Below are 54,493 nucleotides of genomic sequence, written 5' to 3'. Positions count from 1 at the left end.
CAGGAAAAATTTAATGTCTCCACAGATTGGCTTTTTGGGTTTGCGAAACCCTTTCCTTCTGCCAACAGCCTCTAGTTGAGCTGATTAGTGGCATCTGATTTCAATCTCAGATCCCAAAATCGAGCCCCCACTCCCTTTATTGTGTAGAGAGGGAAAAAAAAAAAAAAAAAAGTTGACAAAAGCTCCTTGACATGTTAATAATAGAGAGTTGATGTAGCTTTCAGGGTGAATTATTGATGTTTTGCAACTCTTTAATGAAAAATAATGAAAGAGTTTATTTTTTTAGAAACAAATCCCACGTTTGTAACTTCAACCTTTGAAGCGATTTCCGAGGTCAATGGATAAGGCTCCTTTAATTAAAATGTGTGCAGCGCCGGTACTTCCACAGTTGACATCTCTCTCAGTACATAGTATGAATTCAATCATTTCATTTTCAGCATTGAAATCTTCCATGAAAAAATTGAAAGCAAGCCTATGAAATATCATACAATTTGAAGTTCATTACTAAGTGAAAATTCCATGTGTTAAACGTGAAATTTATTAAAAAATAAAAAACTAATTTTATATAAATTCTACAATATAAAATACTATAAATGGATGACTCATCACATTAGTAGCTCTATTCTTAAGCCACGTGGCTTAGTTGTTTCTTCTGTTACTTGCGCAGAAATATTAGTAAAGGGCCCACGCAAAGATGAACCGCTTGAATATCTATTGTTTGTATTTTAATAATATTTTCTAATATTTATTTATATATTTTAAAAATAATAAAAAAGTTTTAAAATGATGAAAACGTTTACTTAATTATATTATATACAATTTAAATCTATACTAAAATGTATTTAAACTCTTAAAAATAAATTAAATTTCACTTTAATTATTTTAGATCGTCTTTTAAAATATTTTTCGTAAAATCATAATATAGTGCTTTTACAATATACTTGCAATTATAAAACTAGATATTATTGAAATTATTTTTTAAAAATATTTATAAATACTAAATTTATAAAATGATATGACTAAAATTCCATTAAAAATTTTATTTAATATATATATATATTTTAAAAATTTTAATAATAAATATAATTATAAACTAATTTTTATTAAATATTCAAGAAAAGTATGTGACTTGAAAATGTCTTTGTCCTTACCAATCACTTGAATAGATTAGTGAATAAGACTTGTGTGGTTTTTCCATAATTTAAAGAGTTATTATAATTTAACTTTCAATATATAAAAAAAAATAGTTTACTTCTTCCATTTCAATGAAAAATAAGTTTTTTTGAGATATACGTTTTCGTTAATAAAGTTATTTTGTTAAAAGTTGGAATAACTATTTAATTTATCATATTTCACTTTTTATAATAATTCAATTTTCATAATTTTAATATTTTAATAATTTATTATTCAAACTAGTTTGAATTAATAATTTACTTAATTCGTGTTGTATACTAATTTATTTAATAATATATAATATAAATTACATTTTTTTGAAAAAAATATATATTTAATAATTATATCAATAAAATAAAATATTATAGATTATAAAAGAGAAAATATCTTATTTTTCTTTTTTTTTCTTTTTCAAAAAGAATGTATCGTGTAGACGGAATTGTCGGTCATATTATGAAAAAGAAAAAAAAAAGGAAAAAACTCTTTAAAAAAATATCAATTCGAAAGGAGGAAAAAAAAAAAAAAAAAAAGGCGTCCAGAGAAAAAGGCTTTGAAGAAACGCGCGGCCAAAGATTTCCATTACAAGTAAAACTAGAGACCCCCGCAGACACACACTTACCATCAATCCCATCTCAGCTATTCATCCGACTACTTTTAATATATATAAAAATATAAAATTATGAAAAGTCATTTTCATCATATTATTTTGTAATAATATGTTTAGATTTATTAAATCACTCCAGATTGACAATTCAATTTTAAATAATATTACCCAATTTGGAGAGGGTTAATAAATTGTATAGGATAATAATTCTCATAAGTTTGATGGGAACTTAATTATTGTTTTCATTTTTATTTTTCTGTAATAGATTTTAATAATTCATAAGTTATAGAAACATAAATATATATATTTTTTATTAATCCAAACAATATACCTTAAAACTTTTAGCTGATTTCATTTTCCTTTTACACAACTGATTAACTTTTTTTATAATACTGTCATTTGAATGTATAATTTATTATTTTTATAGTAAAAAACTACAATATCAAACTCCATTAAAGAAAATATATTAATTTTTATTTTACATTAACAACGATTATTACATTTTTTTTCATTCCATATGAATTATATGACCATGAAACTTTGTTATAAAATGAACCAAATTATTAATAATCGTTTAGTTTGTTCTCTGTACAAAATTAATGAGTTAAACGATACCGTTTTATAGGTGAAAGTTATGGAGGCGTTTATACCCACCCGTGGAAAGTAATCAACTCCCTCCGAGGTAGGGGGACCAGTTGGGTTATTGTGGGGCCCGACATGAAATGGGAATCTGAAAACGTGTAACTATCACATGGCCAGTGGGCCCTGCTTACAGGCATTCCCAGTTTAAAACTCAGATCAAGATCAGATCAAGTGGCACCTTGAAGGAAGAAGCTGGTAATTGTGGGATAAGACATTGGGAATAGAACCTCCGTAAACGTGTAGCTATCACGTGGAGACGTCGTGGTGTGAGCGTGCCACCTATTCTTTTTCAGTCTCAGATTCTATTAGCTCACCCGATAACTCCCTCATTTTTATTGTATATTTAAAATTTGAATTAAAAACAATATTAATATGAATAATAAGCTTGATTTGGTGTTAAGTAAATCAATAATAATAAAAAAATACTTTCAAGTTTTGATCTTTCTTCACTTTGTAAGCATAAACACCTTACCGAGGAGGCTGACGGGAATAAAGGAAGGAGAATAAATAACTCTTACTGAAATAAGGAAAAACAGGTAAGAAACTCAGAAAACTAAAATATGAAAGAAGGGGGAAAATTGAAAGAAGAAAAACAGAAGAAAGGATGATAGTGAAAGAATAAGAAAGTGAGAAAGAGAGAGAAGGAGAGAATGAGGAAGGAATTGTGGTGGGTGAACTATTTCCATCTTGATTTAACTGTGGTATGATTTCAGTGGTAAATCGAATCGTAATCGATCCAATCTTTCTAAAGAAAATCGAAAATTTAAATCAAGTTTAAAATTTTAACTTGAATTTCCTTTTGAATAAATTCAATTTATTTTACAACTCCATGTTTGGCTATTTTTTTTTAATTATTTTTTTAACATACTTTGCATGATATCTCTATTTGTTATATTTTAATCTAAATTTAATATTATTTTGCATGAATTTAATAAATTTATTATTAAAGTTATTTAATATTTTATCTTTTCATGAATTAACCAATTAAAATGAAAGTAAGTTATTCTTAGCATAATATTAAATTATTGCATATATTTTTACCTCACAATATTTAAGATTTTATAATTTAAAATTTCTAAAATATATTAAATTATTTAATTTTTATTAAAAATTAAAATTAAAATAAAATTATTTATTTATTTTCATAACAATAGTTAAAATTTTTACAAGTCATAAGTTGAAAACAAAACAGTGATAGAATATATATAATTATTTAATTAAATATTTATGTTAAAATACTATATAAAATACTTTAATATTTATTTTATTATATATATAATTTGTTACTTTTTATAGTTTTAGTAAAAATTACAAAATTTTAATAATAAAGAAATCTATTAAATTTGGGGACAGAATGGACTTTATTGAATAAACAAGGAAGCAGCTATTTATGCTGCTGTGTTCGTCAACTCTTTTGTTACACCCTATCCCATTTATAGTGCGGGAGTAACTAAGGAGTTGTCAAACAATCTTATTAAAGAATTTTTTTTTTTTTTTTACAATAGATTAAAAAAATATTCTTTATAATAAAAAAATTAAATTTTAATAATTTTATTGATAGCCTTATTTTTTAATATTTATAATTAAATAATAAAAATATATTAATTTTTTAAAAAATAATTTATACGAAAACAAATTTCATATAAAATATTTTTCAAATTTTATTTGTACAAATTATTTTTTTGTAAATAAATAAGAATATGATGGATCTAACTTTATATTGAATTTTATAAAAAAAAACCTTGATTGCATTAGTGCTGATAAACATAACGTAATTTCAGTTTTAAACGCAAATTAATTAAAATCTTGATAAAAAGATAGTGTATGATTTTTTTTAATTTTGAATTAAAATTAAAAATTATATTGAATTGAAAAAAATATGTTAATATAAGAATCAGACTATATTAAAGTTTTGTAAAACCAAACGAAATAGATATTAAAAACTTTGATTCTAATTTTATAGTTTCTCAAATTAAAAAAAATAAAATAAAATAAAATTGAGAGATAGAAACCAAATATCCAACCGAAGAGTTTTTGTGTATTAAATGAAGTGGCCGTGGTATTGGTCCCTGGAGAGGCCGCCCCCCTCGGTCTCTGCTTTCTCTCTTTTTTTTTCAACAGTATTGCATCAAATTTAAATAAAAATGAAATTGATTCCAAAAAAAAAATTAAAAATGAAATTAATTTGTTTTTGTTTTTTCAAAAAATAAAAAAATCCCATCTTATCTGTTTGAGCTGTAGTTGTTGTTAGCCTGATGGTTCATTGGAGCTTGCGCCTCATCACGAGCCATTCTTTTTTCTTTTACTTTTTTTTTCTTTAAAATAAAATCTGAAAAAAATGGTTACTTCTTGTTAAATTGAATTTAAGTTTATTTTTCCCCAGGTACGAAGAAGTGCTGGTATTGATGAAAAACCAAGCAAAACCCCCCAATCCCCAATGTCCAGATTCCTCACTCGCCCACACCCATTCGCAGCACAAGGTCCTTTTGGATTTTGAGCACCACCACTCAACCTTCAAAATCTCAGAAACCCATAAACCAAATCAAAGAGGAGAGATCTAAAACCCGCACCAAAATCAATCATGAAAAGGGAATACTCAAATCTCCACCCTCGTTTAGACCCAGCTACTGCTGGCAGCTCTTCTTCTGGCTACTCCAACATGCCACTTGCCAATTCCAATCTCAATAGTGATGCTTCTTGCAAAGCCAAGATGTGGGCTGACGATGCTCAAGCTGATGGTGGGATGGATGAGCTTTTGGCTGTTTTGGGTTACAAGGTAAGGTCGTCGGACATGGCGGAGGTCGCCCAGAAGCTTGAACAGCTAGAGGAAGTCATGGGTCAGGTACATGAAGATGGGTTTTCTCATATTGCTTCTGAAACAGTCCACTATAATCCCTCCGATCTATCTACATGGCTGGAAAGCATGCTCTCCGAGCTCAACCCAAATCCCATTTTTGATCCTGTTGTTGTGCCTGCCCAGCCTACTTTAGATGATTCATTTTTTGCTCCTCCTGAATCTTCCACCATCACCTCTATTGATTTTGCCGAACATACCCACCAACAAGGACGGCAAAAGCAGCAAAACACAAACAAGCAAAGTCGAGGTGTGGTGTTTGAAGAATCTTCTTCTTCTGATTACGATCTCAAAGCTATTCCTGGTAAGTCCGTTTTTGCCCAATCTCATCAAATTGATTCCTCCTCTTCGTCGTCTCGAGATCCCAAGCGCCTGAAACCCGCTACCTCAGACCACCTATACCCACCAGCAGCAGCATCACCGTCGTCTTCCACTATTGGTGCTGCTGGCTCCTTTGCTGTTTCAACTGAGTCAACTCGTCCAGTAGTCCTGGTTGACTCACAAGAGAACGGAATCCGCCTTGTTCATCTCCTAATGGCATGTGCCGAAGCCGTCCAACAAAATAATATACCTCTTGCGGAAGCCCTCGTCAAGCAAATCGGTTACTTGGCCGTCTCTCAAGCCGGAGCTATGCGTAAGGTTGCCACCTACTTCGCCGAGGCCTTGGCTCGCAGAATTTACAGGCTCTATCCTCAAAGTCCCATCGACCATTCTCTCTCCGATATTCTACAGATGCACTTCTATGAAACCTGTCCTTATCTCAAATTCGCTCACTTCACAGCAAATCAAGCAATCCTCGAGGCCTTTGAAGGGAAAAAACGAGTGCACGTTATCGACTTCTCCATGAATCAAGGGATGCAGTGGCCTGCCTTGTTGCAAGCTCTCGCGCTCAGGCCTGGTGGTCCGCCGGCTTTTCGCTTAACCGGGATTGGACCGCCGTCTCATGATAACTCCGATCATCTTCAAGAAGTAGGCTGGAAGTTGGCTCAGTTGGCAGAGACTATACATGTTGAATTCGAGTATCGGGGATTTGTGGCTAATAGTCTAGCTGATCTCGACGCTTCTATGCTCGAACTCAGACCCAGTGAGTTCGAGTCCGTCGCTGTTAACTCCGTTTTCGAGTTGCATAAGTTGTTGGCGAGGCCAGGCGCCATCGAAAAGGTTCTCACGGTGGTGAAACAGATGAAACCAGAGATTATTACAATTGTTGAGCAAGAAGCGAACCATAATTGCCCGGTTTTCTTGGACCGATTCACGGAGTCATTGCATTACTACTCGACTCTGTTCGACTCATTGGAGGGATCGGTGAGTTCCCAGGATAAGGTGATGTCAGAGGTGTATTTAGGGAAGCAGATATGCAATGTCGTGGCATGTGAAGGAGTGGACCGAATCGAAAGACACGAGACGCTGACTCAGTGGCGAACTCGTCTGGGTTCCTCCGGATTTGTACCCGTTCATCTCGGATCAAACGCATTCAAGCAAGCAAGCATGCTACTAGCCTTATTTGCCGGCGGAGATGGGTACAGAGTGGAAGAGAACAACGGGTGTTTGATGCTGGGATGGCATACTAGGCCGCTGATCGCAACCTCAGCCTGGCGGCTGGCCAACAAACAAGCAGCTGTAGCTCACTGAGTCAGCGAGTCAGGTGAAAGTTGTGTAGTAGCGTGAAACGCTGAGCTGTTAATGGGTAAAAAAAAAAAAAAAACAGAGGCCTACCACTCTAGTGCGTCTCCAGAGTCTCCACTTTTGATTTTCTCTTTCACTTCACTGTATCCCTTTTCGTTTTCACTTGCCTTTGTTTAGGCTTTTTTTTTAAAATTTATTTTTCTTTTTTGTGTAATCTGTTTGGTACCTTCAGAGCTGTGTGTATTTAAATATGAATATTATATTTTGTGGTAATAACTAATAAAGGATAGAACTTCAAATCCTTATGAGCAATTTGTGTGGAGTAAAAACAAGTTAATTGGGCAAGAACTTGATGAAACCTTTACAATCTTGCATGCACTTGGCCAAAGATTCTCATCTCGTGCCAGAGAGCTGAGACGAGAGAGGCATAGAAGAATGTGCTTTTACTCTGTAAAACTCTAGTTGAGATATGACATATGAGAAAAAGAGTAATGATGGGGTGGCCATTAATACAATGGTTGGCTACCCTGTAACTGCTACTAGTGCTTCTCCTACTCAAATTCCAGAAACCCTACTTCAGATTACAGATTCCTCTTCTATGTCAGGAAGCCTACACATGATAATCGAGATGTGAAATTGGTAAAAAAAAAAAGAAAAACCCTTCTTGTTCAAAATGTTCCATTTTTGTTATCACCACTTCGATACAACTTGCTCATCTCATATGCCCAAGATTCTTGCACTTTCTTGGAATCCATCCATGGTCTATTTCTTTCTTTTATCATCTCTAAAAAATTCTTATCTTAATTATTAAGAATATAAATATATACATAATGCTGCAAAAGTAGTTCATGCTTTTGCTAGAGGTATATTTCAGGAAAAAAAGAAATGGTACTTGTTGATATCGATTTTGATATAAAGCAAATTTACCCTTTTTATTACAAGAATAATGGTTAAAGATGGAACGAATATATTTAAGATTCAATCAACTTTTATCCCTCGAATGTTGCTCTGTCAACATCTAAGCCAGACCTGTCCACCCAATTTGGTGGATTTCCACATCAAGAAGACTTTCTCTTTATGCCATTTTAACCTCTACATTTCAAAAACTTTCCCTTTAAAACATATAATAATTGAAAAAGAAAACATAAAAGCAAATGAGAAGCTGAAATAATTAATCATCCATTCCATTATTCTCTACAAAATTTAATGGGTTTATGGGTTCTATATCATAAGGTGGCATATCCTTCTGTCCCATTAGTTAGGAAAATATAAAAACAAAGTAAATCACAACAAAAGAGATTTGTGAGGATTTGTCAACACAGGAGGAGGCATTTTTTTAGTGAACATAAGCCAGTAGGTGACTAAATAAATGAAAGGAATCACCATACCCACATTAGCATGCATGGATTGGACCCATCTTTCTATTTATATAATATTATTTTTTACACAACATGAATTATTATATGTGTATGAGTTTAGCATAAATTAGCCTTTCAATGTACAATAAGGCCATGATCGATGTCCCAAGTTGCATGTGGGTTTTTAGATAACAAAAAATTCTTATTACTAGCTGACCCACTTCACTCATCATTGGAGATCACATCACATCCCATTTCGAAAACTTTTTGCCCCTCTAGGGTTTTCAAAAAAGGAAGAAAAAGTAGAGAGTTTAATATGTTTTTTTTGAAAAAAAAGGAGAAAAGAGAAAGAAGATTGATTTACTAAAAGGAGTAGAAAATAGAGTATCTTAAATAAATTGTTTAATGGGTTAAAGAGAGAAAGCCAAGTCAAACTGAAATTGTTGATTATTTATAATTATTGAAGAGAAGCTAAAGCAAAAGAGCAGCACACCCATAAATACGTGAAAAAGGAATGGGGAATGGCGATTGGTGCATGCGTGTGTTTACAAAACATTCGTGTGGAATTTTTAAGAGGTTCGTCAGTTTTAGAATTGTTAAAAATGGTCAAAATCACTTCACTCGTGTGTGTTCGATGCCGTTTTGCAGGTCAGATTCTCTGGACGTCTTTATAGTAACTCTTTGACTATTATTATTTGTTAAACCCAAAAGTTTTTCAAGATCTTTAGTCTCAATCACACGGCGTAGTTTTCCAAATTCTTAGTCTGCTAGGTTTTTCTAAAATTCTTTTCATATTAAGAGTGGATATGCGAGTTTCCAAACGAGTCAAAGACGGACTTTCACATCAGAAGAAAGCAGGGATCGTCGTTGATCATAATCATTATATGACCTGCATTTTAAGACCATGGTGGCCCAAATTTATGTAAAGCTCCTATGAAGTCCACCGAGTACTTCAATAACCATAGGAACTGTAGAATCAGTAGCTAGAGAAGTAGCGTATACACCAAGTCATCTCGAGCTGCCTGAATGTATTAACTAGCCGACTGAATGCATTAATATCATGGAGCTTGAGAAATTCTTACATAAACACGACATGTGAAAGCTTGAGAAATTCTTAGGTAAACACGACATTGACATGGCTACTGTATTAGAACATTAATCCCCATAATGCCTAATCAACAATACCCTCATACTGTAAAACATCTGATTTATTGATTTTTAATTTTGGTATTTATAATTTATTTTAAAATATATGATTTAATAAAATTGCCACATAAAATATTAATAATTATGACTGATAAATGAACAGAAAATTCCCTAAATGATTTACTTGTTTTTTTTAAAGACTGAAATTTTTATGTAATATTTTTAAAAATAAGAGATTTTGTGATAACAAATTCTAAAATGTAATCTTTTTGTTGTGACCTTAAGTCTTAAAACCTAGCATTGTAATTACGATATGATCATTCTTACTGCAGGATTGAAACGGTAAACACCTTTGATACTGATTGAAAATAAATGTGCTTTTTTCAATTTACTATAAAAAAGAAAACAAAAATATAATTAAGAAGCCTAACTAAGACAAAGATGATCACGTTTTCAGTGCAGAGTGAGTTAAGTCGATTGTTTCTGTTAGCCCATAGCAATATATATGAAAGTTGGATAAGGGAAGAATGGGAAACACCATTTTCAACTTCCACTGCATAAATCCAAACTCTGTTATTGCCCCTTTAGATGGTGATCTCAGCTTTTTAGCCCCACTATAACCTCTTTATTTTTATTTATTTATTTATTTTATGAGCAAAAGAGAATGCCAGTTTAAGAAGATTGAACCACAGGCTCATCCATGGAAGAGAACCAAACCTTGCAGCCCAATATTGGAAGAAAGGTCTTTAGATTTATGTCAAATATATTGTCCTCTCTTATTTAAAGCCCAGAACAAGGAAGAAAAAAGCTCCAATACAGTGGTTGATGTCATGAAAAAGAGAGCTGAGGTTTCTACACAATTCTAGCATTTATTTACTTTAGAGAAGGATTTTTAATGAAAAAGAATTCTAATGGTTGTGATTAAGCAAGAATGGAATATTAATCAAATTGATAATGACAGTAGTGAAAGTGTCGTCTAAGTATGTATGTTAAGTTCTTTTGCTTTTCAATTCAAATTAGAATTCTTTTTCCCATAAACCCACCATCATCATGGGTCCATTCAAAACTTTCCTAAATTTATTATGCTTTCTTTCTCTCTTTTCTTATGAAATAATATTTTTCAAAAGAAAGAGAGATATTTCCGACGACAAGCGACAAAAGCCCGACCTCTCTAGGAGCTTTGTGCCGATATAAAATTAAATTAAAAAATTTAAAATTAAAAATTTTAAAAATTAAAAATTAAATTAAATTAAATTAATTATTAAAATATAATTAAATTGATAAAATTTAATTTGATTGAATTCGATTATATTAAAATTAAAATTAAAATTTATAAATTTCACACATTTGAATATGTACAGTTGATTGGATTGCATAAGAAATAGTGAGGAGAGATTGGACTTATACAAAAACCGGATTGAATAAGAATTAATATAATAATATATAATAAAATCAATTAATTCATTTAATTTAATACATTTAAATCGAATTAAAATCGAATAATTTAAAAGATATTAATCAAATCGAATATTTGAATAATTGAATTGGTAAATCGAAATCAGTTAGTTTAATTTGATTTTTTAATTTGAATCGAAATATGCTCTCCCCGACTGGTTCGCAAAGCTTGAAATGATAATTTTCTTTCTTTATTAAACATAACTGATGCTTAATTTATGGGTTTATGGTATGATGTAATTTCCTGTTTAAGAATAAAAGTTTCAGAAGAAAAGTAAACTAGAATGAGTTGCTGCCTTTTGAAGCAACTTTAAAAGGAATTGCTGGTTGTGGTTTCAAATCTCTTTCTTTTCCTTTTGTTTTGCTTTGAGGAGCGAGTTATCTAGTCTATCTGACGTTGGGGCTTTTTAAGCTTGTCCTATACTTCTGGACAATGGCCCTCAAGGTGTGAAATCAATTACACCGGCAAGCTTTGCTCGTGTCCCTTTACTTAGCTTGGGCTTTTTGTTGCTATGTATGCTTTGCTAATGGACTACAAAGATAAATTTACTATACTGGGTTTTACTTGCCTTGGTTTATGGTTTGTGAGCTTCAGTTGATGTTTCATTTTCTGTTCGACTCTCATCATACTTTCTTCAGCTGATTGTTTCTCGTGGTGGCAACCTAGCCTCTCCAGTTTCTAGCAAATTGGGTTGTTCTTTTAAGGGCCTTAAGTTTATTATCTGTAATGGACTTCAAGCATATTTAAGGAATCAATATTTTATCTTTAAAAAAAAAATTCTATTAAGAGGAAATTGGGAGTTTGAAGAACTTGCTTTCAAGTACGTGGTGAGTTGATTAACATTGAATTCTGTTTTCTTATAACTTTAGAGAGAGAGAGAATGGAAGTGGAGGGGACCATGCATACATGAATTGATTAGCTCAAAAGTACACATCAAAGATGAAAAGGCACATGCGTAAAGGATTAGATTGTCACATCCAAAATCTACAAAAGGAACTTGCAATCTTCATAACTGGAAATCTTATCTTCAAAAGGAGCCATCTAACAATCTCGGTGAGGCTACAATAACACTGTCCTGCTGGATTCTTGCTTGCACAAAAGTAGCCATCTTCTGCTATTAACTCATAAAACAACGCCTAAACTACCAAAACCCTAATGTAAAACTAGGACTTCTTAGAGCAACAAAAATGGAAAAAAGAAATCAGTTGAAAGAGGCAAGTGAAACTCTGATATGCATGAGCCGAAACAGATGATAATGGAGCAACCCACAAAATGAAATTGACGAAAATAGCTGAAGAGTGGTGCATAAAGCTGCCTGCAGCATTAATTCTTTTGGCAGAGTTGGTGGTTGGTCTAACAAAAATTCCATTATATCTGCTTTCTATGATGTGCCTATTTATGCATGATTTCATACTTGAAATAATCTTCTCTCTATCTCTGTGTGTGACACAATTATGAAAATCTGTAGAGTATTTAGAAATCACCGTCTATATCTTCAAAAAAAAAAAAGGCTAGTACCGAGAGAAATAGTGGAGGGCAAGTGTGAAAGCAAAAGCTTAAATTGCTGCGATTATTGTAAAAGAGAATTGATAAGGACATCGGATAATGTCGTACAGAATTAATAAGGACGTCAAATAATTTCCGTGCGACATTATTGTACTATCTTTAAAGATTTTTTTCTCTCTTTAGCAAGAAAATAGTCATTTATCTATAATTTATGCATTAATATATAATATTTAAGCAATTAATTAAAAATTGTTTATTTATTAATTTTAAATTAAATATGACATGGCACATCTCATCATCTTCTTATTGTTGTTAAAAGAAAAACTTGATCTCATTATTATTATTTTTATTTTTATTTTTTTGACCTGCATAACAGCATTATAAAATTGTAGAAAGCAGTAAAATTAAAGCAAAGAAAACCATATAGAACCTAAAGGAAACTGCGAGGAAGAAACCCTATAATGAAAACCGCACTTCGGTGCCCTATCTGCTAAAAAATTTACCGACGCCCAAATATATATTTAATTCTCAAATCTCCGTGTGCGGACTGGCTTGCACCAATAATTATTTAAGGTGCCTTTCAAGAAAAAAAATAATTATCTAAGGTGATGGAGTCCACAATATTGAAAATCCAGGCTTTTGTGCTCTGTGTATAATTACAAAGAAATAATTTTTCAAAAATTAATCATATTGCTTCTCGTTAGTTACACTTTCTTACTCCATGAAAATTTACCCTCATGATGAACTAAGATGGGAAGGTAATGATTAGGTATTCAATTTTGAGAGGTTAAAGTTTCTTAAAAGAAAATAAGTTTGGTGGTTTGAGTTCATGAATTAAGAATATTTTAAATTTAGTTAGACCGTAATTATATATATTCTAATTGTTCTCACAACTCCGCTGGTTAACCCATATTTTATTTATTGTGAGTGTTATATTTTATTTATTTTACTGTACATGTATTTATAATCTTAATTATATATTAAGAAGACGATTAATGTGTACGAAGTTGATATCCTATTTTAATTTCATATTTATCTGACCTATATTAAAGTGGATCCTTTTAATTACTATGATCGATTGCTTTCGCATTTATATCTAATTATAATACGAGTTTGAAAATAATTTATCTATTATTTTGGATTTTAATAAAATTAAAAGTGCAGATGGTATGATTTTTGTATTCTATAAATCAAATTTTCTACGGTTTAATTAGAATAAATGGAAAGGTTTATGAAATCCTTTCATATCCTCTGATCTTAATAAATTCAATTATTTATATATTATCACCATAATTTAAATCCATTTTGCTTTTGCCTTTTTATAATACCTTTTGGTAGAATTTCAAATGGAGTTTGCATGGTAAAAAGAAAATCTACATCACTGCTGGAAATAATGTGAGGTTCAGACTTTTCTGGGAATGTATTTTTATTTAAATTTTTAAATGAATCTGTCAAGTATTTCTTCATGAAATGAAAAAATTATTATCTTTTAATAATAGTAATAATAATAATATAATACGTAGAAGCAGGAGAGGACTGACCAGAATATAAATGGGATCAAAAGAATGAAAGAATTAAAATGAGGGGCATTTCAAAAAAATATAAAAAATAAATAAAATGACGGCCAAGAAAACCACGTGAATCAGAAGGTGTGAACTAGTCTCATGCACTGCACAGTGAAATGCTTAAGAAGTCAGCTAAATTTGCGTTAGCTGTCCTCCAGACAACCAAATTGCTGTGCTATTTTCGCCTAATACATGCCCGCAACGAAAAGTCTACTGCGATGCCCCTCTTTGAATGAGGGAAAAAGGCAGTTTCACTAAATTTGTTTATTTATTTAAAAATAATTTTAGCTTTTTTAATGAACACATTTAAAAAAAGTATTTAAAAATAAATCAACCAATTTAAACTCAACCAACTAAAAGAAAATGACCATTTTGACCAACACATTATAATAATGCGGCAGAGTTAACAGCAGTAGCAGACTCTTAACAGCAAAACTTCTTTCAAACTTTAATAACAATGTCAAACTTCTTCTGGTCTTGAATTTTATATTATTTATAAAATAATTAAATTTAAAAAAAACTAAATAATTAATTTAACACATAAATCAAATATTACTTTCGTCTTTATTTACTTAAATCAATAAAAACTAATTAATAATCTTCATTTTAAAAAAATGTATATAATACTTTATTAAAAATGGTTATTTTTTATATGTTAATATTAAATAATTTAAATAAAAAAATATAAAATATAAAAATATAATATTATCGTGAAATGAGAGATAATTTAGACAAAAAATCTAAAAAGGACGTAGTAACAATGTAAGGAGCAGAACAAAATTCGTACACGCACTAATTCATCCCAAAAGAAAACGCATGGGCGACACGACAAGACGAGCGGTCAATCAGCCTGCCCCAGGAAGAATTCGACAACATCGTTCGGTTCACCCACCATCCGCTTAAAATTAACACTAACTTTGAAAGTTGTAAACACGAAAAGGCAGCTTCTTTCTTCCTGCGCTGCGTGGACTTGATGCTACCCAATTCATTTTTGATCAAGTTCCTACTTTGAACAACCCCGCAAATTACGCATCACGCACCAATGAATCGATGCTTAGCACGAATATCCTTCCAATGGCTACTAATATTCCATTTCAAACCTTTGACAAATATGTCTATTTTATTCAAGAACAGAACCTCGCAGAACACAAATTTTATTCCCTGAAAATACAACTCTTCAGGTTTCTGACACAAACCACAACAGCAATTTGATAGTAGCCAAGGAAACATCTTGGCAATTAAATGAAATTAGAAAAAACGAAGTAGCATAGAACAAATTCCATTAATAGGAAATTTGATAATGAGATGACATCTTCCGTTACTTGAAACTCAATTAATGAGAAGATATCTTAAGATTGCGGGATTTGTTAATCCATGACTTCCAACTCCCGCTCCCCTTTTGAGTAGGAATTGCTGAAGTTTTTGCATCATCAGTATCCACCTTCACCGGCTGCGGCTTCTTGCATAGCATAAAATTGCGACACCCCACTGATCCAATTGTTTCCCATGGGCTCAGAGCTACAATATGATTCAACAGTAGTGGTGATTGTTAGAATCCCAAGCCCAGAAGGGTTTCCAATACACAAACACAAACAAAAAGCATTCAAGTTCAGTAATAATCCAGAAACTAACACTACAAATGAATAAATACGTTCCCAAGTAATCTAAAAAACTTGTATGTTTTTGGGAATTTGGATTATTCAGAATTGATAGCTTTGCCAATTCAAACAAAATTGAACTGGGAAAGAGGGTTCAGAATTTGCTTACCACCTGACCCAGCATTGGGACAATAAAGGAAGAAATCGTTGAGATCAGAGCTAAGAATCGGAAGCCGACCCTCGCGAGCATAAGACTTAAGCGCAGTATCAATAACATTAGCGACCAGTTCCTCCTCATTCACCACAAACCGGATCGGCCCAGCGCTCCCCAACACTGTCACACTAATCAAGAGCCTGTTGCCCTTAGCGGGCTGATTCTTCTTCGTCTTGTAAAGCAACATTGTTTTCCCTTTCGAAATAACAAATCTAAAGAAAACCCTTTTGTTTTTTCAAGCAAATCGAAAAAAGAAACAAATAAAAGATGAATATCTCAATGGAGATCGAACAATCGTTAAAAACAGAGAATTGGGTGTCTTACTTTTTAAAAATTTTCCAAAAAAAAATCCGTAAAACAATGAAATTCGATAGAGATTGAAGAATTCAGGGGTCGACGCCGAGGCAGCGGTAGTACCAGCCTTCCTTGCAAGATCCGAAAGCGAAAGCAGAGGCAGCAGAGACAAAGCCCGCCCTTGATTGGGAAAGGGAGAGCATGTAACTACTACTGCTTAAGATTTCCACCATTCACAAAGACAACGGAAAGAACGAGTTTCTTTGGGTGATCTATTTCGTTGATAATAAAGAAACAGGCTGGGATTCCGATATACCCAAAGGAAAAGTACTACCTTTAAGGCTAGGAAACGGAGAGAAAAATGGTATGGAGATGATGAAACGTATAATGAATTATATATATATGGGGAGGGGAGAGGTGGGGCTAGGGTTAAATTGGTTGTTGAAGGTTTCTTCTTCGTAGCCGTGTTCCGCTCTGCTTCTCTCTCTGCACCGACCTTAACTACAACATCTTCATATAGGAAACACGTTCCCTTTTTATTATGATGTCCTTTTCCGTAATTTCACATTTTCTTAGATTCCCAATTTTGTGTAACCTTCTTCGCCAGCCGCTGGTGCTCCCCCTTTTTCTCTTTCGTAAACTATTTTTTATTTAAATTTAAATTCCACTAGTTTAAGATAAATAACTTTTTTTTTTAGTTTTCTTGTTATTAAACTATTTTTAAATTTTTTTATTATGCAAAATAATGAAGGAAAGACTAACAACAAATTTACTTTAATAAATATAGTTTAAATTATTTTTTACCAGTATTATACACAACGTCTAGTTTTTTATAAAGTGTTTAACGTTGAGTTTAGTATTTTAAAAAATTATTTGAGATAAATATAATTTTTTTTTGGAATGATTTGATGCTTAATTGTAATTATGAACAAAGAGGGAATCAAAAGACAAATAACATTAAATATTATATTATAGAATATAAGTTATTCTGGTAAGTTTCATTACCTTCTAGAATTACACCTAACAATAGAGTTTTTATTTAATAAATATAACATTTTTAGTTAAGTGTAATTAAATTCATAATTTTTTTTTAAAAAAATCCATTTGACATATACTCATTGTAGTATTTATAAATTAATTTATAATCAATTATACAAAATTACAACTTGAGTAGTTGCTTTCATAATAAAAAAAAAACGGGTTAATTGAGATGTTCTGAAAAATTGTGAAGAATTGAGTGGCTATAGTTTATTTTTTTATGTTTATTCTGTTTGGAAGATACGAGTTAATTAAAGGCCGCAAGAGCAGCACAATTTTAGGAGTAGTCTGCAGTCTGCAGATTCCCATGTTCAATGGTCTGCAATCCAGAGAATAAATTAAATTAAATTAAAAAACAAAACAAAACAAAACAAATCAACAGAATAAAAATTTTGTTTTCTTTTGCATATATATATGGAAATTAATTTTCATTAGTTGTCCTTAAATTTTAGAAGGTATTTCATTAATCTCAATTTCAATTACAAAAATTTCCAATTTTAAAATTCTTCTCATTTATGTTTATGAAAAATATATTAAGTTAATAAATATACATAAATTTAATATTAAAAAATTGAATTGAATTTATTTAGCCATTAAATAAAAATAAAAGAGTTTAATTGGATTTTTTTTTGAAAATAAATACATATTTGCATAATATTAATATTGTATGCTACCCGTTATAATCTAAATAATTATTCACATTTTTTTGTTTATTTAACTTTTATTTTTTATACTTCACTGAAATTAGATTTATAATTAACAGCATTTTCCTCTCATTATCAATTTCTTATTAAATAATAAAAATTAACAAAAATTTAAACCTTAATTTTCGTAAACTGAGAGTAGGGTGTAAATTAACCAAACCGTTCGTGAGCTATTCGAAGTTCGATTCGATAAAAACTCGACCGAGCTCGACTCGATTTCTAAACGAGCCAAGCTTGAACTTAATTTTTAGACTCGTTTAGTAAACGAGCCAAACTTGAGCTCCATAGTATTCGGCTCGTTAAGACTCGTGAGCTCGGCTCGTTTAAGAGTTCATGAGCAGACTCGCGAATAGCCTCGTGAACGGTCTCGTTAAGCAAAATGAAATTACTATCATAAGAGAAATAAACTCAAACCCTGTATATATTTTAATGAGCCAAATCTAAATTTTTTAAAATTTAGCTCTATATAGTCTAGTTACACTCTTAAACTTGCATATATTTGGATCATTAAGATTTAAAAACTCATCTTTATAAGTTTACATGCTAATTTGTAGATATACTTATTTAACTAAAATTATTTTAATTTTAAATTTATTAGTTTTAAAATAAAACTCGTTATATATGTAAATAAATTAAATTACTCGTGAATTATTTGAGACTTAGCTCGATAAAAGCTCAACTCAGCTCGATAAAAGTTCGACTCGTCTAAGCTCGTTTGCTAAACGAGTCAAATTTGAACTTCTTAATACTCGGCTCGAGTTCGATATGAGTAAAACTCGAATTCGGATCGAACTCGAAAAAATTTTAACGAACCAAGTTTGAGCTCTTCAAAACTCGACTCGACTCGGTTCATTTACACCCCTAACTGAGAGTATGCTTTTAGTTAATTAACGGGCATTATAATTAATTTATCTAATCTATATTTATATATAAATATAATAAAACTGAATTCTAAAATAAATTATCATAAAAATGACAAGTGATTTTCTGTTAAATTATTTGTTTATTTGATCTCTATCTTATTATTACCATTAATAGCTAATTATTTATATTATTTTTCGAAAGGAAGTGACTTTTTAATCCAATAATATAATTAATATATACATATATATATTAAATAAAATTTATTAGTTTATGTAGATTAAATTATTAGAATTAAAAGAATTAAATGAAGATTAAAAAAGAAAAGAATTAAATTAAATTGCAATTTCACAAAAAATTACCTAGTGAACTCTGGTCTTTGGTGTTATAAGTAATTAATTAAGCAGCTAGTAAGAAGATTGGATTCAGGCCATTTTTCATTTTCTCCTTGTGCGAGAGAATGACCATTGAAAATCCTATGTTTTTTGGGATAAAAACACCCAATGTTTAGTTTCCATTTAAATAATTTATTATTTTTAATAAATTTTAGTCTTTTCTATAAATGGATATCTGTATGTGTACGTATATATTATTATTATTATTTCATTAATATGTATATTGGTCTAAAAAAATTATGCATTAAATTCGGTTTATCGTGAACGAAGGTAGATATTATTATTAGCAAACCCACGTAGAACAGAGCTGGTGCTTTATTACATAACCCTTATTTATAAACATGCATTGCATGATAGATTAGAGCATATATAGCTGAAGCTCCATCAGTTAGCCTGGGCTTGCTTAAGGTGAGCAGAAATATCCTTGCTGCAATGAACAACAAAGTCCATCAGTGTATTGGGAGCTGGAGTGTTCTCATGTACCTTCTCATATTCCAAGGTCCAGTGCACCAAGCTTCCATCCCCCTTCTGTGTAGCTTGAACTATGAATTTGAAGCTCTTGTAATCCTTCAGAAGATCTCCTCCTATCACTTTGAAGGTGGTTGATAAGTTCACATCATCTATGACTTCAATTATCTCCTTGGCTATCTTGAGAGATCCATCTGTTTTTTTTGTTGCATTATTAATAAATAAGTAAAAAGAAACCTATAAGAAATTTCAATGAGAAAGAAAGAAAATAATGGGCAAATAGACTTACCATGAGTATAATTCCAGCAGATAACAGAGCCTTCTTTCCCCCATTCGCCTTCATGGAGTTCAACACCTTGAATTCTTTCAGGGCTCATAATGGATACATGGTGTGGTCTGCAACTGTAGACATTATGAAACTGGTTTGCAGGAACATTCACCTCAAAACTTGCTTCCAATTTCTTCAAGAGGGCCATTATGTTTTCCAGAAAAGGAAAGGGTTTCTGATAATGATTGGAATTAGATTTCACAGACTCTAGTGCTGACTAAAGCTCAGTCTCGTTGTCCTTATATAGAAGTGACTAGAGCTTATTTAACCCCATATTTCTATTTTCTCTAATAAAAATTATGGGTTAGTGGAGATATTAGAAAATTGTGAAAAATTGAGTCGGCATAATTGAAGTTTATTCTGCTTGGAAAATAGATTTGATTAAAGGCCACAGGATTACAATTTCAAAAAATTGGTGATACTCACCGCATCAATTATACTAAAAAAACAGAAAAAAAAAACCACTAAACTCATATAATTACTAATTTTTTTAATGAAAATGTAAAAAATAAAATTTAATAATTTTTTATTCATAATAATTTATTACGATACGATTAATTTAACGTCTCACCTCAATATAATAAAAGAATACTTTAAATATACATAATAATTTCTCATTTCAATAATATGCACTCTGCAGATTCTCCACTGCAATCAAAATAATAAAATAAAATAAAACAAATTAAAAGAATAAGAATTTTAATTTCTTATACATATAAATATGTATACAGAGAAAGCACTCACCCTTGGAGTGCAAGACAAGATTCTTTTAGTTTATATATGTATTTGAGAAGGCTTGTGTATTAAAAATAAACATTTTTTTTGTAGCATTATATATATTCTATACTAACTATTATAATCTAAATAATTTATGAAATAAAATAGTTACATTTTTGTTTATTTAATTAAATTTTTATTTCTAATGTTATCTAATTACCTAAAATTAGATAATTATATTTTATAAAATTTAAATGATAAATAAACACACTTTTATAAAAATCAACTATTAAAATTTAACCCAAAAAAAATGTCAATCGATTTTTCATGTAAATATCAGCTCAAATTAAATATTTGGCTTTAAAAATTTTGGAAGGGATGGGTTATGTGATGTGATGATTGTATTGGTGAGGACCAGGTGTCTGTCTGCTCTTATTTGTGGCTGATGATGCTTTGCTTATGAGGTATCCCACATGCATTCTCTGTACCCACCAGTATAGGATATTAAAGCTCCACATGCAATTCCTCTACTTTCTGATGCACCTAATTAATTTCATCACCATACCCTATTGATCACATTTATTTATTTTTATTTTAAATATATTTGGCAAAATCATTTTCTGCGTCCGCGTGGCAACCAAATGCATGTGCAGCTTTCTAATTGATTTCCTTCTTTCATATTTCAGACACGAATTCTGTAATTAATTACATTTTAGTTTTGCAATTACATTCTTTTCACATAGGTACGAGATGGTTGAACTTAACTAATTTGTCTCTTAGGATCATCATGATCTAAAGGTATAAATATAATATCTATACACTGAATTACAAGAAATTATTGAATATAATTGGTGGATTTGAATGAATTAAAAAAATTGATTCAACAATCTGTCACCAACCACTTTTTTTGTTTTTTTTGAGGAAAAAAAAAATAAAAAAAGTAAAAAAAAGAGAGAGAAGGGTTGGCGACAGATAAGCAAAGTTAGGGTCCGATGGAGGGACGATACGTACGGTCATTAAAAGGACATCTGGTTGCGCCAATATCTTATAGCCAAAGTGATCCATTCCTTCCCATCTTTTCCCTCTAAACCCTATAATAAATTCTTCATTCTTATCCTCATCTAACATTTATTTCCAAGGGAAGCCTACTCTCAAAATGTATTTATATATAAATAAGGGCAGGTTTCATTTATCAAAAAAATATTGATGACTTATTATTGATAAAATGTTTAAAATTTTCTTAATTTCTATGCTCATTTATCCTCCAAGATTCCTGCCCATACTCCCATTGATGTAAATAGTTTCTTTTGAGGCCTATTACTCTGCTCCTAGAGCTTTCACCACTCATATTCAAATTTCAATTGAATATAATTATTAAGAAAAATAGATATATGTTATAAAACAAGCTCCACATACTACCAAATGGAGAAGATAGAAATCTCCTACATGAGATAGAACACACCACCAAATCTGTGAACTAATAAAAGAAAACACATAAAAAACACAATTTTAACAAGTCAAACAAAATGAAGATCTTATATATATATATAAGATTAGTATTTAAGCAGCTTAGTCCAATAAATAAGCCTAGCCCAGAAGCACATGAGCTTGGTGCAATAAAGGCTTGGCTGGGGATGAATGAAGAATAGCAGCCTCGCACCCACCACAAAATGGGCTCTAATAGTATTCCGTATAGAATTTTTCTGTCGTCAATCGAAATATATTGGTCAACTAATTCAAATTCATATACAATTATTTTTTAATAATTGTTTTATTTAAAAAATTTATTTTTAAAAGAGGTTGAAATGAAATTATATATTATTTTGTTTATTTTTTTTTTATAAAATAAATCATGTCTGTTGTCCAAATTTAATCTCCCACAATTTAAGAGTGCCCAATTCTCAAATTAGATTCTTGATAACGTTGAAATTTTGAAAGGGGAATAGAGCGAGCTCAGCTGCGGGCAGCGTTCTCATGCACGTTGCAATAAACTAAACTTTCCAAAGGGCTGCTGGGGTCCACAAATGTATGCTATTATTGGCCAATGATTTTTCATTTTGTTTTTTCTTTTCTTTTTTGCCGATGTATAAATACAATAATATTGGTGTTGGAGACTTCTGTGGAGGGTGGGACCTGCGTTTTTGAGAATGGAGAACGTTCTTGGTCTTCTCATAATTGGGGTGCGAAGAGGCATAAATCTTGCAGTTCGTGATATTGGAAGCAGCGATCCTTATGTCATCATCACCTCGGGACGCCAGGCATCCTCCTACTTTTCTTTTCTTTTCTTCTACGTTTATATTTTGCCAGATTTTTACCAGCGTTATATGCCATTCAATCATTTCATCTTCATTTCCTTTGGCTGATTTAAGATAATACAAATGTTTTGAGCCTTTGAATCATGTTTCCCTCTGCGTGGCCTTTCTTTTCAGAAGAAATTTGCCATCATTTACCTATTTTCTGTAGTCATTTATTTAATTACCGATTGGGAGAAATTGTTTTTGGCGATTGACTGAGAAGTGAAAACAATCTCTATTATGTTTTTAAATTTTAAAATCCTACAATGTCCGAGTCTGAAAATCTACATATTCTTGATTTTTGCTGATTTAATGTTTGTTGGTTCGAATTTGAAAAGGTTGCAGTTTATTAGTTAGTTGTATATCTTAATTTTCCTTATATGATCTTGTTCTTCTACGAAAAAACAAATTTACAGGAGCTGCACTCATTTGAAAAAGAGGGAAATGGGTCTCTGTTTCATCTTTAATGTGAATGCATGAAGCTGATTCATAATTAAAAATTGTAATATGATAGATTAAGTATTGGCTCTGCAGCCTGTTGTTTTGCTAATTAGCTGTTTTTCTTCGTATTTTATTTTCTGATGTACTGTGAATTGATGCAGAAACTGAAGACTAGAGTGGTGAAAAGAAACTGTAATCCTCAATGGAATGAAGATTTAACTCTTACCATCACAGATATCCATGCTCCAATAAAATTAGTGAGTCATTCCCCTGCATTATTCATTATTTTCTTTATAAAATCCAGAAAGACTATCCATTTTCTTGCTCAACTCAGCTAAAAAAAACATAATGTTAGACCTCAATAATTTTCCAATTATAATTTGGTGTCTTGTGCATTTTCCTAATTGAACCTAACCATTGGTTCAATTGTGACCCATAATTACATTATTAAAAAAGGACATATTATCAAATATGAATCTAGTTACATATTGTATTATATTATTATTTTTTGTAATTCGTTTCCTTTTTATTTATTAATATTTATTTATTTATTTATATAATAAGTTGAACATTGTTTTATAAATTTCAGTTTGTTAAAATATTAATTAATTAATTAAATATGAAATATCAATTATTTCTTTAATGTTAAATAATTAAGATTTATATTTTTATATATTACCAACTTTTTGCATGTTTAAACTTAATATGCAATTCTCATGTGATATATTATTTTATAAATATTAAATATATTGAATCATATTAAAACATGTCAAATAGTTAATATTGGATCACATTAAATTGTGTTAAATGGGTTTATTCATGTGAAATTGTGTGTGTTAGATCATGTTGTGTTGTCATTTAATACGATTTAAATTAATAGTATATTGTGTAGTTAATAAAAGGGTTGTGTTAGTGTTTAGGTTTTTTTACACGATTCATTTATCATTCTGTCTTCATGTCGACACGAATATAATCTGCCAACACGAATTGCCACCCTACGAGTTACATTCAACCGAAATGTTGTTGGCTTCCTGTATAGTCCCACATTTCCTTCATCATACCCTCCCACCTGTTTCACAGTTCAAACATTAAGTTCATGGTCCTGAGAATGAATCTGCTCCCCATGCAAAGCGCAATGCTTGCCTTCCAAAGTAAACTCCATATTAGGGATTCAAAGTTCTACTCAATTTTACTGAATGTTCTGAGCCATTGGATATTCAGAATAAGATCATAGCTTCTCAAAAGATAGTAATAGATGCACTTCTGCCTTAAAATTCTTGTTTTTGCATAGTCTATACAAAGTTTTTACACATTGACTGGTATTTCAGCTCTTGACCATTTGCTACCTCTATTCATATGCCAGCTGCTTCTTGCATTGGACAATTAAGCTTCCTTTCTGTTTCCTCATTAATGGAATTATGGGTACTGCCAATTTCTATTAATACATATAATCTACTTTTTCCACAGTTATCCTTTATAACCATGGTTTGATTAGAACCTAAGCTCCACATTGCATTGAGCAATTGCCATTCCGACATACTCTCTTCCAAATCTTCTATTACCTTTACTGTAGGTTCTAACTTCTCTTCAATTAATTCCTTGATTTGTAGTATACATAATTGTCCGTTTTTAAGCGTGTGCCCCGGAACATACTTCTCATCACACTAGAAGCACAAGTTGTGAGCCCTTTTCTCATTCGTTTTTTTGCTGGTAAGTAAAGGCTTGGGTTCTTATAGGTGTTACTAGGGACATTTTATGGTGTTTGTGTGAACTTTGGGTTGAGTCTTTAGCATGGAGGGTTGTTTATTTAGTACAAGAGTTGTGATGGTGATGCTAAGTGGTTTTTGGTAGTTATTATTGGATGGAATTGTGAAGGAGAATATGTTTAATTCAGGTTTTGCTGAATTGTAGTCACTGTTAATTCCTACAATTTAGCTAGTGAATAGGCTTCAGCTAAGCTCTTAGATTTGAACATTCAGGCATTTGCAGTTCATCACTAAGGCCAAACAAAAAGAAACTCAAGGATTGTTCTTCATTGATACCTAACTTGAGGTATAGTTCATTAAATGCATTAAGGTAGTCTTGCAACGAATCTATTCAATTTTAAATACCAGAAACCTACTAAAGGACCGTCATAAGCATGTCTTCCGAATGAGGCTCCTAAAGATCTTGCATACTCATCCAATCAACATATGCATTTGCTCCTTTGGTCGTCGCATATATATCCTTGATGCAAGTGGATACTCTGCCTTACTAAATGCAAGGCTGCTACCTTAGCTCTGTTCTTAGGTGATATTCGTGCAGCCTCAAAGAAATACTCTCTTTAACACGCCATCTGTATCGTTTCATTAGTTATATCTTCACCATTAATTCTCTGTTAAACTACACTGTATAACTTGTGGATTTCTCAAATTGGCTAAATCCAATAAATTTTTAATTTTTTTGCAGGAAGTTTATGATAAGGACACATTCACGGGGGATGACAAGATGGGCGACGCAGAAATTGACATCAGACCGTATATAGCGAGTCTCAAGATGGGGTTCCAAAAGCTCCCAAATGGCTGTGCACTCAAGCGAGTTCCGCCAACCATGAGCAACTGCCTTGCTGACGAGAGCAGCATTGTTTGGAACAATGGTGAAATCACCCAAGACATGCTTATTAGATTGAGGAATGTAGAGAGTGGTGAAGTGGAACTTCGTCTTAAGTGGGTTCATATTCCAGGTTGCAAGGGATTGGAAAATGAAGGTACCAGCAGAAAACATTGATCATATTTTGTGATGCATGTACAGGTTCAATCTTCATGATCTTGCTTAACATGTGACTTAATCTCCGTTATTTGTAAAAAATAATTTATATTTGAACAATATTTTTTAATAAAATAATTTATTATTTTATTTTTTAATTTTAATTTAAAAATAAAATACATTATTGAGGAATTTTAATAACATCTTCAAAATATAGAAAATGATTTTTTTTTTTTTAAAAAAGAGTCGTTTTCCTTAAAATGACTTAAAATTTTTTTTAATTAAAAAAATATTTTTCGTTGAGCGTTAAATATCAGAAAATATGAAAAATATTTTTTATGTAAAAAATTGAGCTCAATTTGTTCTAATTTGATAAAATAAAAAATCTGCTTTCTTTTTTTTTTTTAGAAAAAGAGGGATAGAGCCCTTATTTTATGAAAGAGGGATAAAATAAAAAATCTGCTTTCTTTACTAAAGAAGTATTTATTTTCCTTTTTATTTTTTTAAACAGATTCAGGAAGCCCGCAATACATTAAAGGAGAGACTTTCACGATAGGTAAAAAGCACTCATGAGCTGGCATTATATCCAACTTAAAAATCTTAAAACTTAATTTCCTACTTATTCATGTTACATCTGCTTTGTTTGAAGATAAATAAATAAATAAATAAAAGTTTTTTATTCTTGCTGTTCTGTCTTTTACCATAATTTGTAATGCTTATAATAGAACTTTGTTATATTTTTAATCGATTTATGATATTTTATATTATATTTATTTAGTATATATTTCTATTTTATTGCTATATTGGTCTCAAGAAAAATTATGCATTGAGAAAGAAAATATTGACTCCCTCGAGGTCGCTCCCTACGAATTGGATGCATATCCCAAATTGTACGTGGATAGGGAAGTAATATGCTAATAGGGAGAAAATTAAACTTTATAGTATAATAATATAATGGAATTAATACAAAAATTAAATGATATTTATTTATTTATTTATATCTTGAATTTATTATGTACTGGTGTAAATAAGAATTGATCTTGTAATTGAAGTAGGGTTCTCGTACTAGTGGAACATATATTTATATGGAGATGTCATCGTCAATTTTCTAAAACAATTCAAAAATTATTGAATTAAATGTTAAAAGGTTTTGGATTCAAATTTTAGTTGATTTCAATTGAAAAAAAAAAAAAAAATTTTCTCATGGGAAGATGAGTTTTGGCAAACATTTTTTTATGTTACTTTAGCTTGGAGAGATAATATATATTTTTTTATTTTTTATAAAGAGAATTTTATAATAATAATTCAGAAAAAAAAAAAGAACTTAGCACGGATATGATAGAATTATATCCAAGAATCTCCATATACGCGTACCTATTCATCAGTATGCCGAGCGAAGAGGCCGTGAGAACCTAGTACAATGAAGTAAAAAAGAATACAGTAGCACCAAAATACCCAAAAAAGACCAATTCAAATTCATTAAAAACCAGATAAAAACGTCAAAAATTGAGATCTGAAAAAGCCTTGCTAATGTTTCAAACAGATCAAGCAGGAAGAATTTTGAGTGATAAATGAAAGAATTATTTGCTCACTTGTTTGCATATTTCAGCTCACCCGTGTTTCAAACTTGTTGATAATTGGTGGGTGATTCGTATGATTTTAAGGGTAGTAATTGCTTCCTCTGTGCTCATTGCCTCACCATTTGCTTGTTCAATATCCTTTCAAAATCTTTGTTTATGGTTTTCAAGAAATGATCAGATAGGTTCTGAAGAGTAGGGTAGGGGAAAGCCATTTAAAGCAAAAAAAAAAAAAAATAATAATTACCTTTCAGTCTGTTCTCATTAACCGCTCAGACATAAGGCAGACTTATTAATAATTCACAATCAACTTCTTTTATGGAGATAGTGCATAATATCCTATCTCCAGAAAATATGAGCGGAAGCAATGACAATTAATAATATTTTTAAGGGAACATTTTTCACAATTTCTGGAATGATAGTTCATTAATAGACTGAGGGATCACATCCCAATTAATAACACCTTTGACACCAAAAGAAGCAAGCCCTCCTGGCTTAACCAAGTTCTTTGCATTCCCATCACAGATGCCAGAAATTATGATAAATCCAAAGAAAATCACATGGAAGAAAACTGTCCTATTAAGGTTCCATCTGAGCTTTCCTTTGTACTATGGCAAAGACAAAGAGTGAGAAGAAGAATAAGAGCAACAGCTGTGAAATCCAACTTATCATAACTCTCCACTTGAAAAATTTTAAAAAAAAAAAAATCCACCGACAAGCTCAGAGACGCATCGTTTCGTAGAAGATAATCAATAGAACCAACCACTCGAAGACACATCCCGTCATAGATGAACACAATCCACTGAGAAGACACCCCCCAAAATCATATTACATGCTTTTTTTCTTTCCCCCTTTCCAATTTTAGGATATAGATCACTCAATTCAACAAAGGATCGGCCCTTGCTTCTTTATTTGTGAAGTCTATTAGCTATAGGAAGCCAAAGGCAGATTACTGTAAGTACTTGGGCTGGATTCATCATTATCACTAATGGGCTCACAATCTTCATCTTCCTGAGCCTCGTCACCTTCATTAGATCTTGATGGGAGAACCACATTCCAAAGATCTTCCCACAGAAACAACTGGAGAGCTAACCATTTCACGAGGAGAAATGGCAACTGAGGCGTCACCATGAGCTGCAGAGTTACTGACAGAAAAATTATTCAGATTTTCTTCTTATTTCGAAGTAGCGGCAGCACAAGTTTTCTGAACATCATCACCAAAAGTACTACTACAACAATCTTGAGAGTCCTCCACCGAAGAACAAGAAGACGTTTGCTATCCATAGAATAATTGTTGTTAACGCACAAAAAAAGGGCACCAGTTTCTTCTGTAACTGAGATGTGGAAACGAAAAGAACCAACCTCCACAGCAAAAATTTTGTTAAAATTCTCCAGATGATCCATTGAAACTTAAGACTAGCAACATCCATACTCATTTTATTAGAAGTTACTAGATCTAACGTAATAAACTCATCCATCTTTTATATGAAGAGGAATATGCAATCTGATCACCAAGCCAGCCTTTTGTTCTGCGCAAAGATAGAGTCATGTGGCTTAACTTCAGAAACCAATTCTTTAACCAAAGAGCATCGTTGCTCAAGAAACCTTCCATTATCTCACGGCTATGGGCTCGGCGATTGGGTGGGAATGGAGAATGGTCCCGGGTGGGTGATGGGTCGCCATGCCGAGATGGCTGGGCTGGGTGAGGTTGCAGCATGGATGAGGAGACTCGCCTGCACATAAGCTTCCTAGATTATATCATTCTCATAACAATTGTGGTTGCTTTGCCTGTCCTAAACAACAAGTGCTTGGAGATATAACTTTACGTTACTGATACATATGATGACAAGAATCGAAGATGGTGATACATAAATAGTAATCATCACATCCCATTATTTCATAAATTCATCGGTAATACATTATCTGATACTGATCGAAGCTACATACATATTATCATTAACAAACCCACGTAGCTTTAAAGATGAACAAACTGAACTGGTGCTTCATTACATAAGCCTTATTTATTATAAACATCACATAGACCAGAGCATATATAGCTGAAGATCCATCAGTTCTCATGGGATTGCGCATAGTGAGAAGCAATATCCTTGCTGCAATTAACAAGAAGGTCCATCAATGTATTGGGATCTGGAGTATTATCATGGATCTTCTCATATTCCAAAGTCCAGTGCACCAAGCTTCCGTTCCCCTTTGGTGTAGCTTGAACAATGAATTTAAAGCTGTTGTAATCGTTGAGAAGATCTCCTCCTATCACTTTACAGGTGGTTGATAAGTTCACATCATCTATAATTTCAATTATCTCCTTGGCTATCTTGGGAGATCCATCTGTTTTTTTGGTTGCAATATCAGTAAACAAGCAAAAGAAAACCCAAAAGAAATTTCAATGAGAAAGAAAGAAAAATAATACAGGCTTACCAAGAGTATAATTCCAGCAGATAACAGTGCCCACTTTTCCCCATTCACCGTCATGGAGATCAACACCTTGAATCATTTCAGTGCTGGTAGTAGATACATGGTGTGGTCTGCAACTATAGACATCATGAAAATAGTCTGCAGGAACATTCACCTCTATATCAGCTTCCAATTTCCCGGAAAGGGTCATTTTGTTTTCCTGAAAAAGAAAGTAATAAGATCAAATTTCAAGGACTTAGTGCTGACTAAAGCTCAGTCCTTTGTCCTTATATAGAAGTATACGTTTTATTTGTGATTTTAGCTTATCTTGTTTCTTTCCTATCATTTTCGGAATTTTTTTATTTTTAATTTGGAAAAAGTTTGATAGCTTATTATTCAAGTAATTTCATAATGTATTTTTATTTTTTCTAAAACAATGTTTAGAATTTGAAATTTGAAATTTGAAATCGAATTTCAAATTCTCTCTCATTCATTAAATATTTCAATTTTCAAAATAAAATTTTATTTTTTATTTTCTGTAAATATATCAACTATTTATATCTTTCAATTTATTATAAGTTTATTGTCAAGTGTTCTCTTCATTTCATATTTCTATACGATTGGTTCTTTTTTATTAAATTTTTTTTTAGACGCAAGAATACCCACCTCTGCTTCCTATTATCTTGAAATCTTTTTAATTTTCATTTTTTTTACACGCCAATTCCTACTATAAAATTATTTTTTTCTATATGTTTTTTCCTATATTTATCGAAAATACCTTTTTAAATTTAAGAATATCAATATTTCCATATGTTCTTAAAAGATGATTTAAACTTTATCTTCACTTTTGTAAGAACATCCGACATTTATATAAAAAGACATTTCATCTCATCTTTATATTCATTTTCATCATTCTTTTGAATTCTTTTCACTAATTATCATTGGAAGCAGAATTTTTAGCCACAATAAATCCTTTCTCCTTAGCATAAGCGAGATAGGCATTAAATAAAATATCAATACTAGTATAATACATACCAACACTTGGAGCATCATTAATTTCTACTAGCTCAATTTCATCTGCTAGCTCAATTTCATCACAGTTGTTATTGCTATTAATAACTTCACCTACCTTAGATAACTCTTCGTATTCAATTTCATTAGAATCTTCTATAATATATATGCTCTATCTCTATCTTCATATGGATCATAACTTAACTCATCTTCATTATCAACTTCATTTACACTCTGACTTTGACTACGTCCAAAAATACCCTGAAGGACATGTCTAACCAGGTTGTTGTTGTTGTGGCAAGATTGATAAGAAAATCTATTTTTGATGCTATGGCTGAGTGATCATTCCATTTTTCAAGAAATGAGTAAAACGTGCCAGGGAAGTTGGAGAGACGAGTAAGAACATGCAAGGAAAATAGGAGAAACATGTGAAAACGTGTAAGGAAAATAGGAGAGGAGTGTCAGAAAATATTGAAAAAAAAAGTTTGTGAAGAATATAAATAAGTAGAAAGGATAAATATTAAAATAAATATATTTTTTAATTATTATTTATTTCAAAAATGAAAACATAATTTATGTTCTTTGTTAAAAAAGAAAATATCTAGTTGAAAGAAAATTAATGGAGGAAAAAGACTATAATTTGGAGAGTTAATTTGACTCCAAAATCAATAAAAATAAATGTGATGATTGAATCATTTGAATATTGCTCAACTTGAGCCAATGTGGCATCAATCATCATGATCCTTTTTAATTTATCACATAAGACTTTCCCATTATTTTAGACATCCTCCACAATTGCGTGAAAAATAAGAAAACTGACAAATTCTTACTAAATTTAATAACTAAGGAGTTGAAGGTTTGAGAAACAAATCCTCAGTTTAATTCTTGCTAGAATGAAGGGATCTCAACAGAGCCCAAAATTGAAGACTGATGCCTTAATCATATACAATGAATTATCATATTTAAAAAAAAAAAGAAATTAATGCCATAAGTTAACTTTTTTAAAAACATTATTGCTAAGAATAGATTAAACGTTACTCAATTAATTATAATTAATTATCTCTAAAGTAAAAAAATAAGATTCACTTATAAATTAATTTAGTTAGGCAAAATAAACAATATAAATGTAAAAAAATGTAGAGGGATGTGATGCAAGGCTGTCAAGGAGCAGTGAGATTTGCCAAATCTGATATATTATAATATAATAAATGCAAGAAAACAATAATTGATGCCTTTCCCTTAATCTCTTCGCTTGCCGAAATTAATTAATAATTATAAAATCCCACCTAAACCATTAATTAATTACTAAACACATGATGTAAACGCGTCGCGCGGACATAAATGATCAAAATATTAAAAAAAAAATAATAATTATTATCTTTCAATCCAAACTTAATTAATATTATTAATATATAAATTTAATTTAAATCTATTAAAATTTATTTTACACTATTTGAATATCTTCTAAATTAATTATTTTGTTTTATTTTGCATTAACTTGATGCTAACTATACCAAAATTGATGGGTCAATTATAGCTAGGCTGAGTTCGACAGCTTGTGTCGAAAAGAGCTATGCCTACGACGTCGCATGCAAGCATCGTCTATACCTATACATCTTTCGCTTTAAAAGCTAAAAAATTAACATTTTGCTACTCACATTTATCTTCTTTTTCTTCTTTGAATTTTCTCATCTTATAAATTTCTTTGCTTCTTTCATTCTTTTGTCATTCTCAGCTACGTCCATATATATTTTATTTCTATTTTAATTTTAAGATGTACATTTTAAAATAAAAATATTTTCATTTTTATTTTTTAGATATGTAGAAATATATTTATGTTGTTTATTTTTATTTTAAATGTATGTTTATTTGTATTTATTTTATTTTTACATGTGTATAAATATGAAGTAGTTAGGTGGTTTTATTTTTATTTTCATTTTTAATATTTTTAATCTAAAATATTTTTTTTAAATCACTTTCGTATAATTTTTCTTTATATAAGTGATTTAGCGTAATAATAAATATTTATTGCGATTTAAGTAAAAAAATTCAATAATTGTAATTTGGTGGAGTAATCAAATATTTATTGTAATTTAAATATAAAAAAATTAATAGTTATGATTTAGTTTAATAATAAAAACTTTAATAATTATGATTTAGTTTATTGGTAAAATATTTATTATGGTTTAGCAATACATCTGTTTTTCATATAAATTTATATTTTTATCACTATTAAATGATTTAAATAAAATAAAAAATTATAATTAAAGTGAATTATGTCATGTATAGTTACACAAACACTTATGTAAGGCGACAAATTCATCGATTATTTAGATTTTTAGTGTATTATTCATATTTCAAATATAAACATGTGATAAAATTGGTAAAAATATATAAAGGAATGATTGGAAAGAGCCATTCCACCTCTATTGCATCTTTATAATCCATCTAATTGACACAATGAATCATTCACATAACTGTGCAACTTGTTAAATACTATGAGTATTGCATAAGCCGTTACACCATGTTGTGCTTCTGATAGACTCATCCTCTGCTGTTGATGAATTCTTTGATATTATGAATATCAAATAAGTTTGGCATATTTGACACTCATATTATTAAATATGCTTCATTCATAGTATGACATTTGAAAAAAATTTTAATTCATTTTTGACTCGAAAATATTTTTTTCTAAACTCTTGATTTTTAATATTTTTTTTAAATTTAGCCCGATTTAAAGAAAAATTGACATCATATCCAAGGTAAAATCTTAAACTTTATTTTCCTACTTGTTCAAGCTACATCTGCTGGATTTAAAGAAGAACAAACAAAAGGCCCTTTTTTTTTGGGCTTCCTTGCTATTTTGTCTCCCAAATTATTTCGGGATCACCTTGTTATAAATTAGAAGAACGTTCTATTCCTCAAGGGCAATATTTTAAATTAAAAAAATATTATTAAAAATATAATAAAATCCAAGTATTAATATAATATTCTAATTTTTAACTAATTGAATGTCCATATTAATGCAGATGCATGTATGAATTTTCAGAAAGAAAAGATACAGAAATTTTTTGTAATTTGATAGTTTACTTCTTTCTTTTACATCGTAAATATATTTATCAACAGAATATTACCCACTAAGAATCGAGCTATAAAATTTAAGAGTATGCAACTAAAAACTGACATGATCATATCAAGATTATTAAGTATATATATATATTTTTTATCTGTAAATTAAAATTTATATTAAAAAAAATTACTACTTAATCTATGTGGTTTGAGAAAACTCACTGAACTAAATAATAATTTTTTTCTTTATATTATATGGGTGCACTCATAGCAAAATTTCATTACAATAATAATAATAAAAAAAAAAAAAGTAAATTTGCCAACTGATATTGTTATGAATCTTGCGGTAATAAATTCCTCAAATAAATCTTAACAATTATATTTGTAACAGTATTTATATTTAATGAGGAATAAACCAAAATGAAACAGCAAATATTAAAAGTATTCGTTATTTTTGATTAAAAAAAAAGAGTATTCGTTATTTAAACTCTAATTTTTCACAATTATATTATAAATAATATATTGTAAACAATATTATATACAACAGCAGAATCAATTTTGAATGTGAAACTGCCATGCTTTAGTTGGTTGAATAGCAAGTCACGTAGCATTTGCTTCATATGTTAAAGGAGAAATATATACAAAACAATTTTCTGGAAATTCCATCCTCAGTATTGCCTAGATAATTCCTGACTAAAACTGCAGCAGTTGCCTCCAAATTTCCTTTCTTCTTAGCCACATAACAGGGAAAATGATTGTATTTGCATCGTCGCTAAGGAAAATTTTTTAAATAGATTTGATTCACTAATCGAGTCAAAAAACACCACCTCCTCACAGGAAGATGAGTCTTGAAAGATTATGATGAAGGGAATATTTTGTCTATGCTACTGTAGTTGCATTCTTGGAGAAATAAGTTTAAATTTCTAATACATATAATAACAGGAAGCAAAAGATGGTGATTTATAAATAGTAATCACATCCGATTATTTCATAAATTCATCAGTAATACATTATCTTATATTGATCGAAGCTAGATATTATCATTAACAGACCCACTTAGCTTTAAGATTTAGTATATATGAAGCAGGTACAGATTCACACGTAAAGATAAACAAGCTCACCTTGTGCTAAACATCCCTTTATTTATTATAAACATCACAGGTATTATCAGAGCATATATAGCTGAAGATCCATCAGTTCCCCTGGACTTGGATAAGGTGAGCAGAAATATCCTTGCTGCAATGAACAACAAACTCCAGCAATGAATGGGGATCTTGAGTATTCTCATGAATCTTTTCATATTCCAAGGTCCAGTGCACCAAGCTTCCGTTCTCCTTTGGTGTAGCTTGAACGATGAGTTTGAAGTTCTTGTAATCATTCAGAAGATCTCCTTCTACCACTTTGAAGGTGGTTGATAAGTTCACATCATCTATTGCTTCAATTATCTCCTTGGCTATCTTGGGAGACCCATCTGTTTTTATTTTACATTATCAATAACAATTTTCAGAAAAAGAAAAAACAAGCAAAAGGAAATATGGAAGAGAGAAATTTTTCTATGATAAAGAAAGAAAGAAAAGCATATACCATGAAAATATTTCCAGCAGATAACAGTGCCTTCTTTGCCCCAATCACCATCATGGAGATCAACACCATGAATTTTTTCAGGGGTCATAATGGATACATGGTGCGGTCTGCAGCTGAAAACATCATGAAACTGGTCTGCAGGAGCAGCCACCTCTACATCAGCCTCCAATTTCCCAAAGAGGGTCATTTTTTTTTTCAAAAAATAAAAAAGATTTCTGATTATGCTTAGATACTAAGATCAAATTTCACCGAGGACTCTAATGCTGACTAAAGCTAGCCTTTGGGTTCCTTATATAGAAGTGGCATGAGCTTAATTAACACGGACTTACTCGGTTAAATTGGTAGTGTCACGTAATTGAGCAAAAGTGGGAGTTTTTTTTTTAAGAAAAATAAAAAGTTTATTAGTTTATCGATTATTTAACTAATCATGTAAGCCCTAGAAGACTCTAAACTGTATATTCATAAGGCTTAAACCTTTCAATTGGCTAACAAATTCAAGAATTTGTCAATACAACAATATTCCAAGAAGTTGTCATTTCAAGAAAAACCCAACTGCTATACTTTTCCCATTAGTTAGTTTTCAGATTTCAAGTCACTGGTCGTTCGTTCCTAAAATGAAGACATCTCTTTAGGTTATGAAATTTAGACCTTGTTTGGGAAGATTGTGTTATATATTGTATGATTTTGCATTATTGTTATAAAAAATTTATTTTATATATAGCAATTATTTATTTTAACAAACCAAACAAAACCAACCTCTCCAATCTAATAATTACTCTTATTAATATATTATCTTGTGAATATTATATTATTATTAAATATTTAATAATATTTAATGTATGAAATATGATTTTTTTTAAAAAAAAAATTGAACAGCTCTTTGTGAATAGGAATAAATATAAAATGTGTATTAAATTATTAAAAGTGAAGAACTTATGATAAAATTACATAAAAAAATAAATGAGAGTATTTAAATAATTTAATTATTATTTAATAAATAATAGTTATAGAAGCATGATCAATTATATAATAATTTTTGCAGATATTATACAACACAATATATTATAAAATCATATAATAAAAATAATATCATGAAAAATATTATATTAATAAAATTATAGAAAATATCATCCAAACTGGCCTTATGAATATACAAATTCACAATTTTTTTAAAGCCGGCCTTTCTTTTTACAGCTAATAACAGATAATATATGGATTTTTAAATCTATTGATAAGTTTGAGTAGAAAGTTTATTTCTTTATTTATTTAATTGCTAAATTTATCAATGAATTTTAAATTCATTACAAAATCACATGACGTGAATAGCTGTATACTCGGTTCAGCAATAAATTTATAAATTCAATGATAAATTTGCCAACGAATTCAAATCTTTTGCTCTATAAATTTCTTTACTTCAAATTTACGTCTACATTATAACAACGGATTTATATATCCTTATAAATTTTTATATAGATTATTATTAATTTTTTAATCAATTAAATTTAATTATATTATCATTATAAATTTATGAATATAATTCTATTGATTAGATTATTAAATTTTTTATATTTTATTCGATTAAAAATATATATTATTTTTTAATTAATTATATAATTTTTTTATATATGTATATTTTAATAAATTAAAATTATTATTTAATTGATTAAATTATTTTTTATGATATTAATTTTACTATAAATTGACTTTAAAATTTCATTAGAATTAAAAATCAACCAAATTAAAATTTCACAACATTTTATTTCAGTCCATTAAAATTGTAATTTTTATTTCAATATATTAATATTATTCTTATGTACGTTATATTATTCCTTTAGAATATAATTATAAAAAATAATACTGGTAAAAATTATGTCTATTTACATTCTTTTAAAATATATCTAATAAAATTCTAATAAATTTTAAGCAATAATAATTATAATTATCATTATAATTATATTCTGATATTTAAAAAATAAACTTTATAAAAAGAAATTCAAATAAATTTTAAGCAATAATAATGATAATTGATATTCTCATATTTGAAAAATAAAATTTATAATGAGTGTGTAAATTTAGTCGAAAAAAAAAAATTTCTCCCCTTTGATATTTTTTTTTTTTATTTGCCGGTGACGTCTAACCATTTTTTTGCTATAATAACACATGTCTCTGTCTGACAGATCTGTAATTATAGAGCTAGGGATGTAAACGGGTAGGGTACCCGCGAAAATTAAACTACCCGAACCCGAACCCGATTTATATTAGTAATATCCGAACCCGTTCCAAACCCGATTAAAAATTAATTTAAACTATCCGAATCCGTCCCAAACCCGATTATTATTATCCGAATAAAATCCGAACCCGTTTAATATTATATATTTTAATTAATAATTTATATAAAAGATATTTTTCATTAATAATTTTTATTTAAAAAATTTAATATTTTTAAAGAATATTTAAATTTAAATTTTTAAATATAAATATATAAAAAAAAATTTATAAATATTATTGTAAAATATATTTTTTATATTAAATTAATTATTTATATAAACGGGTTCGGGTAGTGGGTATCCTGTATATAAAACCCGAATTCGATCCGAACCTGCAACGGGTATTATTTTTAAAATCCGAACCCATCCCAAACCCGATTATAACTATCCAAATACGTTCTATTAGGGTTCGGTCGGATTGGGTACCCAAAAATATCCGATCCGTTGCCATCCCTATATAGAGCTGTCAGAACCTCTCTTCACGTCCTTTGACGTGTATGCGGACAGGATTGCGAGATAATTGAATCTGTTCCTCTATTTTTTGTCACGTCACCGGATTAGACTTTTTTATACGGATCCATTTGCGTGATCTATCCAGCCTATTTCACGTTATCGGACTGGAATACGCAGCGTGGAACTTATTTACTTAAATAAGGTGTAACAATATTCTTTTTTAAAATCTTATCTTACCAAATATAGAAAGTCTGTACATCATAAATAATATTATAATAAAATAATAATAATTTTTTTTAAATGAGAATAATAATTTATCTTAACGCTTTGTATATAAAAAAGAAAAAATAGCGGAACATTTTATTATATTGTTTTCCTCATATTGATATTGTACAATTTATTGATTAAAATTCATTTGAAAACTAAACTATAGTAATAATAATACCTATAATAATAATTAATGTAGATTTAACAACTAAAAAGTTAAATGATTAAACGATATCATTTCTTATTTATTATAAAATTAATTAAAGTAAAAAAGAAAAATGCAAAACCTAAAATTATTTCTCTAAAAATAAAAATATAATAATGATAATTAATTAAAATTTAATAACTCAATAACTGAATATTTAAAACAATTAAAAGACACAAAACATAAAATATTAAAAATAATATAAAAAGAATGAAAGTAAGTTGAGCTTGCCACAAAAGATAGTTAGAAATAGATAATTTTTTATGAGGATAACCTATTAAATAGAAAAGACTATTATTTTATATTTTTTATAATTATAGTAAAAAATTTTAGTTTTGAACCGTAAATTCAGATCATAATAACAACTCTCAAATTTAATTTTAATTAAAAATTATAATTTTATTGTGATAGTTACGACTCTCGAATTTAATTTTTGATTAAAAATAAATTTTAATACATAAAATATCTTATCAGATGACATTAATTTATAATTTTTTATTTGTCTGATTTGATACATAACATGTCATATGTCTGATGACATTAATTTATAGTTAGCCACTCCCCAATTTAATACTTCTTCAATGCTTATGCTGTGATCAGTTGACAGCTGCAATGCTGTGATCAGTTGAAAGCAGAACCTTCAGCTACCCCTTCCATGCCCAATCCATTACCACCCACGCTAGAACCAACATCTTTCACATCGCTCATCCCTCGTAAAGACCACCAACAAATATGAACCCATCAATGCTACCCTGGATTTGTATCCAGCACCTTACCGATCATATCCACGTGTCCCAACTTTCGCGACTCTTCAAGACCCTCTCCGCTTTACTACTCCCCACCTTCTCCTTTTTCTCCAAGCTAAATTCCCATGGAAACAAATCCTTTTTCCTACGTTTTGACAACCCTTGTTTCAATTTTGACAGCAATAACCACCTTCTACTGACTGACTGCAGACCACGCATTGTTGATGCTAATTGCGTTATCAACAGAAAAAGCAAACTTATCAGACCCAAAGAGATCAAGCCCATCTTCTGCATCTTCCTCGGCAAGGAATCCCCATAATTGTCTTCTCTGTGTAATCTCTAACCCCTCTGATTGAAACGTAACCCTCTTTGGCCTTTCATGAGGCACCAAGCTCGATTCATTTCCGCCAATTGTGCGGCCCCCTGTTCCTTTCGTTTTTCATTTTTGCCATAATGTGTTTCCGTGGATTTTAGGTAAATTAAAAAAATATAAATTAATATCATTAGCATGTCATTTCTGATTAAAATTAAATTTGAGAATTATTATAATCACAATAAAATTAAAAATTCAGACTTTATGATTTAAAATTAAAATTTTTTGACTATAATTGTAAATATATATATATTTATAACTTTTTCTATTCAATAAATCTGATTATAATGAGTTGTTCATAATACTATCTTTATTTAAATAGTTAAAAAAATATGATCTATTGTAATAATTTTTATTCTGAAATTTAATTTTATTGTATATTTATATATTATTTTAAATTTTCTTAAAATTAACAAAAAAAATATCATATTTGCTCATTTAGAAATAAATTAAAAATTTATTGTTAAATTATACACTGATTTATCAATTTATTCGTAAAAAATATTTATTATTTTTAATTTTCTCCATTTTATCAATGAATTTGAAAGCCTGTTTACTAATTTATTTATCAACGAGCTCAACTCAAATTTGACTTATATCTTTGATAATTTGCTAATAATTTTATAAATGACCTTTTAAAATTTAAGAATGAAAAATTTTGTTACTAATTCAATAAAATTTTATAGTAAATTTTCGGTTCCCTTGATTTTAATTGAAAAATAATTAATCAGTTATTATATTATTAAAAATCTCATTAATTAAATATATAAATTAATTATCTTATTAATTTTAGCAGTTAATTGATATAAAAAATAAAAAAAATTAATATATATATATATATATATATATATTTTAAATTGAAAATTGAGAATCGGGAGAGTAGAACATAAAATTCAAATTTATTTATATGCATTCACCACCAAACTAAATTTAAGAGTGATAAATTAATATATATATTTATAAATTATAAAAAAATATAATTATAAACTTTCCTTTATAAATGGTCAAAAAATAATTAATTTACCTTAATGATAATTTTTTATAATTTAATAGATAAATTTTATCACTCTTATTTTTTTTATAAATTAAAGATTTAATTAATAAGTGTTATCAGATATATATATATATAAATTAAATAATAAAATATTTAATAATTAAAATTAATTAATTATTTTTTAAAAATTTTATAAACATTTTAACATAATTTTTTAAAATTAAAAAATAAATTAATAATTTTTTTATTTTGTATTAAATAATAAATTTTACTCCAACGAAGTACTTACCTAGATTTTATCTATTATAAATTAAAAAATTTTATTTTAATATCTCTTGATAGTTGATGAACTAAACTCAAATAAATATTTTTTTACTCATCGTGATCAAATCTGATCGGTATCCTAGCTGGCCATGCGAGAGACATTTAATACGTTTTATTCGATATTTTAGCTGATCTCTTTTTTTTTCCCTTATTTATTAATTGATCAAATTATTAGCATATCCTTCACAGTTGCGTGAACAAATAATAAAACTGACATATTTTTAATAAATTCTTTTCTTTTTTTTTTTTTTTACATGATTCTCAATACATTCAATAATGGAGGTGGAGACGAAGGTTCAAGAAGCAAATCCTCAATTTAACTCTTGCAAATAATGCAAGAGCCCATTTTAGAATTTAAAGTATAGTCGAAGTCATATGTATTTTTAAAATCTTAAAAAATTATTTAATTTATTTTAACAATTTTAATTTTAATTTATATTAAAAACTTTTGAAATAAATAAAATTTTCAACTTCAAAAAAAAAAAGCAAAATCTTCATTATTGATTTTTCATATTCAATTTATAACATCAAAATAGATATCCGCCACATCAGATTTTGCCAAATCTTATATAATATATTAAGGAAACAAATAATTGTTGCCTTTTCCTAAACTATATATTTATGGTTTAGGTGAAACTTTATAATTATTAATAATTATTTAGTTTCAATTTTTAATTGAAAGTGAGATCAAGTGGATCATACCTCTGTCCCGACATCTGACGACTTTGTCATCGATTTTGGAAAAAAAAAAAAAAAAAATCTCATCTTACTTGGTCATAATTCATAAAAACGTGGAGCCAGTTTCTATCGGATCTTTTGTCCTCACAACTTATCATTTTCAATTGCTTAGCCTTTAATTCAGCAATTATAAATACTATCTCCTTAATTTTATATTAAAAATCTCTTAATTCAACAAAACTAATAAAAAAAATTTAAATGTAAATCAAATAAATTTTTTATGTTTATTAATATTTTGCAACTTTTGAAATGCAATATTTTTATAGTAGGTGAATTATATATTTGAAAATTTTATTATTTAATTTTTATAATATAAAATTTATTAATTAATATTTTAATTTAAAAAATATATAAAATCATTTTTTTATAAATTTTTTTATTAATTTTATTTATTAAAATATTTATATGACCCTATTATTATTATATAAATAATATTTAAATTCATTTAATTTTATATATATGAAAAATCGAATTTAACTTAAATTTATTATAAATATTAATATTCAAATTTAAATTCATCTCAAATTGAACCGCATTTCAAATTCAATTATATATCATTTAAATATATTTAAATAGAATTTGATCAAATTAAATATTAAAAAAATATTTAATTATTATTATACTCGATTTTTAATCATATTCTTATTCGTAATAGAATGACCTATAATTTTGTGTATGAATATATGCGAATTTGATCTATGCATAATTGTGCAACTTGAAAAATTAAAAATATCATTTAAAATATAAGTTTTGAAATTTAATGAAATTTACATTTTTTATTAAAAAAATACCATTCAAAATATAGTCTATATACTAGTTTGAAGTGTATTCTGCTTTTGGGGAGAATGGACCACAAATTAGAATTTTGGGAATAAGCTTGCCTAACTCAAACAAGATTCAAATACATACGAAAAGATAAATATCTTCCCTATTTCCATGCACAACTCTGTTAGAAATAAGCTTGCCGATTTGATCTCGGTTCCTTCTTCATCAGAATATTCATAGCTGCCTCCAATACCAGCAACTGCAGCGTCTTACAATGGGGCCAAGGGCTCAACTTCTCATTGCAATGGAAGCGCATGCCCCACGGCTTGTCGCTTCTGCTTCTCTTCTGGGGTGACTCGTTTCATAGTTGATAGATTTCCTTTACATTCAGTAGGGTGGACGCTATAAAAATAAAAATAAAAATAAAATTATGAATTTTTATAATTATTAAATCCCTCTATTTTTTCTCTCCCCTGGACGTACAGCTGCCTTCCTCAGCATCCTTCCTTGCAGCAAATCACACCCGCGATACTATTCCCCAACATCTCCAAGCCATGGGAGATCAAGTATGAGAAATTCGAGAAAGCTGGCAGACGAATACTAGTGGATAAATAAATTTTATTTTTTTATTTAGGAGCAATATTTTTTTAAACAAAAATATTGTTGATTTTTTTAAGCGTTACCTCATATGCTTGCTTTCAAGTGGGAAATTAAAACCGCCCATTATTAAATCTGATTATTTAAAAAAAAAATCAAATTCATTGCCTGAGCTTCCTGGTCTATATAAAGAAGGGTCGCCAAATCGAGGACGCATAGAGATTGAAGTCAGAGAGAGAGAGAGAACCATGGCTGATGATCTAAAAGGTAAGTTGGACACAGAGGTAGAACTCAAGTCCAGTGCTCATGAATTCTTCAATTTCTGGAGGGGTCAAGTTCACCAGACTCCCAATCATACTCCTGCAAATGTACAAGAAATTAAGCTGCATGAAGGTGACTGGGAATCTTCAGGCTCCATCAAGATTTGGCACTACACTTTAGGTGCATACATAACTATATTCCCAAGACTTGCATTTTCTTTTATTTTTTCTTGTATCCTGACAATTTTCTTTTTGATATTATGATAATACAACAGATGGGAAACCTGGGGTGTTCAAAGAGAGAATCGAAATCGATGAAGAGAATAAAATAGTAAAGCTTATTGGTTTGGAAGGTGATGTGTTCAAGTTTTACAAGGTGTATAATGGAATCTGGCACATTACGCCCAAACCTGAAGGTTGCTCAGCGAAATTGACTATTGAATATGAGAAATTAGACGAGACTTCCCCAGATCCTCATATTTACTTGGATTTCATTACTAGAATGACCAAGGATATCGATGCAGGCCTTGTGCAGGCTTAATATATATGCTGCCCATCAGAAGATGATCTATAAATCTTCTATATGTCTTCATAATAAAAGCATATGTTAAAAGCTGCATGCTCATTTGGGTTATGTAATGTAAGTGGTTTTTAATTACGTGTTGTTGATTATGGTGTCCTGTAAAAGTATTAATGAAATCAATGAGAAGCTTTGATTGCATCTGTTTCCTTGCTTGGAATTATTAATTACATGTGATTTTTTCTACAATTGAGACCAACTACCATTTCCTTAAATTAATAGAAGATAACACGATTTTAGAATTTTAAAATCAATCTGCTTATGATAAAAAAGTACTGCCAAAAAAAAGTATTGAAATAGATTTTGACTTTTATCTATGCCAAAGTTCAAAAGAAAGAACTCCTTGCTTCTCAGTTTCAAGGACCAGATTTCCAACCTCTTAACCGAAGCAGTGTCCAAATTGTACCCTTCATAACTAAGACAACAACTAACGATTCGGCCTCCACTACTCGGCTTGAATTATAGGAGCATGATTATGTAAGAATTTATTTATTTTTTTAAATAAATAAATGAAAGGCAATTTATTGCACGCTGACCTAAGGATAATGGTGAATATTAATAATATTAAATCAAATAATTGGACAAAGAAATGATCAACGTGAATCAGCAAATGTCAGTACAACCATCCTTCCATTAACGCAGGCCCATTCTGGAAGTAGTTGGAAACTTGGAAATTGATTATTAGCTCTCTTTTTTTTAATATATATGCAGAAAAAAAAAATTAACATCATATGAAATATACATAATAAAACATTTTCTTTTCATAACTAGCCGTTGGAATAATAATTATTATTTGTCTCACTTAAAAGATCCAATCAATCAATAATTAGATAATTATTATCTCATCCTTGATGGGATAGGCTCAAACTTGAGTTTTTTTTCTTTTCACTTTTTTTTTATTTATTAAACTTTTTTAAAGTGTTTAAAATTAAGAACTTTAAAGGATATAAAAAGATCCACCAAACAGAGCTTAGAAGTCTTATTACTTAGTAGTTATTACAATATTCTTAGAAAGGCGTGCAATTTTTCATTCTACGCCTTGGTTTTAAGAAGATAAGCGTCAACAGCTTTGATGAAGTTAGCCAAAAATTTCAAATCCAGAAATTTAAGTTAAGAATTTAGTTTTACTTATTTAATAAAATTTTTAAATTTATTTATTTAAAATTTTTTTAACATAAATATTAAAGATAAAATTTCTAAATTTAGAGTTAAAATAGCTTGAAAGTATACATAAATAAAATTTTATAAATTGAATGAATTTTTTCATTTAATTTTTTTTAGTTTGAATTTTATTAAACACATAATACTATTTAATTTTATATATATTTATAATTTATTTTTTAAATAAAGTTAATCCCGCTCATAACTTATTAAATTCATTTTTCTTAGATTTATTTTTTTATATCTAAATAATTTATGAAAATATTAAATAATTTAACTATTATTTATAGTATTTTTAAAAAAAATTTATAATTTATTTTTTATAATTTATTTAATAATTTATTAAAAAATTATTAGTGAATTTATTTAGATTTTAATAAAAAAATTAAATAGTATGGATATTTAAACTTATAGATATTAAATAATATGTATATTTAAAATAATATAAATTAAAAATATAAATATTCAATATAGGTTAATAATATAATTTTCAAATACGGATGAATTAATAAAAATTTTAAAAATTTTGAAATTTAATAATAATTTTATTTATTTATTTAGAATTAAAGAAAAATAATCTAAACATATTTAAATAATTTAAAAAATTTTAGAAAGGCCAAATTATATAAATTAAAAATATAAATATTCCATATAAGTTAATAGCATAATTTTCAAATAGAATGAACTAATAAATTTTTTAAAAATTTAAAGATTTAATAATAATTTTTTTTATTTATTTAGAATTGAAAGAAAATTATCTAAATACACCTGGATAATTTAAAAATTTTAAGAATTATGTTAATGGATAGTAAATAATAAATAATATGTATATTTAAAGTTATATATATTAAAAATATAAATATTCAATATAAATTAATGGTATAATTTTGAAATAAAAATAAATTAATAAATCTTTTAAAAATTTAGAAATTTAATAATATTTTATTTATTTATTTAGAATTAAAAGAAAATTACTTAAATATATTTTTAAAATTTAAGAGGGTCGAACACCCCATCCGCCCACACTATATTCTAATTATTAATTATGATAAATATTATGTTAATTTTATTGTGATTAATGTTTAATATTTAATAATTATATATATAACTGTTATTTATGTAATAATTTTTTTATTCTTATATTAAAAATAAAATTAAATCCTTATTCAAATAATTTACATTTTGATTTTTATTTATTTAATTTCAATTAAGATTTAGATGTAAATTTTTTATAATCTTATTAATGAATTCAATATTTTAAATTAACACTCTCAATGGTTAAGATCTTTTTTAATTATTTAATTTAACACTATATATTAAGACTCAGATGGTGATTCGAGGTTAGCGGATTAGATTCCACCTATAACAAAAAGTTGATAAAGTCCTATTCCTGTATTCCACCAGGAAAGAGAATATTTTGTCTAAATCATTTTTCTATATATACTATTAATCATGCAAATATAAAGATATAGTATTTAATTTTTTTAAATATTTATTTAATTTTATTTAAATATTAAAAATTTATATTAAATAAATAATTTTTTAATATATTTAATAATAATTGTGTTAGTGTATTTTTTATATATTTAACTGAATCAAATAATTTTTTTAATTATATTGACTATTAAAATATATTATTTAAAAAATTAAAAATAAAATTTATATTTTTAATCTTATTTAATTATTATAAATAAATATACATTATCTTATATGAAGATAATTTAATTTATTAAAAAGTAAATTTTATTTATTATTAGAACAATGAATTGAATAAAGTTATTAAAAATTAATAGTATTATTTAATTAGTAGTTATTTTACAAATAAAAAATTAATAAACTTAAATAATTATATTTAATTAATAAATGGCTGATTGAGAGAAAATATTTCATAAGGGCATCTTAATTCAAACAACATCCTTATGTTAGATTTATTTGAAATTTCATCAAACTTAATATATAGGAATTGATTTTAGTTATAATAAATATATATAATTGAACTTCTAAATTTAAATTTTAATCCATTTCAAAAAAAATAAATTTTAATATTTTATTAAATTAAACATATAAAATATAAAATTGAATTGAATATTATAAGATGAGAAATTCAAGGAAACAAACTCGCAGTGAAATTTATTATCGGATCCTTTATAATATAATTTCTGAAATTTAATAAAATTTATATTTTATTTTTTATTTTCTTATAAGATATAATTTTAATATATGATATATTATTTTATAAATAAAATAGTTGTTATGCTTTCTCTATGTTTGATGCCGCTCATCTTAAAGTTTTTATTATTGATCCATTGTTCTGGGTGGTTAACCCTCAATTGGGACCCTTTAATGGAAAAGGAATACACTTTCTTTTTACTTTATGAATAAATATTATTAAAAGAGAATTTAAAAAAACTTAACAGAATCATCAAACTCTCCGTTACACCTATTTTAAGATTAATGATTAATCATGGTAAGTGAAAATAAACTCTCTTTAATTTTTTTATTTAATTTATGAGAATTAAATTACCAACATTGATTTGTAATTTATAAAAAATTGGACATCCATTTCTTCTGTTAGAATGAGTTATCCATTTTTTTCTGTTAGAGTGAGTTAGGTTCAATTTTTATTTTCATAATACGATATAAAGTTTCTTTATTTTTATTTTTAGTCTTATTTAATAAATAAATTAATATTGAATATTCAGCTTATTAAATTTTATAAATTCGGCTCCATTTACAAGTCTATGAATTGATTTGTGCCAGCATGTATATGTATACTTGTAATGCAAATATTCTCAATGCTCTTTGCATCGATCTGAAAAATTCTGTCATTATTCACATATCAGCTACAATACTCTTATTTTTATGATATTGATTTTTCAATTTTTTAAATCTAACAAAATTTCTATTCAAATTAAATTATTAGTAAAATATAAGATCTTTTTATACAATAATAATAATAATAATAATTTTTTATTTAATTAAAAAATTTTTTCACTTAAAAGAATTTATAAATTATAAATTTCATATATATTTTATTTAAAATTAAAAAAATATAAAAATTCAATTCAATTTATTTCAACTTCAACTATAATCTAATTTCTATATTATAAAAAATTTAATAATATTATGTCCAATAACTTGAGGGAGATCAATCATTAGACAAAGAAGTGATCAACGTGAATCAGCACTTGTCAGTACAACCATCCTTCCATTTAACGCAGGCCCATTCTGGAAGTAGGTTGGAAACTTGGAAATCATTGCTAACTTTTTTTTTTTTTTTTTAAATATATATGTAGAGAAAAAATAAATTTAACATGATATAAAATATACATAACGAAATATTTTCTTTTTATAATTAGGTGTTGGAATAATAACCATTATCTGCGTCTCATTTATTTTATTTAAAAAAAAATCAAATTTTAGTATTTCCAATTAATAATAAACTTATCTTATTATTGATGGGATAGGGCTCAAACTCAATTTATTTTCTTCACATTTTTTAAATTTATTAAAGCTTCTTTAAGTGTTTAAAATAAAAACTTTAATCAATATAATCATCTTCCATCAAGCTAAATTTAGAAATTTTTATTAATTATTACATATTATAATAATAAACTTTATTTAGATTTTATAATCCCCCGTAAATTCAATGCACAAATGTATGAGTTCTATATAATTTTATATAGAGAAATCGTATATTTGTGTCTTAAAACTTATGGTAGATGAAATTTGGATAAATATTATCTTTTATTACAATATTTTTCAAAAGGCATGAATTTTTCATTCTACGCCTTGGTTTTAAGAAGATAAGAGTCAACAGCTTTGTTGAAGTTAGCCAAAAGTTCCAAGTACTTGTGAGGAGGTGGGATGTGGTCGTCTTTTTTCTCATACTCCAAAGTCCATTTTGCCAAGCTAACTTCATCCATTGTTGTGACCTCAAGGCTTGCCTTGTAACTCTTATAGTAATTTAGTACATCTCCTTCAAGAAAATTGAAGGTGATGCTCCTAGTTTTCTCATCTATGGCCTCAATCCTCTCCTTGATTTTCTCACAGTTCCCTGATACAAATATCAAATATATATTCACTCAATTTTCATAAAACAATCGGAATTTACGTAATAAAATAAAATAAATATGATAAGTCTATAATATATTAAATATACACTTTAAAAGTATTGTGATAAAAATAGATAATTAATATATCAAGTTTTTACAAGAAACTCAATGATATTGAAATAATTTATAGAATCATAAAATTTTAAATTTGAATTTCACCCATTGTATTAAAAAAAATTTATTAGTTAGTTTTATTAATTGATTTATTAATTTTTAAAAATATATTTTAAAATATATAATATTTTAAAAAATTCATTAATTAATACATTTTATTAATTTTAATTATTAATTATTTTATTATTTAATTTAATATAAAAATATTCATTAATAAATTTTTCAATTTTATAAAAATAACTACTCATTAGTCATTTATATTGAGTGTTTTAATTTTTTTCTGAAATATTTAATAATTAAAATTAATAAAATAATTAATTAATTATTTTTTAAAATATAAAAACATATTAATATATTTCAAAATTAAAAAATTAATTAGTAAATTTATTTATACAATAAAAATTAAATGATTCTATTAAAAAAGAAAATCTTACCAGCAACGTAAGTCCACTGCCTGACGGAGCCAATGGTCCCCCAATCACCTTGAATAGTTTGTATGTCGTTTATAATTTCAGGGCAGATCTTTGGTAAGAGATATGTTTTGCTCCTCAAAATCTCAAAAAACTTGTCACTAGAGGATTTGATCTGTGTTTTGACTTCCATCTTTTCGATTTTAGCCATATCGAAGCAACTAATTCACACACACAGCAATCAAAAGCTAATTAATTAAGGATGCAATGAAAATGTCTGAATCTTTGCCTCGTTATATAGGAAGAAAAGGAATCTTGGCCTGCACTGTAGGACCAACTCCAATTCCATACGGGTGGATAACAACTCAAAATTATATTATTCGAAAAAAAAACATTTTATTTTATAAAACTAAATATTTTAATCTTTAAAATTACATTTTATTATTAAGTATTTTTTTTCTTTCAATTATATAAGAAAATTCTTGAAAAAATTAGTGTATTAGCAATTAGCTATTGATATACAATGGTTGTTTCGCCAAGAGATGGCCATGCGCCCAGTCTGGAATCGGATTCAATTTATTTTTTGAATTGAATCAGAATTCATTCGATTTAAAATGGTTTAACATAATTTTAATTTTTAATGATTTTAATTAGATTTTAAAGTGGTTATAATATTTCTTTATGGTTTTATTTTGATTTTAATTAAATTTAAATTATAAATAAATAATTCAATTTCAATTTAAAAAAAATTAAAAATAAAAAACTTAAATATAATATAAAAAAATAAATATAAGTCTCAAATATTATTAATATATATTTTTTGTTAAATAAATAAATTGTAAAATATATTTATTTACATGATATAAAAAATAAAATATTATACATATAATATAAATATAAAATAACATTATATTTAAATGTAAATAATATTTTTTATAAATTAAAAATAAATTTAGACTTAATTATTTAATAATTTAATTTGCTTATACATTAATTTTAAATCACACAATTTTTTAAAATAATTTATTTAAAAAATAAAAATTAAATTAAAATCAAATTGAATTATCCGTTCAAACTGGCTAATTCCAGTCAAAAATGCAGAATCATAACCCGTTTTCTTAATTTAAAGTTCTGATTTAATTTAGAAATTGAAACAAATTCATCAGTCTAATTCTAAATTTAAACTATTCGATTGAGTTCAATTCACCGTCTAAACCGAACAGAAATTATGTCTAGTTTTACCATCACCTTCACAGTTTATTTTTTATATTTTTAAGGATGATAATATTTATTGTTTTTTAATATTTTTATTTTAAAATTATAATTTAATGAATGAGATATTTCTTTATTAATTATATTAAATACAATTTAAATTTATATAATTAATATTTTGAGTAACTTCATGCCTATTTAAATCAAATTAGTTTTTTATTTCTTAAATAATGATTAATTAAGTTATAAATAAAGTATCTAATTTCACAAAATTAAAAATTTTTTTATTTTTCTTTCTGAAAATATAATATTTTTTAAAATTATTAATAATAAATTATCCATATACAACAGTGACATCATTTTCTTTTTTCTACTTTCATATTCAAAAGGAATAAAATTAAAGTAATGAAAGTGTTGGAATCGGAGTGGGATGGTCCAGGAAGAGCATCAACAATGGGATAAAGATTTTATTCTTAAAATCGCTCCCCCTCCTCTCAATCTTTTTATTCTTCTTGTCGTTTTGCCTTTCAGACAAATTTAAAGCCTTCTATTTTCTCTCCGAAACCCTTCAAAAAATCGCCCCTAACAAACTTTTGCACGTATTATTCATTTTTTATTTTTAATATTCTTTGTGGGCAGTTGTTGTGTTGAATATCACATTAATTAATATAAAATAAAAATTATATCCCATTTATAAGAATTTTGAATACACCTCTCTTAAATTAATTTTTAAAATGAATTAAATTTAAATCTAAATTAAATATAACATTAAAATTTTCTCTTTTAATATTAAATCTATTTTTTAATTTTAAATCTTTCATAAATATTTTGAAGCTTTAATTTTAAATCTTTCATAAATATTTTACGCTTCAAAAATGTTAATTATTTAGTTTTAGAAACAGTATGTATTATTCCTATATTAATCTGAAAAAAGAGTAACAAGCTGCTCACGAAAGCATTGAATATTGCTTTCCCCTTAAGCTAATTTTTAAAAATAAGATAGGCTCAACTTATTTTCTTTATTATAATAACTACACACAGGGCTCCACAATCAATCATGAAAACATATTTCTAATCCAGAATTGCATTTTTCTTCTGTGGTCCATTGACATCGATTTCTAATTTTTGTATGTTTATTTATTCATGAGCCATAATCAAATAATTATTGTTCACCAATTAACCACAGATACTGATAATCTCAAAAAAAAAAAAAAAAAGAAAAATCATCATGAGAAGGACCTTGTGATCTTTTGGTGGGTTGATGCACGTTGCTTACCTGTATTTGCCAAGTCCCCCTTGGATGTATATACCCTTTATTTATTTGTGTAGAGAAATCAAAATAAATAAAAGAGAAGAAATGAAGAAAAAAAATATTTTAATTAATATTGTTTAAATAGATTATTAAGCTTGAAAATAAAATTATTATACAATAATTATAACAAATTCGAAATTTATTAGAAGCACAAAATCTACATCCATGAAAACGGAACCCACAAACATAATACATATTGAGCAAACTTACTGAACACATCTTTTAATTATTAAACATACTTATTCAAGGCAAGCACATTGATTATTTAATTAATTAGGGCTAGGCCTTGAGAAGATGATTCTCGATATACTGAAACACCTTGGTACCAAATTCCAAGTAAGAATGTGGATCAGCCGAATCCTCCTTTGCTTTCTCATAATCAATTATCATTTTCATGAAGCTGGTTTCTTCATTTTTTGCAGTTACTTGAACGGTCACCTTCATGTTCTTGTAAAGCTTCAACACTTCTCCATCCACAATCTTAAAGGTGATAGATTTGTTCTCCTCGTCTATTTTCTCCACCTTCTCCTTCAGACTCAGAACGTTACCATCTACATATATATAATGTTTCACATGAACAACAATTTTTTTTTTTTTAGAAAAAGAAAGAGAGAAAAGAAAGACAAGATTTGAATTACCTATGGTATAATTCCAGTGCTTGATGGAGCCTGGAGTCTCCCAGTTGCCTTCATGAATCTCAGCTTTGTGCACTATGTCAGGCGCGATGTTGGGAAGTTGGTGCATTTGGCCTTTAAATATGCCGAAGGCCTTATCGGCGGATACTTTGACCTCTACTTCAGTCTCTAGCTTGCCTGATAAGGCCATTTTAGAGAAAAGATCAACTCACCACCTGTAATTTTACTTGGCAAATGTGGGTTGGGATAGAATGCTCCTCTCTTCAATCTTAAATAGGAAAAATTGCATAATTTTTTATATTATATATTAGATCACGTATAATTTATTAAAAAAAAGACTATATAATCACAAATTTCATCTATAACTATACTGTAATAGTAAATTTTTAATTTTCTTTAAATATATAATAGTAAGTATCATTTTAGCTTTATTTTATTTTCTCTTGTTTAATATTTTTTATTTTTACGAATATTTTAAATAGTCCATTAGTTATTATTGTATATTGTTATTAAATATATTTGGGTCCGCCCTTGATTTTATTAATTATCAGAAAGTCAATTATAAGATCTATGAAATCTGATTAGGTTAGGGTATCTCCCTACACAATAATTCATCTCTAAATCATCCTATTTCTAGAAAAATTTTATATATCACCCATCAAATTTTAGAATTGACCCTTATTATCATATAAAAACGAAGGCCTTCAATCAAGTTCACATACTTTTCCGTGTATGAATTACTTTCAATTAAAATTCAGTACGAAATCAAAAATTGATAGTTATCCTAATTAAAATTAATAGATATTAAATTGAATACGACACGATTAAAAAATATATTTAATGCATCATCCGATATTGATGTGACTTTTATATATTAATTACTTGATTTCTTCGATAAATTAGAATGGAGATAATATTTTTATTATAATGTATGCATATATATTCAATTTGGTGGAAGTTGAACCATCAAAAATATATACGGTTTGTGTATCCTAAGAAAAATAAAAATATATTCGAACGTTGAATTGGATCAAGACTTAGCTGAAGCCTAAAAAGTTATAAGTTGAATTGGGCTTGGCTCAAACCTATTTGATCACTTATTAGCCTTAGGTCTATTTTTGGGTAAATGGAGCAGACCACAATCGAGTTTATAAAATGATGGGATAAAATAAAAAAAAAATTGTGTTATTTGTATTTTAATAAATATATTTTAAATTATAAAAATTAATTAATATATCTTAAATTAAAGACTTAAATTTATTTATTTATATTTTACCCTTAAATT

At 28.1% G+C, this 54,493-nt stretch overlaps 9 protein-coding genes across 11 annotated transcripts in view; 3 read left to right on the top strand and 6 right to left on the bottom strand.

Annotated features, from left to right (window-relative positions):
• The first annotated feature begins 4,685 nt into the window (after positions 1-4,685).
• LOC110601687 (DELLA protein GAIP-B) lies at positions 4,686-7,211 on the top strand. The gene has a single exon (XM_021738917.2). It carries the CDS (start codon positions 5,001-5,003, stop codon positions 6,903-6,905), a length of 1,905 nt encoding a protein of 634 aa, XP_021594609.1. The 5' UTR covers positions 4,686-5,000; the 3' UTR covers positions 6,906-7,211.
• Positions 7,212-15,031: 7,820 nt separating this feature from the next.
• Positions 15,032-16,535, bottom strand: LOC110602390 (uncharacterized protein At4g22758). Of its 3 annotated transcripts, XM_021739893.2 has the most exons (3): positions 16,067-16,535; positions 15,698-15,966; positions 15,032-15,448 (listed from the first exon to the last, which is right to left on the bottom strand). In XM_021739893.2, the coding sequence occupies exons 2-3, from the start codon at positions 15,927-15,929 to the stop codon at positions 15,264-15,266; spliced, it is 417 nt and encodes a 138-aa protein (XP_021595585.1). In that variant the 5' UTR covers positions 15,930-15,966; positions 16,067-16,535; the 3' UTR covers positions 15,032-15,263. The 3 variants fall into 3 exon arrangements, with proteins under 3 accessions (XP_021595585.1, XP_021595584.1, XP_043806763.1); XM_021739892.2 differs by having other exon boundaries at positions 15,698-16,535; XM_043950828.1 differs by having other exon boundaries at positions 15,701-16,535.
• Positions 16,536-19,295: 2,760 nt separating this feature from the next.
• Positions 19,296-20,056, bottom strand: LOC110602389 (MLP-like protein 31). Its single transcript, XM_021739891.2, has 2 exons — positions 19,792-20,056; positions 19,296-19,696 (listed from the first exon to the last, which is right to left on the bottom strand). Exons 1-2 carry the CDS (start codon positions 19,976-19,978, stop codon positions 19,419-19,421), a joined length of 465 nt encoding a protein of 154 aa, XP_021595583.1. The 5' UTR covers positions 19,979-20,056; the 3' UTR covers positions 19,296-19,418.
• Positions 20,057-22,663: 2,607 nt separating this feature from the next.
• Positions 22,664-26,709, top strand: LOC110602388 (protein C2-DOMAIN ABA-RELATED 7). The gene is made up of 4 exons (XM_021739890.2): positions 22,664-22,805; positions 23,444-23,539; positions 25,731-26,028; positions 26,539-26,709. Exons 1-4 carry the CDS (start codon positions 22,695-22,697, stop codon positions 26,598-26,600), a joined length of 567 nt encoding a protein of 188 aa, XP_021595582.1. The 5' UTR covers positions 22,664-22,694; the 3' UTR covers positions 26,601-26,709.
• A 2,741-nt stretch (positions 26,710-29,450) lies between these two features.
• On the bottom strand, positions 29,451-30,294 carry LOC110602740 (MLP-like protein 31). The gene is made up of 2 exons (XM_021740336.2): positions 30,041-30,294; positions 29,451-29,950 (listed from the first exon to the last, which is right to left on the bottom strand). The coding sequence occupies exons 1-2, from the start codon at positions 30,225-30,227 to the stop codon at positions 29,673-29,675; spliced, it is 465 nt and encodes a 154-aa protein (XP_021596028.1). The 5' UTR covers positions 30,228-30,294; the 3' UTR covers positions 29,451-29,672.
• Positions 30,295-35,052: 4,758 nt separating this feature from the next.
• LOC110602686 (MLP-like protein 43) lies at positions 35,053-35,953 on the bottom strand. Its single transcript, XM_021740263.2, has 2 exons — positions 35,681-35,953; positions 35,053-35,567 (listed from the first exon to the last, which is right to left on the bottom strand). Exons 1-2 carry the CDS (start codon positions 35,865-35,867, stop codon positions 35,290-35,292), a joined length of 465 nt encoding a protein of 154 aa, XP_021595955.1. The 5' UTR covers positions 35,868-35,953; the 3' UTR covers positions 35,053-35,289.
• Positions 35,954-43,614: 7,661 nt separating this feature from the next.
• LOC110602633 (MLP-like protein 328) lies at positions 43,615-44,392 on the top strand. Its single transcript, XM_021740201.2, has 2 exons — positions 43,615-43,850; positions 43,945-44,392. The coding sequence occupies exons 1-2, from the start codon at positions 43,658-43,660 to the stop codon at positions 44,208-44,210; spliced, it is 459 nt and encodes a 152-aa protein (XP_021595893.1). The 5' UTR covers positions 43,615-43,657; the 3' UTR covers positions 44,211-44,392.
• Positions 44,393-48,984: 4,592 nt separating this feature from the next.
• LOC110602484 (MLP-like protein 28) lies at positions 48,985-50,306 on the bottom strand. The gene is made up of 2 exons (XM_021740017.2): positions 50,074-50,306; positions 48,985-49,467 (listed from the first exon to the last, which is right to left on the bottom strand). The coding sequence occupies exons 1-2, from the start codon at positions 50,258-50,260 to the stop codon at positions 49,196-49,198; spliced, it is 459 nt and encodes a 152-aa protein (XP_021595709.1). The 5' UTR covers positions 50,261-50,306; the 3' UTR covers positions 48,985-49,195.
• Positions 50,307-52,694: 2,388 nt separating this feature from the next.
• The window catches only part of LOC110601004 (MLP-like protein 34), a gene marked incomplete at its 5' end in the record, with an annotated part of 3,878 nt that continues 2,079 nt past the window's right edge, over positions 52,695-54,493 (bottom strand). The window contains 2 exons of the mRNA XM_021737972.2: positions 52,695-53,124; positions 53,212-53,415. Of these exons, the coding sequence (XP_021593664.2) occupies positions 52,853-53,124; positions 53,212-53,415 (476 nt within the window). The remainder of the gene's footprint in view (positions 53,125-53,211; positions 53,416-54,493) is intronic.

Source organism: Manihot esculenta, chromosome 15, assembly GCF_001659605.2.
Source record: "Manihot esculenta cultivar AM560-2 chromosome 15, M.esculenta_v8, whole genome shotgun sequence".
Classification (NCBI taxonomy): domain Eukaryota; kingdom Viridiplantae; phylum Streptophyta; class Magnoliopsida; order Malpighiales; family Euphorbiaceae; genus Manihot; species Manihot esculenta.
This window is presented reverse-complemented; position numbering and strand designations above follow the sequence as displayed.

Coding starts and splice junctions, on each gene's coding strand:
- LOC110602740 (XM_021740336.2), bottom strand. CDS start 30,227: ATGACCCTTTCCGGGAAATTGGAAGCTGATATAGAGGTGAATGTTCCT. Junction 29,951..30,040: donor CTGCTGGAATTATACTCTTG/GTAAGCCTGTAT, acceptor CCAAAAAAACAG/ATGGATCTCCCAAGATAGCC.
- LOC110601687 (XM_021738917.2), top strand. CDS start 5,001: ATGAAAAGGGAATACTCAAATCTCCACCCTCGTTTAGACCCAGCTACT.
- LOC110602633 (XM_021740201.2), top strand. CDS start 43,658: ATGGCTGATGATCTAAAAGGTAAGTTGGACACAGAGGTAGAACTCAAG. Junction 43,851..43,944: donor GATTTGGCACTACACTTTAG/GTGCATACATAA, acceptor ATAATACAACAG/ATGGGAAACCTGGGGTGTTC.
- LOC110602484 (XM_021740017.2), bottom strand. CDS start 50,260: ATGGCTAAAATCGAAAAGATGGAAGTCAAAACACAGATCAAATCCTCT. Junction 49,468..50,073: donor GCAGTGGACTTACGTTGCTG/GTAAGATTTTCT, acceptor TATTTGTATCAG/GGAACTGTGAGAAAATCAAG.
- LOC110602390 (XM_021739892.2), bottom strand. CDS start 15,929: ATGTTGCTTTACAAGACGAAGAAGAATCAGCCCGCTAAGGGCAACAGG. Junction 15,449..15,697: donor TCCCAATGCTGGGTCAGGTG/GTAAGCAAATTC, acceptor ATCATATTGTAG/CTCTGAGCCCATGGGAAACA.
- LOC110602686 (XM_021740263.2), bottom strand. CDS start 35,867: ATGACCCTCTTTGGGAAATTGGAGGCTGATGTAGAGGTGGCTGCTCCT. Junction 35,568..35,680: donor CTGCTGGAAATATTTTCATG/GTATATGCTTTT, acceptor AAATAAAAACAG/ATGGGTCTCCCAAGATAGCC.
- LOC110602388 (XM_021739890.2), top strand. CDS start 22,695: ATGGAGAACGTTCTTGGTCTTCTCATAATTGGGGTGCGAAGAGGCATA. Junction 23,540..25,730: donor TCCATGCTCCAATAAAATTA/GTGAGTCATTCC, acceptor ATTTTTTTGCAG/GAAGTTTATGATAAGGACAC. Junction 26,029..26,538: donor CAAGGGATTGGAAAATGAAG/GTACCAGCAGAA, acceptor TTTTTTAAACAG/ATTCAGGAAGCCCGCAATAC.
- LOC110602389 (XM_021739891.2), bottom strand. CDS start 19,978: ATGGCCCTCTTGAAGAAATTGGAAGCAAGTTTTGAGGTGAATGTTCCT. Junction 19,697..19,791: donor CTGCTGGAATTATACTCATG/GTAAGTCTATTT, acceptor CAAAAAAAACAG/ATGGATCTCTCAAGATAGCC.